Source organism: Helianthus annuus, chromosome 10, assembly GCF_002127325.2.
Source record: "Helianthus annuus cultivar XRQ/B chromosome 10, HanXRQr2.0-SUNRISE, whole genome shotgun sequence".
NCBI lineage: Eukaryota > Viridiplantae > Streptophyta > Magnoliopsida > Asterales > Asteraceae > Helianthus > Helianthus annuus.
The window spans coordinates 108,630,464-108,702,552 of NC_035442.2; the positions used below are offsets into that span (position 1 = coordinate 108,630,464).

A 72,089-nucleotide genomic window follows, 5' to 3' on the forward strand; every position below is an offset into this window, starting at 1 on the left:
TATTACTGGAATTGCTACTTTATTTTTATATTAAAAGATCTAAAAAAACAACCCTGGTTGAGCCGCTAAACTTTTATAGTTGCTAAAAAACTTTATTTAAATATACAAAATCATATATTTTCTTAATTCATCAATAAATTGATTCATATCATTTAACTTTATTTAAATATACAAAATCATATATTTTCTTAATTCATCGATAAACTGATTCATATCATTAAATATAATACTTAGAATTTTTTTAGTGAAAAAATAAACTTGAAAATGAAAATTGAACTAAGGTAACATTGGTACTTGGTATATTGTGTGTATAGTCAATGCATTAAAAAGCATAACACAAGAAAACAAGTGGATTACTTTTGAGTAAATTATACAAAGTAAGTTTACAATTGACGTGGATGATTTTTTAAATAATCAAACTCCTAATACCCTTAAATTTTAGTAACTTTTTTACTTCTAATATTAATAATTTAATTAATATCAATTAACATAACTATATTCTAGTGGCATCTTGCAGGTGGTATATGCCTTAGGGACTATTAGGTCGTAGGTTCGATTCTTACAAGAGCGTTTTTTTTTCCTAAATTTATTGAGTTTTCTCCTGAAGTTGTGTATAGGCGTTATTACCTAGTAGGAGATGGAAATGATCGGGTGGTTTCGCTGGTGGTACGATGATACTCCAGTAGTCTGTCAGTGTCACACCCTAACTTTTGTGGAAGCGTGTACATGTGACTTGATCAGTTTCATTTCATTCAATTATAATAAACAACTATATGACTAAAATGATGTTCACCCATTCATAAGTTTTAAAAATATTACACACACAAGTTGTCAAGTTTCAACCATCATAACTTCAAGTTAAGTTACAAACCATTCGAAAGAGACTAAGTTCCATACATGGACTCCTAACAAAAGACTAGTAAACCAAAGCTTTGCTTTATATATCTTATCCAGGATAAGATATACAAATCAAACCCTTCAAAAGTGGATGACATCTATTCTTGTATTTCACATCTTGAAAACATTTCCAACGCCGCAAGATCCATTTAATTTCCTGAAATACATGTAATTCGAAAACATCAACAAAAGTTGAGCGAGTTCATGTGTTTTTATGTGAGCTCCAGTAAATTTGTAAACATTTGAGAGTATTCTTTTGATAACCGGTATGTAAAGCGTCTATGAACAGATCAATTAATGTTTTGCAAGGATATTAATATGTGTGCAATGGCGCATGAAGGCTTAAACCTAGCAAATTTCCTCCGGTCCACCCGGCTGGAACGACATAGTCACTACAAGCGGCCACACAAGGACCCATGAGTGGGGCTTGCTACACCTGATAGATCTACCACTCCTGCCCCTCGGTCTTTAAACAAGATTAATGGTCTTAAGTGTGCGCCTACCCATCCACATGATCTAACAGTTCATTCCTTAGCTAAACCATACCATTGAAACATGTATTTCACCCCCGAAGGTTATAAATCCGAAAACAGTTAAGAGAAAAGGGGGACATGAACTCACTAGTTTGCGTCAGCAGCCTCGTGTACTCAAAGTCTCTATCCACGGGTCATACCACCACCTACACACGTGCTATGTTTTATTAGATACTTAGGTTGTGTAACGACTCTTAGCCTTATTTATTTATTAAGACTCGTTTTGGAATTTTTTTGGTATACTTTGAGCACGCTTGGTGTATGTTGCACATGTAATTATATAATTCCAAATTGTATAATTATTAGTTAAAATAAGGACATTTTAACTTAATTCATTTCCATACAATTATTCGGAAAATTATTAGAAATAATATATTTTTAACTTATTCTATCGTATGGTTCTCACATATATATATTTTCAAGTATAGGTATACTTGTATGTTATTTTTTATTTCATATTTGTGTATAATACTTGTATATGCGTATTTTACCAAGTGTTGGTAGTGTATGTCGGTATGTATTTATACGTGTAGGAATACGTATTTTCTTGTATTTATTAAGTATTTTATACTTAACTTATGTATAATTTTCCGGAATATTATTTTTGTACAATTAAAAATCACCAACTTTATATTCTTAAAATATATATATCTTAAGAGAATTTTTATAGAAAAAATTTCTAAAATTTTATTTGATAAAAAATATGTATACTTCCACATATATCTTAAAAATAATATATTTTTAAGATTAAGGTTAGAAAAATATATATTTTTAGTTTTCACCAAAATCATATATTTTTGAGTTGTTTATGACAACATATATTTTCCTTCACTTCAAAAATAATATATTTCCAATTTGACAAAATATGATATATTTTAGAGTTAATTGCCAAAATCGTTCCTGAGGTTTGGACACGTTTGCCATTTTCGTCCAAAATGACACTTTTGTACCAAATTTGTAACGCCTCGTAATTTAATTTTTAGAATTTTTTTTATTTTTGTACCATAATTCGAGGCGTTAATCATAATAAAAATATATATATGTATATACGTATTCGTTTTTCGTATGATCAACCATTTAAATAGATAATTATGCATAGAACGATACTTTTCTGGTTTGCAATTACGCGTGCAAACGTCAATTAATGACCCTACTCGACATATTTTTGATCCTACAACTATATTTTACGACATTTCCACGACGCCCGAGTTCGGAAACGGACTTCGGGAAAGTGAGTGGGCTGCTTAAAACACGAGTAACGGGCTTGTAGGCCCTAGGCCCAAGCCCACTTGGAAACCTAACTATTTAAAACATCACATTCTTCTCAACTTTCGTTTTTGCTTAGTCAACTTGGCCTCAGAGAAAGCTTTCTCAATTCATACTTAGCCGCGAGCAATCTACGTTTGCGATCTCGTATATTTTGCTTCTCTGACATCTTACTGAGAAACCCTAGTGAGAACCATAGCAGCCGCACACCACCCCCAACTCTATCGATCCCTCTCTCTCGTTTGGGTACTGCCGGCTCCGGCAACCGGAGCCACTTCCGGCGACGAACAACTCCTCAATCCCCACCTGTTACGCTACACCCACACCTCCACTCTCCTGCTCCGGTGACACACGCCCCTCACACCCCATAACCCGTATCATCTCTGCAATCCATCGCCGGAGATTTGGGACTCGCCGGAGCTAGAAACGAGAACCCGCAATCTGTTTTGGACACCTCTATTCCCGTCTGCAAGCCATCGGAGTTTTCCGGAGACTCGCCAGAGATCGAAGACGCCGAAACCGGACGGAGATCGATAGGAATTACTTCTTTGTTTACGTTCGGCACATTCTTATAATTCGGTCGAGTTCGTTTTTATTTTCTTTTTTTGTTGTTATGTGCAAAACAATCATAATTAATGTGGAACAACATGAAATGGGCATATGAGAATTCAAACAAACAAACCAGTGGGTATATTTTATCATACCAGTCGATGTGTTTCTTTTCAAGTGAGGAAGATGACTACCCTTATCTTTATTTAAAAAAAAAAAACCTGTTGTTGGTATGCAGTGTATAAAAGCCATAAGTTATAAACTCTTAATATCAAATGAGAACATGCCCAGTGGTTGGCGCCATCAGTTACAATCCGGAGTTTGCGGGCTCGTTAGTCGGCTCCGGTATTATGGCGCGTTATTTTTTTTCTTTATTATTAACAGTATAAATAAATTAAGAATCAAACTATCAAAAGGGTTATACAACGTAAGCCTATTTTTATAGATATGTTTATGGTTTGAGAAAAAGTCTTTATAATTTTTAAATGATATTTTGATAAGAGATAGATGTTTTAACTACAAATAACCACCTGAACTTAAAAATATCAACAACCAAATATAGTAGATGCTATTTTTGACATACCTAAAGTGGAATGGTATTATTATAAGTTCTGGTTAAAATAGAATGATTTTAAAAATATCATATGACCAAATTAGCAAAAATGTTGTTGAGAATTGATAAAGAAAATGATATATAAAAAAACTTCATTATTTGTATAAGTGTAATAAAACTTGGAACCTTTCATCATTAACAGTTCTTTTTTATTTCATTTTCTTAATTAAACCATTAAATTTAATGCTAATAATTCGTTATAATTCCTTTTATAACTTTAAAAGGGTTAATAATAAGATAAATTACAAATCCAATTAATCTACTTGTAAATCTTAGTATTCGGAATCTTATTTAACGAGTTCGTACACGTATTTCATATCTAGGTTAATCACTTTTGTTCGTCCTCTTGGTTTCCAATCAATTACTCGTGCTTTATTACAAGAAATCGCAACGCAACATATGTGAGTATACTTGAACCCTTTTTCGTTTACCACTTTTTGGGGTGTAACATATTATTTATTAACATACATACATACAAACTTTATTCATATTGCAAAAACATTCCTCATACACGCATGTTTTTTTTATTACTTGATACTTTAAACTTGGGTTAATTACATCTTGTGTTAGACTTATCATTAACTTCATACGAGCCTATCCGTGACATATATAGCGCTATAGGATTAACGCGCCGCCCGTAGACTTGAGGTTATGTCATGAGCTTATTGCGTTTCATCATTGGTTTGATTTGTTGAACACATGCCGATTTTATTGTTTGTCTTGTATCAAGAGCTTGCCACATGGATTGTTTGAAACTTATCTTCATATGCAACATATAACAAAACTTGTATATTCGCCTTTGCTTTTGCATTGAAACGTTATTTTAAACATGTTACAGGTTGAGGATGACGATTGCTATGAAACGAAGTAGTGTTGATGCTTAGATACACATTTAGACGTCTTAGGTCAAAGTCAAATACGTTGTATAAATTTCATATTTGTTGTTGTATTGTTTTCTTGTATTTTTCATGTATTGTAACATTTATTTATGAATGAAATCAATTTATCTTTAATTCTATTGTCACAATTAGCGTTATGTATGATGAGCAATCTTTCTTCGTCTCACTCCGATGTTTCCGCCATCGGTTGGGGTGTGACAGATTGGTATCAGAGCCATAACTATAGAGAATTAGGTAGAACTGCCATGTTCGGCCTAGTCTATAGTCTAAGTGCCAAAACTTGACCATTCCTTATTCTTGCTTAATATGTAAGTCTTCCTGCTTGCTTCTACCTCTTCTTTTGTCTAAATATACAATGTGTCTTTTCTAAAACATTTCACACAATACATACTTGAAGATACTCATATCCCACAATCGAAACGACTCACCAGAATAAGGGTGATTCCCGCCTTTGGTGACGAATTTCAACCCACCTTACATGTTATTTTGCACGAAATTACACCAACAAGTCGGGAGTGATATCCGTATCTTGATGGGAATTTCCATTTCATACTCTAGTGGTTCCTAATTGATGAGTCGAGATTTTATCTTGTTTCGTTCAATAAACCACATTTTGGGGATGAAATTGTCAAGCTAGGATTGATATCCACACCTTGGTGACTGGTCCCGCCCTACGATTTTCAATCTCGCCAAAGTTTCGTATTTTCAATCAAATTAGGCACATGTACTAACTGAAAGGGAAAAATACCGTTTTCGCCTGGTGACGAGAGTATTATACCTATTAGGCCAAAGCATGTCTCCCTAATTCGGAAGGACTTGCGATTCACTTTGGAAAAGTCAAAATTTCTAAACCCCAAGCACTCCAATACTTGTCAAGCCTCTCTTTTATATTAATGCGATTTAATACTTGTTACCTAATCATCGTTTTTACACAATAAATTAATACACGCATACTGATACGTTATACTTGATTCGGGATTACTGGACATTCTTTATGTGATGAACTGGTCATTAGCTTCGTAAGAAGCCACACCTTAGCGTATATAGTGCTTGTGAAGCACTATAGGAGTAGCGCACCGCCACATGGATTTGTGGTTACATTAAGTTAAACTTTTACGGTCTTTATAGCAATGAAATGATGACATGTGCTATAGAGATGATACTAGCGGACACGTTGGTTCGATTTATTCGAGCCTCACCTTAACATATATAGTGCTTGTGAAGCACTATAGGAGTAGCGCACCGCCTCATGGACTTGGGGTCACGTTAAATTAAACTTTTACGGATCTTTTCATAGCAACGAAATGATGACATGTGCTATGATTAGATGACGCTTGCGTTAAACGTTGGGTTGACATTTTGTCATTAACTTCGGATGAAGCCTCACCTTAACATATGTAGCGCTTGTGTAGCGCTATAGGAGTAACGCCCGCCGCATGGACTTTCGGTCATGTTAAGACATTCATACATACTTGCGGACACGATGGTTTGACCAGTGAGATCACATGCCAGTAATGCGGTAATCTAGTTAACTAAATATCTCGTGTGGATTATTCAAGACTTTAATCATACTCATACTTATAACCTCTCTCATACTTAAATACAATCATGCATGCATACTTAAAATTCTATACGCTATCATAATCACTCTTTATACGATAATGTACCCTGACCCGTACACTACTAGTACAAACTACATGGATCATGCACATGCCAAAATAATTGCGGATGCATACGAGATTATATTGGTAGATGCATGAGAACCATAGTAGGTTCTACTGTGTATCTTAACACGGAACGTAACATGACATCGAGTTGCGAAACGGACGTAACATGATACGAACATGGTGGATACGCCGCTGGTAATTCCTATATATAAGTGTTCCTACCATATTACCAAACTTTCATAAAAACGTGCCATGAGAAATTCGGTGTTTCCTTAGACCTTATCGAATGCAAACTTTGATCACTAACAATCTATTTTTCGATTGTACCCAAACACACTTCGAGAATGACATCTTTCCCAAAAAGTCTTCCTCTTGAATAAATTTCGGGACGAAATTTTCTAAAGGAGGGGAGACTGTAACGCCTCGTAATTTAATTTTTAGAATTTTTTTATTTTTGTACCATAATTTGAGGCGTTAATCATAATAAAAATATATATATGTATATACGTACTCGTTTTTCGTATGATCGACCATTTAAATAGATAATTATGCACAGAACGATACTTTTCTGGTTTGCAATTACGCGTGCAAACGTCAATTAACGACCCTACTCGACATATTTTTGATCCTACAACTATATTTTACGACATTTCTACGACGGCCGAGTTCGGAAACGGACTTCGGGAAAGTGAGTGGGCCGCTTAAAACACGAGTAACGGGCTTGTGGGCCCTGGGCCCAAGCCCATTTGGAAACCTAACTATTTAAAACATCACATTCTTCCTTGTCAACATTTTTGGAGAAACCCTAGTGAAGGGGTATGGTCCCAGATCTCGCATCAAGCATGACCGCGAGTGACCATTACCCTTATCAAAAACCCGCACCAACAAGAACTTATCTGTGTCCGTGCGGGCACGCGCGAACACAGCTGTCGAATCCAATCTGTCAAAGGATGGGAAACTAAAGATAGGCATAAGCGATGCGGCCTGGCACCGCATCCTATGAATATCTCCTTACCTGGTGCATGAAAACGGGTGTACGTATAGCGATGCGGCCTCGCACCGCATCCTATGAACGTTTTCATCAATACAAGGGATCTGGACAACAGCAACAGTCACCACAAGTGGCGATGCGGCCTGGCACCGCATCCCGCAATCTTAGCCATAGTGAGAACGCGGAAACAACAGAAGTTACCGCAGGCAGCGATGCGGCGCGGCACCGCATCCGGCTCACGGGGCAAGTGGGACTGACATCACAGAGCAAGTGGCACCAATGATAGTCACCTGTCAGCCCATACGTAAGCAACAGATTGACACCGTAGTAGGACGTGGCTTCACCTCCATAGCCGACAAGCCTGACACACCTGCATAAGGGCGGCGCATCGTCAGTCTGTCAACTCAACCACCTCCTTCACTCCTCGGCTATAAATACCCATCCCAAACCAGGTTTGAGGTATCTCTTCACGACTCTCTCACTACTAGTACTATCACACACTTTGCTTCCTAAGCAAATTACTGATTCTCGCGCCGGAGAGTGGTAACAAGGAGCACCCCCCACCCCTTCCTCCTTATTACGAGTCACGGTGTGTTTTCCTTGTGTAGGAGACAGCCCAGCTTACGGTCAAGCCACCGATCCTCGGAAAGAAGGGATTAACCCTACTTGACGAGACCAGTGAATTAACCTCTCCTGGTTAACCATTGTTTCATCATTGGAGCCCACCGCTACTCTTAGCACTTTTTTCGCATCTCTTTCTTTCTTGAGATCATGTCTGATCGTCTAAACAATGCAACCGGGGAAAACCTAAACCCCGCAAACCCAGGGCCTACGGGGACTGCTCCCCCAGCCCAAAATATTGGCCACGTAAGCACATCTGCAGCAGGGGGCACTCCCCCCGCATTCACACCAGATCTTTCACAGTATGCTTTTGTGATACCCCCAGGCATGGACCTTCATGCCTGGTATTTACAACAACAAACTATGCTGGCCGCAGCATACAATAAAGCTTGCGCTGATGCGCAAATTTCTGGCGGTCCCACACCCGCACCATATACACCTGCGGGTCGTATCTTGCAATACGACAGCAGGATCCCCACACATCCAGCCTCTTGCAGTAGGCACGAAGATCGCGGTTCCTCTTATTGCGAGGTCCGCACACTTGATGAGGAAGATTCCTCATATGGGTCCTGCCGCAGGGGCCCCATACAGAGCCGCCTAGGCCCTCATGGCGAAACTAGGCGACAGTCTACAGCCCATCGCGGCTCCGGCATCCACAGCCGCCTAGGACCGCAGTCCCATAACGAAGGGCATGGTCGTACCGACCCGGACGACCATACATATTGCGGGGAATCCCACACAACCAACAGCAGACTAGGAGGACGCAATTATGTTCCTCCCACTGAACCCCGCACTACATACCTCCGCGCTGCAAAACGCCATCAAAGCCAACCCTACATGCCAAAATCTGCGGTCGAAAACTCTAAGTTCGTCCGGGAGATTGCCCACGCCGATGTCACCACCACTAAATTCCCACTAACGATCGGAAAATACAATGGTTCGTCCGACACGGACGACCAGATGAATATTTTTACCGGCGCCGGGTGCTACGGCAGGTGGGACGAGCCAACTTGGTGTCATTTTTCCCCCAAACCCTCACTGGTCTGGCGAGGGCTTGGTTCGATTCTTTGCTAGTGGGATCACTGGCATCATTTGAGTACTTGCAAGCAAAGTTCCTCGCACATTTTAGCCAGCAGCGACGTCACGAACGTGATTCTATGGACGTCATCAACATCTGGCAAGGAGACAACGAATCCCTTGAGTCGTTTGTCATCCGTTACAACAAAGAGTGCCTAGAGATAGGCGGCGTGGCAGACCAAATAGCACGCAACCATTTCATTCGAGCCGTCAAGGACAAAGAAATGGTTATGACCATCTCAGACAAAGAAGGCTTACCAAAGAAATGGGATGACGTCATGGCCGCGGTCAAGACATACGCCCAGACTCAGCTATCTCTCAAACCGCACGTCACAAAGGCACAGACCCAAGCGGAAGGCCAGTCCTCCTGCCAAGACTCCAGGCGTAACAACAAGGGCAACCGGGACACATGGAATCGCGGCAGCGATCCCAAACCGTATGTCCCGCGTAGTCACCAGCCCGACGCAAGGGCAACAATAAATGCCAACGTGAAAACCGAGCATCGAAGAAGGAATCTCGGGACCGTAACTGGACCGAGATCAACCAGTCGCCAAGCGACGTCCTCCTCACGGACGCGCAATTCTTGCGACTGGCCCAACCAATGAAGTCCAAGAAGAACCAGGATCTCACACTTTACTGTGAGTATCACAAGTACTCGGGCCACACAACAAACAACTGCATCAGTCTCCGACTGGAGATTGAGCGAGCCCAAAAAGAGGGGAAACAACAACATTTGTTGCCAGCCGCGCAAAAGCAAACCAAGCGCATCACCCCCCACAATGAGGGCACCTCCACGGGTAAGAGGACCATGTATGTGGCCTCAACCCATATGATCAAAGAGGACGAGGAAAGTCGCGCAAGGCGGCAAGAAGGCCAGACAATGACTGGAAAGACGAGCAAGTTGTCTTTCCAAAAGTCCGAGGCGGGCCGCGCGACAGGCGCGCCGTCGTTATCACAGGCTACCAGGCTCACTACTGCACCGAGCGATTATTCATCGACCCGGGCAGTACATCTGACATCATATATGAGCAGTGCTTCAACCAGTTTGATCAAGAAGACAAGGATCGGTTGCAACCGGTAGACTACCCTTTGGCCGGATTTGCGGGAGAAACCGTATTCCCCTGGGCCAAATCATGTTCCCCGTGCGCCTCACCAACAGAAGGCACGCGCGAACGGGGGAGGTAAACTTTATGGTTTTACCCCACACCTCCAAATACGACGTACTTCTTGGGAGGGAGTCTCAGGGCAATTTCAACATGATTACATCCGTCCCCCACTCTGCCATCGGTTTCCCAACCGAGACAGGGGTGGCGATAATATACGCCTGCAGAGAGGTTATTTCCACGGACGAGCTGCGTCCGACCAAGATAGCAAGGCCTACCCCCAACACCCAACCAGAAAAGTGGGTTCTTAACGCAAGACATCTAGAACAAACGGTAACATTGGGTCACGCCTTGTCCCACAGCATCAGAGCGCGCCTGAAGCAGCTCCTCTTCAGGAACCAAGATATTTTCGCATGGACACCTGTAGACATGACAGGGGTACCACGAGAAGTTGCGCAACATTTCTTGAATACCCTGCCAGGCATCAAGCCGGTGATCCAAGGCCAACGCCACCTTGGATCCACAAAGAACGAGGCGATGCATGAGCAGGTCAAAGAACTGCTCTCCGCAAGAATCCTGCGGGAAGTCAAGTACTGAAGGGGTAAGGTCCCAAAAATCCCACAAAAACCGACCTTCCAACCTTTCTAACCTTGCGCGGCCGCGCATTGGTCTTGCAGAAGGAAGAAAGAAACTAACGAACGATAGTCGCGCGCCCAAAGGGAAAACTGAACCCTTGCGCCGCCTTCCATTTAAAAGGGTCAAAACCCTGAGACCAAAATGTCCACCCAAATATCCAGACTTGGATATTATTTTACCCAGACTGGGATTTGTTCAGCTGTGTACACACTAAGAGGTGTCACACCAGATTACAGCAGTAATCTTCTAGAAGAAATATGATCGTGCACCACCCAAGACGGTTATAACCGTCTGGACACATGTCATCATCACAAACATTCCTGAAATCACAACGATAGCATGTAATTGGGGGATGATCTCCACTTAAACCACTTTCCACGTGGCGATTCCCCAACCGTAGATCAAGTCACGATCCGTGTGCATTCACATCAGGATCATAACAACGTAACGAAGATCAAAAGGACTTAACGGAAGGAAAAATAACCGCTACGGCGTTAGCATCTTCCGTTATCTTTTCAATAACAGATTTTCCCTCCCAAACTCCCGGTTATAAATAGGAGAACTCTTCAGGTATAAACGCAGATCCAATTTCACTACTCAAATACTTTTATCTTCTCCATTCAAATACTTATTCTCACACCGGAGTCGGGTCAAGGAGAGAACCCTCTTCTCCCCTTGACGAGGCTAACGGTGCTCTGTTTTGCAGAAATCATCGGAGAAGGAGTTCGACTTCCACTGAACCAATTGAGAGAGAACTAACCTTTTATGCGGATTCAAACCCCCTGGTTCAATTGATTCTGATCTGTTGAACCAGTGTTTCTTCATTGGCGCCCTGACGTGATGTCATGGGTCACGCAAATTTAATCCCCAAACAACTATAGATAGTGGTAGTAAGGTATCGAACTCAGGGAGTATGTGGAAGATGTGTTGAATGTATAGCTTTGTACTTAAACTAATTATTAGACTAAATTGCAGAAAATTAAAATTCAAGAGTTTGGATTGTTGTTTTAGAAAACTAAATTAAAAACTAATTCAAATCAAAGTTGGTTGTAAAACAAATTAGGAGAGAACAATGATCACCTTAGGTTTTCAGTTTCTTTAAACAACTGTGTGTAATTCAACTAGAAAGAGTTACATAGACATAACTCGTGTATAGATGATTGAAGTGATAAAAGGGAACAAAGTACTCGGATTATATAAACGCGAGGTTGTTTCCCGATGACCAATTAATCAATAACCAACCCTAACCCTTCCCGTGATATCTCAATTGCCAACGGCACCAAGAACGTATGATTAAGACTAGAAATTGCAATATTGATTAATAAACTACAAACAATCAAACATACACCATGACATTCAAGCAACGCAAGTTATCATTCTAGAAATTCAGAAATTAAACACACAAAAGTTCAACAAACATTCACCTAAGATGATCACCGAAGAGTTTAGCCGGACATGGCTCGGTGAATCATCATCATAATCAAACTAGTGTTCATACGGATCGAAAATACAAAACCGAATGATAAGAAATGTTCACAAACCAAGCAAGTAGCCAAAATTCGCCCCAATGTTCATCCACAACCGTCCAATGATGATAGATAATGAAAAGACACCCCAAAAACAACTTAATAGTGGCAGCTACAAGTTTTTCTCGCAGACTCCACCGTAAATTACGGCACCACCGTAATTTACGGTGAACAACAAAGTGTTACGGTGGGAATAACCTGTGCTACGGTGGGAACCATTTGTTTTTCAGGTCCACCGTAAATTACGGTGGGACCGTAATTTACGGTGATGACCTAAAAGTTCTTCTTTCTTTCATCTTTTGTTCCACTCTTGACCCGTTCATCACCAAAGCCTCCCAAGCTGCGTTTAATCCATCTTTTAGCTCCTAAACCGCACCTGAAACATAAGCACCGTAGTTATCTAATTCAAGATAATTACACGATTAAGTGGAGGACTATTTCGTCTTTTAACATGCTTAAGGGTTGTCCAAAGGACCACCCATCACATCCCCACACTTAACCGTTGCTTGTCTCAAGCAACTCATCAAAATGATTTCAACACAAGTGATCAAATTAAACCAAGCAAAGCATGCAATCTCTTTACCAACCCCTTTTTAACACCCAAGCAATGCACCCCTCTCAAATTCTCTCCTCTCGGCTACAAGTGAAACTAGCAAAGATAAGCTAGACACACAGTAGGCAAACGGGTGATTGCACAATCATAAGCTTGTACCTGAATCGATCATTCTCCTAAAATGGGTCAAACATGAATGCAAATCAAAGGGACTTCAAGGTTGTAACGCGGCTAGGTGTATAGGTAGGAAATGGAATATATATGAAGTAGCGAAAATTCGACCCGGTCTTTTTATTACAAACAAAAACAAACTAACAAACAAACGCACTACTATATACAAGACAATTAAGCCCCCTTTTTTTTTCTTTTCATTGCTTTTCTCTTTTTTTTTTCTGATTTGATTTTTTTTTTCAATCAAACAACCATACGATAACGCATTAACCATATCTACTTCAAACTAGCAAAACTACTAATACTATCACTAACACTATCCGACCGGGTCAAATTTGGGTAAATTTTAAGGAAGTAGCTAGGGGAAACAAATGATAAGCTTCACAGGCACAAAATGGGCAACTAAATGTCCAAACCCCCGCCCCTCTCACTACCATGCTCATATATATACTTATGAGGTCCAACCCCCCAAGTCCCACACTCGCTCACACCAACGACGAGGCTACCTAATGCCCTTATCCTTTCTACATTCATGTTTAACTAAGGATTCAAATCGCATTCAAGCACAAGTTCTAATGCACCCCCACCCGTAGCCACTCTCATCAAAGACAATTATTTATGTACAAGTGTGGCTACAACTCTCACCAAGAACGAAAAAGGTATCAAGGGTTGCCGGTGCATCAACTTGGGGTTAAGTTAGGGCGTTCAAAATTTCACATCATTTCGCTTGGCTCAAAATTTTTCAAAAACCTCAAAATTTCCCCCCATCCCCACACTTGGGATACATTGACCCCAATGTATGGCTTTGGGAGGCTTTGATCACTAAACTCAATCACCATCAACAAAAGCTTGTTTTCTCAAACCCCAAATTTCTTTTTGTATTTTTCTTTTTATATTTTTTTTATGTTTTTCTTTTTTTTTTTAACACGACACCACCAACAAACACCAACCCAACAATCAACCACATAATCAAACACCACCCATCCTCCCTACCATAACCAACATAAACCAAAAAAAATATGTACAAACTATACACAAGAGGGAATACCACCTGATTAATAGTAGCGCGGTCCTGGAGGTCCAAAGATGGATGACATCATATCATTCCACTCTCCAAATCCGAATGCGCCACTGCTACTCCCTGCTTGTTGTTGCGCTCCCTCCTGTTGCCTTGGGTCAAGCCATTGAGAATGGTGGAGTGGTGGAGTCGGATATGAAATGCTACCATCATAAGGCGGCAATGAGGCATAATCCACATGTTGTGGATCCTCAACCACCGGCCTTCCGGCATGCCAATCCGCATGCATCCGCCTCATTTGATCATCATGATATCTATTATTAGTATCCACCTCTCGAGAATATGCGAAGGTACGGTTCCATGCCTCATGGCGATCGAAGCTATGTTTTAACGACCGCTCTATGCTTGCACTATTCCTCGTGTTTTGATCATACAACGTCCTCTCCGACCCCGACCATGTATCAAAAATAGATGCCGGCGGACGTTGACTTTCGATCACCTCTTGCATTGCCCACAAAGCATCATCTAACTTGCTCGACCAATCCTTTCTATCCGTTCTTACCGTCTTCATGAGAATCTCCTTGATTTGACGGTTGGACACTTCGACTTGTCCACTCGTTTGCGGATGGTAAGGTGTGGCGACTCGGTGGTTCACGCTATACCTCTTCAATAATTTTCCGAAGTTGAAGTTCTTGAAATGTGAACCACCATCACTTATAATAACCCGCGGGATTCCAAAGCGAGAGAAGATGTTGGATTGAGCAAATTTACAAACGACCGAATGGTCGTTCGTTCGTGTAGCAATAGCCTCAATCCATTTCGAGACATAATCCACCGCCACAAGAATGTAAAGAAAACCATTTGAATTCGGGAACGGACCCATAAAATCTATACCCCATACATCAAATATCTCTACAACCAAGATTGGTTGTAGTGGCATCTCATCCCTTTTCGATATGCTACCCATCTTTTGGCAATCTATACAATTCCGGGCGAACTCAATTGCATCCTTGAAAATAGTGGGCCAATAAAACCCACAAGAAAGTACCCGATAGCCTGTTTTATGCCCACTAAAATGACCCCCGCAAGCGGACGAATGGGCATGCGTTAAGATTTCCAACACTTCCGTCTCGGGCACACACCTCCGTATAACCTGATCCGGTCCGATCTTGAAGAGATCCGGCTCATCCCAAATATATTGCTTTACTTGGACCATGAATTGTTGTCGACGCTTTTTGGTCCAATGAGTTGGAATGGCACCCGTGGCTAAATAGTTGACATAATGAGCGTACCACGGTGCAACGAAAGTGGACACGGCTAAAAGTTGCTCATCGGGGAAACTTTCATTGATTTCACTCACATCATCGGTCCCCTCCACCGGAATCCGAGACAAATGATCCGCTACCACATTCTCGCTTCCCTTCTTGTCTCGGATCTCTAGATCAAACTCTTGTAATAATAAGACCCACCGAATCAAACGCGGCTTTGCATCTTTTTTCTCCATCAAGTACCGGACCGCACTATGATCCGAATAAACCACTACCTTGCTTCCCCAAATATACGAGCGAAACTTATCAAAAGCATATACCACCGCTAGTAATTCCTTCTCGGTTGTGGTGTAGGTAAGTTGCGCTTCGGATAAAGTTTTGCTTGCATAGTAAATAACCACCGGTTTCTTGTCAACCCATTGACCCAAAACTGCACCAATAGTGGTGTCGCTCGCATCACACATTATCTCGAACGGCTTTGACCAATCGGGTGGTTGCAAGATAGGCGCCTTGACCAAGTGTTCCTTCAAAACAGTGAAAGCTTGCATACACTCGTTAGTAAAATCAAACGGGACATCTTTTAATAACAAATTGCATAAGGGTTTGGTGATAACACTAAAACCCTTAATGAAACGTCGATAAAAACCCGCGTGTCCCAAGAATGACCTTACACCCTTAACATTTTTAGGAGGTGGCAAAGATGATATTACCCGTATCTTTGCCTTATCCACCTCCATCCCCCTTTCCGAAATCACATGCCCCAACACAATGCCCTCTTGCACCATGAAATGACTTTTCTCCCAACTTAGCACTAAATTTTTCTCAACGCACCTTTTCAAAACCTTTTGCAATTCCTTGAGACAATCATCAAAAGTAGTGCCAAAAATGGAGAAATCATCCATGAATACTTCGAGCGACTCTCCAACCATGTCCGAGAAAATACTCATCATACATCGTTGGAACGTTGCTGGAGCATTACACAAACCAAATGGCATTCGCCTAAACGCAAAGGTGCCATATGGACATGTGAAGGTGGTCTTGTGTTGGTCATCCGGGTGTATGGCGATTTGATTATAACCCGAATACCCATCTAAGAAGCAATAATATTTTTGACCCGACAGTTTTTCAATAATTTGGTCAATAAAAGGTAGCGGGAAATGGTCCTTAGAAGTGGCTGCATTCAATTTTCGGTAGTCAATACACACCCGCCACCCGGTAACCGGTCGGGTGGCAATTTGTTCACCACTTTCATGCTTGACTACTTGAATGCCAGCCTTCTTAGGCACAACTTGGGTGGGACTTACCCAAGCGCTATCCGAAATCGGATAGATGATTCCCGCATCCAACCATTTAATTACCTCCTTTTTAACTACCTCCCTTAGGTTCGGGTTCAACCGCCTTTGAGCTTCTCGTGTCGGTTTGGCATCTTCGGTCGTGATGAATTTATGCATGACAATGGATGGACTAATTCCTTTGAGGTCGGCAATCGTCCATCCAATAGCACCCTTGTTCGCTTTTAAAACCTCCATCAATGCTTGCTCTTGTGCCAACTCCAAATTAGAGGCAATAATGACCGGTAAAGTGTCATTATCCCCTAGGAATACATACTTCAAATGGTTAGGCAAGTCCTTGAGCTCCAACTTTGGTGCTTCCTCCAATGATGGTTTTGTACCCGAATCGATCTCCACCGGTAAACCCTCGAATTGATGGGTCCATGGTGGTCTACCTTCTTTCATTGCCATAGCATCTTGTGCTTCCTCTTCAACCCGTAGTGCATAAGCATGTACCTGTTCAGAAAAGTCACACAGACAAATATCCAAACCATCCTCCTCATACTCATGCGGGTTGCATCCATCTACTATGTCTGCCATGAAACACTCATCAACACCGTTAGCATTAGAATTGTTAGTAAAAACATTCAAACGCATTTTTCGATTTCCAAACGCCATATCAACTGTACCAAATCTACAATCAATAATAGCATGTGCGGTGCTTAAAAATGGCCGACCCAAAATTATATTTTGTTGTTGCTTAGGGTCCGCCGATGAGTAATCCAAGACTAAGAAGTCCACCGGGTAATAAAACTCATCAATTTTTACAATAACATTTTGAACCATACCCCGAGGCAACTTATGAGACAAATCGGCCAAAACAACCGTCGTCTCCACCCTTGCTAATGGACCAAAGTCATATTGGTCGTATAAGCCCCCCCGGTAAAATGCTAACTCCGGCTCCGAGATCTAGCAACGCCTTAGCCATTTGAAAATTACCAACTTGTACATTAATCAATGGCGTACCCGGATCTTGGAGCTTAGGAGGGAGCTCTCCATTCAACACCGCACTTACTTGCCCGGTCAAATCCACCCGCTTAGGCACTTTCTTCTTGTTTTGTCTTTTTTGTGTACATAATTCTTTTAAGAATTTTGCATAAGCGGGGACTTGTTTTATTGCATCGAGGAGTGGGAGATTTATTTTTACTTGTTTGAACATATCCCACATCTCCTCTTTTTGAGGACCTCTCGACACAATAAAATTTTTCTTTCCCGGGTCAAGTAGGGCCGATGGAAATGGAACTTGACTCGGTTCACCCTCAACTTTTTCATTCTTTTAACTTTCACCCAAACCCGGTTTTTTAACAATTGTTTCTTTTGGTTTAACCGGTGAAAGTTCATCATCACTTTCAATTCCCGTGATATCCTCAACCACCCCCTCAACCAATTCGGGTGACAAATTGGCTTTAAATTCTTTCCCACTTCTTAAAACACTAACATGATTAATGTTAACATTACCTCGCGACGAACCATGTGAAGGGTTTACCTTAGTGTCGCTTGGAAGTTGACCCTTTCCTTTCTTCAATTCCGCCACATCGGTTGCTAATTGACCCATTTGGGTTGTTAGTGATTGGATGCTTTTATCACGAACCTCATCTTTTTGCATTCGCACTTCATCAAGTTGGTTCCGTTTTTGCATCTCCATTTGCATGCTCTTTAGCATCTCCATCACCTCTTTTCCACCCGAAGACCCCCCTTGTTCTTGACCCGTTTGGTATTGCTTTTGATAACCTTGGTTATTTCCGCCTCGGTATCCACCTTGATTATTGTAAGATTGGCGTGAACCAAAATTACCTTGGCTACCTTGAAAATTTGGGTTTGCTTGATTCGAAGGGTTCCCATATCTAAAGTTCGGATGGTTCCTCAATCCGGGGTGGTAGGTATTAGAATTCATGTTGTTGTAGTTCCTACCACCTCCTCCTTGACCTTGACCTTGAACCGCATGGACTTCCTCGTATTGCCCGTCCAACATCCCTTGGCAATTTTCAGCCGCATGACCTATTTCATTACACAAAGCACAAACATCATATATTTGGTTAGTGGTTTGAACATTACCATCATCTATGGCGTGCACTTGCGGTCGGGTAGTGGTCGGTCGGGCTCTTCTTGAAGCTTGAGCTTTCCTCTTTGACGTAGTTGCCATGCTTTCCAAGAACTCCCAATCTTCATTCTCATAGTTTGTTCCAAAAGTCCCACCGGTGATAGACATCAAATCACGTGCGTCTTCGGCACTCAACCCCTCATGAAAAGCATTCATCAACTCCCACAATTCAATCCCATGGTGAGGGCAATTTTTAATCATCATATTGAATCGTTCAAACGCTTCATGGAACATCTCACCATGTTGTTGTTGGAAGCTCCTCAACCCCTTTCTAGCATCATTGCTCTTTTGGGCGGTATAGAATTCGTCTAAGAAAGTTTGTTGCATTTCTCCCCAAGTGTAAATAGATGCCGAAGGCAAAGTGTAGAACCACTTCTTTGCCTTATCCTCCAAAGAAAACTGAAATAAGACTAACTTGACTTCATCGGCCGAAAAACCTTGACTCCCAAAAGTGTTGCAAATTGAGTCATAGGCCTCTAAATGGAAATACGGCTCCTCCGTTGCTAACCCTTTGTACTTCGGTAAACTTTGCAACGAGTTTGTTCTTACTTCAAAAGTTCTCCCTTGGTTGTTGTGAGGGATAACCACCGGTGAAGGGTTTTGAGTAATGATTGGCCTGAAATGTGCCTCTATTCCCCTTGCTTGTTCCCTAAGATGCCTTCTTGGAACACCCAATCGACCCCTTGGACGAATAGGACCCATTGGTCTTGGTATAGGCCCTTGTGGTGCAATTGATTGTTGGGCATCAGTGGGTATTGAATCGGCCTTTGAAATTGTGGTTGTACATGTTGTGGCCGAACTTGTTGCAATGGAATAGGTTGTTTATTGGTGGCCCTTGTGGTCTTGGCCGAATGTGTTGTGGTATAATTTGTTGTTGTGGCATTCCACCAACACTTGCCATCCCTTGAGATTGACTTTGCAAATACCCAAACTCCCCTTGATCACCATAACCTCCATAACCGTACCCATCATCTTCATAACCCTCATAATCTTCAAATCCCTCATCATAACCATCTCCTTGAATTCCCGAGGTCTGCCCAAATGGGATGGTCGAATACTGGAAGCCCGATTGTTGTTGTTGTGGTCTAAAAGATGAAGTAGTATGCACGATAGTTGAATTGGGTGCAATTGTGAAGGTGGATGATGATTGACCCGTAGTTGGGGGAAAGAAGTGAGATAATGGTGGGATTGTGGTGGATGGATTGTAGGTGATGGTAGGCTCAGTTTGAGTGGTGATTGGTTGGGTGACATTGGATGGTGTAAATTCAGCGGTGGTATTAGGTAATGTAGTGTTTGGTGATGGTTGGGTGGAAGTAGGTATAAAAGATGAGGATGATTGACTGGTTGTAGGTGGAATTTGAGAATCAGCCATTATGTTTCTCGGTGTGATGGGTGAAGTGGGTGAACCAATGATTTTGTTTTCTCGCACTAAAACTCGGTTTTGTCTTAGCGTTCTTTCAATTTCCGGATCAAACGATAGCGGTGATGACCTGTGAGAGCCTCTAGTATGCATACACCTGAAGTACCTGCACACTAAACACAACCAACGTAAACCCGAAAATAACAAACAAAACTATTAAACTAACACACGTTGCGCACTGCTCCCCGGCAACGGCGCCAAAATTTGACGTGATGTCGTGGGTCACGCAAATTTAATCCCCAAACAACTATAGATAGTGGTAGTAAGGTATCGAACTCAGGGAGTATGTGGAAGATGTGTTGAATGTATAGCTTTGTACTTAAACTAATTATTAGACTAAATTGCAGAAAATTAAAATTCAAGAGTTTGGATTGTTGTTTTAGAAAACTAAATTAAAAACTAATTCAAATCAAAGTTGGTTGTAAAACAAATTAGGAGAGAACAATGATCACCTTAGGTTTCAGTTTCTTTAAACAATTGTGTGTAATTCAACTAGAAAGAGTTACATAGACATAACTCGTGTATAGATGATTGAAGTGATAAAAGGGAACAAAGTACTCGGATTATATAAACGCGAGGTTGTTTCCCGATGACCAATTAATCAATAACCAACCCTAACCCTTCCCGTGATATCTCGATTGCCAATGGCACCAAGAACGTACGATTAAGACTAGAAATTGCAATATTGATTAATAAACTACAAACAATCAAACATACACCATGACATTCAAGCAACGCAAGTTATCATTCTAGAAATTCAGAAATTAAACACACAAAAGTTCAAGAAACATTCACCTAAGATGATCACCGAAGAGTTTAGCCGGACATGGCTCGGTGAATCATCATCATAATCAAACTAGTGTTCATACAGATCGAAAATACAAAACCGAATGATAAGAAATGTTCACAAACCAAGCAAGTAGCCAAAATTCGCCCCAATGTTCATCCACAACCGTCCAATGATTATAGATAATGAAAAGACACCCCAAAAACAACTTAATAGTGGCAGTTACAAGTTTTTCTCGCAGACTCCACCGTAAATTACGGCACCACCGTAATTTACGGTGAACAACAAAGTGTTACGGTGGGAATAACCTGTGCTACGGTGGGAACCATTTGTTTTTCAGGTCCACCGTAAATTACGGTGGGACCGTAATTTACGGTGATGACCTGAAAGTTCTTCTTTCTTTCATCTTTTGTTCCACTCTTGACCCGTTCATCACCAAAGCCTCCCAAGCTGCGTTTAATCCATCTTTTAGCTCCTAAACCGCACCTGAAACATAAGCACCGTAGTTATCTAATTCAAGATAATTACATGATTAAGTGGAGGACTATTTCGTCTTTTAACATGCTTAAGGGTTGTCCAAAGGACCACCCGTCACGCCCACCATTTTCTCAGTTTTTCTAGTTCCTATCTCGTTTCGGTTCAGTTCATCTCATTTTTCTGTTTTTGCATATGGCAGAAAATTCATCTTCTCATCGACAGCATGGTCCTCGACCAAACGTCGGAAACAATTACCAGAAAAAACGATTCCCAAAGCATGGGATTAGTAAATACCAGACTGCTGTAAACACAATCACCAGATCTGATTCCTCAGACATCAGATCTGGAGAAGGAGTCAACAGTACAGAATTGAATCTGGTAAACCCACCTTGGAGGAACATCCAATTTAGCCAAAACAAAGATGGCGGTCATCAGGAACAAATACACATGGTTCAAGGGGGACCATCACGAAGAGCAAGCAAACGAAATTATGATCAACACTGGAGAGAACAACAAGTCGTGTTCCCTGTTGTTCCTGGGGGCCCTCAGGAAGAACGACCAGTAATTATCACTGGTATTTTTGGTCATTACCGGACGGACTATATGTTCATAGATCCAGGAAGTTCAATGGATATCATATATGAGCAGTGTTTTAAGCAACTGGATCCAGAAGATAAAGCACGATTGGAACCGGTCGATTTCCCTCTCACCGGATTCTGTAATGAAGCTGTTTTCCCGTTGGGACAAATCGCTTTCCCGGTAACTTTGTCAGACGGCAAACACTCACGAACAGTTACAGTAAATTTCATGGTCATGCCAGCAACATCACGACATGACATTTTGCTCGGAAGAAGGTCGCAAAGAGAATTCAGCATGATCACTTCAATTCCGCATGCGGCTTGCGGATTTCCAACAGAAACCGGAGTTGCAATTCTCTATTCAAGCAAGGAAGTCATGTCCGTAGATGATGAACCTCCAGCAAAGGCAGTCAAAACTTCAGCACCAAATGAACCAGAGAAATGGGTTTTGAACGGCGAGTACCCAGAGCAAACCATTTTGCTTGGACATGCCATGTCACCAACAATACGGATACAGCTGAAAAGCTTGTTATCTAATAACAAAGATATATTTGCCTGGTGCCCAGCGGACATGACGGGGGTACCACGCGATATCGCGCAACATTGTTTAAACATCAAACCATCAGTAGATCCGGTCGTTCAGGGAAGGCGCAGCTTCAGCGAAGAAAAAGCAAAAGCGATGGACGAGTAAGTAACAGAATTGCTCAACGCGAGAATCTTGCGCAAAGTAAAATACCATACATGGGTTGCCAATCCAGTCATGGTGCAAAAACATAACGGCGGGTGGAGAATGTGTGTCGACTTCAAAGACCTCAACAAAGCATGCCCTAGAGACTGCTATGCGCTCCCAGAAATAGACAAGAAAGTCGATTCTTTAGCATCATTCAGGTGGAAATGCTTCCTCGACTGCTATAAGGGTTATCACCAGGTCCAGATGAAAGAAGAAGACGAAGAAAAAACCGCATTTCGCACAGACAAAGGCATCTACTGTTACACCAAAATGCCGTTTGGGTTGCGCAACGCAGGCGCCACATATCAACGCCTAATGGACACAATCTTTAGCGAGGATATTGGCAAAACTGTCGAAGTATACATGGATGACCTCGTCATCATGAGTCATGAAGAGGTGACGATGCTCCACAATATCCAGCGCACATTCGATTCCTTACGAAGCGTAAATTTAAAATTGAACCCGACAAAATGCTCCTTCGGAATGGAAGAAGGAAAGTTTTTTGGTTTCATAGTTACCAAAGACGGTTTTAAAGTCAATCCAGAGAAGGTACAGACCATTCAGCAAATGCCATCACCGGCAACAGTCAAAGAAATGCAAAGGCTTGCCGGACGATTAGCAGCTCTAAATAGATTTTTGGCTAATCATGCGGCAAAATCTTACCCATTTATCAGTACGCTGCGAAACTGCGGTAAGAAAACTCCCTTTCAATGGACACCCGAAGCGGAAGCAGCGTTCAAGCAAATGAAAGAATATTTAATCCAATTACCAACACTGACCGCGCCAAAGGAAAAAGAACCATTAATCTTGTATCTGTCAGACGCGGAGGTGGCAGTAGGCGCAGTATTAATGGTAGAGCGGGAAAACATTCAGACTCCAATCTACTACATCAGCAAAATGCTCACCGGTCCTGAAACTCGTTATTCGATGATAGAAAAGCTGGTTTTAGCGCTAGTACACGCATCCAGACGCTTGCGCAGGTATTTTTCAGGCCATGTCATCACAGTACTGACAAATTATCATCTGGGTCAAATCTTGTCAAAACCCGACATAGCGGGGAGATTAGCCAAATGGGCCATCGAGCTAGGAGGCTACAACATTTTTTACAGACCAAGACCAGCAATCAAAGGGCAAGTTCTAGCAGATTTCGCCACCGAAGTTCCCGTTGATAAAGTGCAAGAATGTGAAGCAATCCAAAATCCAACGCCTGTTTTTGACGACAGAGTCTGGACCTTACACACTGATGGGGCGTCCAATGACGACGGAGCAGGAGCAGGTCTCCGATTAGTCAGCCCGGATAATCACGAACTCACATATGCTATCCGCTTGGATTTCCAAAGTACTAACAACGAAGCGGAATACGAAGCATTTCTAGCAGGTCTTCGTCTAGCACTCAAAATGGGAGCAAAAAACCTTGAAGCTAACGTTGACTCAAAGCTAGTAGCTGAACAAGTTAACGGCCGCTACGACGCGAAAGGTGAGGCTATGGCATTGTACCTCGAACAAGCGCGGATGTTAATTAATCAATTTCAGACATTCAAAGTCAATCACATAAACAGAAGCGAGAACAAACACGCCGACGTGCTAAGCAAGTTAGCTGCTACCAGCTTTAAACACGTAGCAAAAGAGGTGCGCATAGAGGTACTATCCAATCCTTCCATTCACCTAAAGCAAGTAAATGTTATAGAAATGGGAAATCCGTCCTGGATGTCTCCAATTATCTTATACCTCCAACACGGAAAACTCCCGGAAGGAAAGACAGAAGCCCGAAAAATACAACACAAAGCAATAAATTACGAGATGGCGGATGACGTCCTTTATCGAAAATCATTTATGGGTCCATTACTACGTTGTGTTGATAAAACAGACGCTCAGTATCTGGTCAGAGAAATCCACGAGGGATTATGCGGGATACATGCGGGACCGCGTATGGTAGTGGCAAAAATAATGAGCGCTGGATACTACTGGCCTGGAATGCACATGGATGCAGTTGATCTATTACGGAGGTGTGAGGCATGTCAACGCCATGCACCAAAGACACTTCGACCAAAAAATCTGCTAATTCCCGTTACTTCCGCCTGGCCATTCCAACAATGGGGCATCGATCTTGTTGGCCCATTTCCTGATGCGCCGGGTGCAGTAAAATTCATCATTGTTGCAGTGGATTACTTCACAAAATGGGTTGAAGCTAAAGCTTTGGCCTCAACAACAGCAATGGTAATCCGCAAATTTATATGGGAACATATCATTTGTAGATTTGGGTTACCATTGCGCATTATTTCTGACAATGGTACCAATTTTGCCGCGGAAGACCTTCAAAAACGGTTCAAAGAAATGAACATTGAGCACAGCTTCGCCTCCGTCGCGCATCCTCAAGCGAATGGTCAGGTAGAAAGCATAAACAAACAAATCGTCGATGGTATAAAAGCGCGGCTGGGGACAGCGCGCAGAGGATGGGTTGACGAGCTTCCCAGCATCCTCTGGGCGCATCGAACAATGCCAAAGACTAGCACCGGAGAAACCCCGTTCAGTCTAGTCTATGGATCAGAGGCTGTCATTCCAGCAGAAATAGGCCTACCTTCACCGCGTATGTTGGCTATGGAAAAGCAGAATAATGAACAGGAACGGAGGCTGGATTTAGATCTTCTGGAAGAAAGGCGCGAGAACGCGGCCATAGCAGAAGCAAGATACAAATCCAAGCTAGAAAAATATTACAACGCGCGAGTGCGCATCTGCACTTTTGTCCCCGGAGATTTTGTCTTACGCGACAACGAGGCTTCAAACGCTGAAAAACCCGGCAAATTAGCGCCGAGGTGGGAAGGACCCTATGTCATTAATGAGGTCTTAGGCAAAGGGGCATATACCCTAAAAAGAGTTGATGGGACTTTAGTTCCCCGCACCTGGAACGCGCAACAGCTGCGCAGCTGTTACATATGAACACAGCCTACAAGCGAAAAAGAGCATACAAGTAATGAATTTACTTATCCTGTATCACGAGCCTTGCGCTCTTATCAATACAAATATCACTTTTACTTACAACACTGTTTATTACAAATTGCATGACATTTCTTTGGTTTGCGCGAAAACGACATGGTCAAACATTGTACACCTCATGAACAGTCCCGCAACAGGCAAGCTGTTGACAAACGTTCACACATGAGCACAATACCATTCCTCATTCGCCTTACCTATTCAAAGTAATTACACACATGCAACATATTGTAATCTACACATATACGAATCATAACAACAATCTTCGAAAAAAAAAGTATATCATCATATACATTATCAAAAAGGAAGTGTAACATAAACACTTAACAAGATCATAACAATGATCTTCAAAAAATCTTGTCCAGTACCCAGAAGCTTACAACAAAAAAGCATTAACAAAAGACAGGGGTAGACCCTAGGCTTGAATATCTAGTCAACACCAGAACCATCATCAACAGTGGACACCTGCCTATTCCGGCAAACTTTCCGACGTCGGTACACCAACCGACACCCCCCTCTCTGAAGTGTCGGAAACTGAGTCATCAGTCCATCAACATCCAATATAATATCAGCACCAGCAGAAATGGTAGTATGATGAGAGATTTTGCACTCAGAATCAGCAACTACAAGAGGAACAGGATCGATCAGTTTCTTCACCGGTGCAATAATGAGAGGTGGTGAACGGGACAGAAGAACGAGACCTTCGGCAGCATCATACACTCTAAGAGCATCTAGCAGGAGACGAGTGTGGTAAGAACGCTTCATCTTCTTTGACAAAACTCAACTAAGATCAAGTATTTCAAGCATGCATATATAAAGAGAACTCAACACCTCGAAAAAAGAGAAATCCATCATTAACTGTCAGAACTATCACATCCAAACGGCGCTACAGGAACTTAGGTCACTTATTCAATTAATGAAGACTGACAAAGTGCCATTACAAATCTCGAGACCAATGAGGAGAAATATCCACACTTACTGACAAGTGACGTCATCACCTGACAGAGTATGATTACAAGTCACGTTTTTTCTTCAAAAAATAAAAAAATAAAATAATTACAACTTTCTCATAATTCCTTATTTTCTAGCGCTTAAAAAAGACATTTTTCCTCTCCTAAGTCCAGTGCTCCACTTATTTGCATAAGTACAACACTAGACTGGGGGGACTTGAAGGGGTAAGGTCCCAAAAATCCCACAAAAACCGACCTTCCAACCTTTCTAACCTTGCGCGGCCGCGCATTGGTCTTGCAGAAGGAAGAAAGAAACTAACGAACGATAGTCGCGCGCCCAAAGGGAAAACTGAACCCTTGCGCCGCCTTCCATTTAAAAGGGTCAAAACCCTGAGACCAAAATGTCCACCCAAATATCCAGACTTGGATATTATTTTACCCAGACTGGGATTTGTTCGGCTGTGTACACACTAAGAGGTGTCACACCAGATTACAGCAGTAATCTTCTAGAAGAAATATGATCGTGCACCACCCAAGACGGTTATAACCGTCTGGACACATGTCATCATCACAAACATTCCTGAAATCACAACGATAGCATGTAATTGGGGGATGATCTCCACTTAAACCACTTTCCACGTGGCGATTCCCCAACCGTAGATCAAGTCACGATCCGTGTGCATTCACATCAGGATCATAACAACGTAACGAAGATCAAAAGGACTTAACGGAAGGAAAAATAACCGCTACGGCGTTAGCATCTTCCGTTATCTTTTCAATAACAGATTTTCCCTCCCAAACTCCCGGTTATAAATAGGAGAACTCTTCAGGTATAGACGCAGATCCAATTTCACTACTCAAATACTTTTATCTTCTCCATTCAAATACTTATTCTCACACCAGAGTCGGGTCAAGGAGAGAACCCTCTTCTCCCCTTGACGAGGCTAACGGTGCTCTATTTTGCAGAAATCATCGGAGAAGGAGTTCGACTTCCACTGAACCAATTGAGAGAGAACTAACCTTTTATGCGGATTCAAACCCCCTGGTTCAAGTGATTCTGATCTGTTGAACCAGTGTTTCTTCAAGTACCAGACTTGGTTATCCAACCCAGTCATGGTAGAAAAACCAAGCGGGGGCTGGCACATGTGCGTCGATTATAAAGATCTTAACAAAGCCTGCCCCAAAGACTGTTATGCACTTCCCGAAATCGACGAAAAGGTCGATAACCTCGCCCCGTTTCGGTGGAAGTGCTTCCTCGATTACTACAAAGGCTATCACCAAGTACAAATGGCAATCAAGGATGAGGATAAAACGGTATTCCGCACACCTACCGGGAACTACTGTTATACAAAAATGTCGTTTGGGTTGCGCAACACGGGCGCAACCTATCAAACGTTGATGAACGATACTTTTGGTGATCAAATCAGCAAAAGTGTCGAAATCTATATGGACGACCTGGTCGTCATGAGCATGGAAGAGGATACCATGCTCACCGACATTGAAAGAACATTCGAGACTCTGCGTAGCGTCAACATGAAGCTCAATCCAGGGAAATGCTCATTTGGAATGGAAGAAGGCAAATTCTTTGGATTCATCGTAACTAAAGATGGATTCAAGGTGAACCCGAAAAAAGTTCAGGCAATCGAGCGCATGACATCGCCTTCTACGATGAAAGAAATGCAACGACTAGCTGGCAGGCTAGCAGCACTGAACAGATTCTTAGCCAATCATGCAGCTAAATCTTACCCTTTCATCAAAACTCTGCGGAACTGCTTAAAAAAGGAACAGTTCCAGTGGACCGCAGAGGCTGAAAACGCTTTCCGGGAGATGAAAGAGTGCCTGATCCAACTCCCAACTTGAACCGCGCCACACAAGAAAGAACTACTTATCTTATACCTATCTGCCGCAAACAATGCGGTAGGTGCGGTACTCATAGTGGAGCGGGAGGGAGTTCAGACACCCATCTATTACATCAGCAAAATGCTCAACGACCCAGAGACAAGATACTCTATCATGGGAAAATTGGTACTTGCACTGGTACACGCATCAAAACGATTGCGACGTTACTTTGCAAACCACGTCATCACTGTGTTAACCAACTACAGGATCGGGTCGATCCTCTCAAAGCCCGACATCTCTGGGAGATTAGCAAAATGGGCCATCGAACTGGGTGCAAACACGCTGATCTATAAGTCGCGCCCCGCAATCAAAGGCCAAGTTCTAGCTGATTTCATTGCCGAAGTACCGGCAAAGCGCATTCAGGAATGCGAAGAAGAACACAACCCTACACCACCACCATCCTCCTCAGAAACCTTGGCACTATATACCGATGGTGCATCTAATGAGGATGGTGCAGGTGCGGGTCTGCGACTCGTCAGCCCCGATGGTCAAGAGCTTACCTATGCAATCCGCCTCGATTTCAAAAGCACAAATAACGAGGCAGAGTATGATGCTCTACTGGCAGGGCTACGTCTGGCAGTCAAACTAGGCGTCCAACATTTGGAAGCACACGTCGACTCACTATTGGTTGCCGGACAGGTGCGCGCGATTATGCCGCAAAAGGGGATATCATGATCCTCTATCTCGAACAAGCCCTGCAACTTAAAGCAAAGTTCACTTCCTTCAATATCCGCCATATCAACAGGAGTGAAAACAAACCTGCGGATGCACTTTCAAAACTCGCATCCACAGCTTCCAACACCTGGCAAAGGAGATACGCATCGAGATTCTACAAAATCCCTTAGTACCCCCGCGCCAAGTCAATGTCATCCAGTACGGTACAACATCCTGAATGACACCAATCATTGCATACTTGCAATCAGGTGTTACTCCCGAAAGCAAGGCAGAGGCACGCAAGTTGCAATACAAAGCATGTTATTATCAAATGGGAGACGGTATCTTATACCGTAAATCATACCTGGGGCCACTCCTACGATGCGTCGACCCCCAAGATGCCATGTACCTTATCAGAGAGATACACGAGGGAATATGTGGCATATATGCAAGCCCACGCATGGTAGTGGCCATAATTATGAACGCCGGGTACTACTGGCCCGGTATGCACCTGGATGCGGTCAAAGTCTTGCGCAAGTGTTTCAATTGTCAGTGGCATGGTCCCAAGACCCTGCGCCCCAAAAACAACCTAATCCCCATCACCACCGCATGGCCATTCAAAAAATGGGTAATCGATGTGGTGGGACCATTTCCGGACGCACCTGAAATTTATCATAGTGGCTGTTGATTACTTCACGAAATGGGTAGAGGCAAAACCGCTCGCCTCAACCACCGCTATGATAACAAGGAAATTCGTTTGGGAACATATCATCTGTTATTTCGGTCTACCGATGTGCATCGTTACCGACAACGGCACCAACTTCGCTGCCGACGACTTTCAAAAATGGCTAAAGGAACTACACATTGAACACATATTCTCCTCAGTGGCGCATCCGCAAGGGAATGGCCAAGTCGAGAGTATCAATAAAAGTTTAGTCGAAGGCATCAAAGCATGGTTGGGAACAGCCAGACGTGGCTGGGTCGATGAACTCCCGAGTATCTTATGGGCTCACAAGACAAGCCCAAAAACAAGTCACGGTGAGACACCCTTCAGCCTGGTCTATGGCTCCGAAGTGGTGATCCCTGCGGAAGTAGGTCTCCGCTCACCCAGAATGTTGGCTATCAACAAGATAGACAACAGTGAGGAACGCAGGCTTGACTTGGACCTCCTAGAAGAAAGGCGTGAAAACGCTGCCATCAACGAGGCCAAGTACAAAACCAAGCTTGAAAAGTACTACAACTCACGCGTCCGTGTTTGTACTTTTAACCCGGGAGACTACGTCCTTCGTGATAACGAAGCATCTAACGCTGAGCGCCCAGGGAAACTCACCCCCAAGTTGGAAGGACCCTACCTCATCCAAGAGGTCCTGGGCAAAGGCGCGTATAAACTACAAACGTTAGAGGGCGAACCTATCGCACGCACATGGAATGCACAACAGCTTCGACGCTGTTACATGTAAGCCATGTTTTTACATTTTCCATGTAACCTATCGGGCCGCGGGCCATTTGTAAATAAATAAATAAACGATTCAATGCGATATTGTTTATTACTTCTATTACAAATGCGTGTTACACTTTGCGGTATCTGCAAAAACAGATTGGCAAAATCTTCATTCGCGATACCCACACAAAGTGGCAACCACACACATATATTGTAATAAGCCAGCAAAGGCAAAACATTAAATGTCTATCCGGCCGGATACACGTTTACGGTTTTTGCAAAACCTGCACAATTCCTAAGCCCCAACGGGATAAAAACAGGAATTGACTAATACTCATACGACAAAGGTACAGAGTATACTCAACTGCGCTTTACAGCCAACAGAGTCATATGCGCTCATACAAAGAAAGTAAAAAAAAATTTTACATTGAGCCACACATACTTGCATATCACCTAGATATGCAAAAGGCAAATTCAGACTTAATGCTATTCACAATAACATTAACTCATACACGTTCAAGCATGCAAGTAGTAAAAACACTTATACCAATTGAACAAAACGATTAAACTTTGTATTCAAAAAAATTCTACACCTACGCGGTGCACAAGAGATTTACATAAAGTTTCTAACATTTAGATCGAGGAAACAAAAAAGGGCATGCAGGCCAACCTAGTCCTTCTTTGTACCACTGGTACCCGCACCACCCGTGCCATTACCAGCAGTCTCTTCCTCCTCTTCTTCTTGAGGATCACCATACAACGACCGCAAGCGGTCCACATAATCTTCCGCCTCCAAGCATTTATCAACTTCTTCAAGGGCGGAAATGGACAGGTCGTTATACGCCGCAACAGCGACAACAAGACGCGCTTCAGTATCTACGCCATGGAACCCAGACCTTTCATCGGTAAATTTACCTTGGGATAAAAGGTTCATATGACTGATACATCGGTTATAGCCAGCTTTAAAACCAGCCTCCCGCGCGCGCTGCTTAAGCTCCTCTACAGCAGCTGCGTTCTCAGGTGCGTCACGGATAGCTCCAACAATCTGCAAAGTACAAGCAATAAAGTTAGCAAAGGCAAAACTAAACGATAGCAAAGGCACCGGGTACTTATATGCCCGATACCGTGATCACGCATCCAATCGCGGTCTGCCTTAAACTGATCAAATGAAGAAACCAGGCTATCTCTAGCCTCGGTAGCTTCCCGTGCCCGCGCTTCAGCTTCGGCCGCGCGGGCAGTGACCTCCGCAAGAATGGTCACACGGTTCTGCACTTCAGCCTTTCAAAAACAAAGGAAACACAAGTATACAAAGATAATCAATCATACTTGTGAAACAAAGATACAAATTCAAGAGCAAAAACAACTCATACCTGGAGGCCCTCAACAGTCTTGTTTAAATTGGTGCGGTCAGCATTTGCCTATTCAAGAGCCTTAGCAGCGCGGGCCTCCGCCTCCTTGGCCTCTTTGGCAACCACATCAGTTGCGGCCTTCTCCTTGACCAAAGCAGCATTCGCTGCCTTGACATTCATCAGCTCCTGACGAACACGAAACAACGTTTCATTCTGTTTGGCCCAAGATTCTTTCCAACTCTTGCGCTTATAAGAAAGCGACTCTTTCCAACTCTTACGCTCATCAGAAAGCAACTTGGCAAGAGTACGAACCTGTTTAAGGCCAGCAGTTGCAGCCCACTCCTCAGTCTGCTTATACTGCTCAAAAGCAGCCTTCTCCCTTTCAAGCTGCTCCGCACCCTCCCGAGCAGCCTTCGCCAACGCCTCAGCCTCAGCCCGCAAGCGAGCATTTTCCTCCTCCTTGCGGCCCAGCACCTTGTAGTCTTCCATAATGGCATTCGCCATTATGGAACTCCCAACAAGCATGGACGAGAGTTGGTTAATCCGGTGTTCACGAGACAGGTCGCGGGCACGAAGTACCTCAAAAGGAGTGCCCAAACCACTCAATATATCCCTGCACGCAGAGGGATCAGTGGAAATATCATCCCCTTGCATAACATTCCAAGGGGGTCAATGGTAGTTCACACTCCGGTCTTCCGTATAGGTGCGGTAGCAGAACTCCAATTCAGACTCCCCAGGCTGAATAGAAGGCTCTTCAACACCCGCACCCCCAGGAGCAGAACCGGAAGCCTTCTCGGCAGCAGGGGACTTTTGCTTTTCAGCAGTAGCAAACTTAAAATTCCCAAGATCCCCCAGAAAGATCAGATTATCAGAAGAATCCACCGTATCAAAGATTTGATCCGTGGTCTTCTTCCCAATATCCTCTGCTTGCACCGAAGGCTCTGTAACCACTTTAGCAGAGGGGTTTATTGTAAACCCTTTGTCCACCCCCGCATCCGCAGCCGCGTCATGCGTGGGGGAAGGAGGAGTATCAAACAAGGAGAAACCTTCATCTTGCGGTTCTGCGAACAAAGCAAAAATAAATATCAATTACAAGTACAATGACAAACACTTGTAAGGTTATGATTCACTTACCAGACACAACCGCAGGCTTCGCCTGAGAAACAGCAGTTGTCCGTTTTGTTTGCAACCTCGGACGTTTTTTCTCACCTGCACCAGCAGCTTTCTCCTCTGCCTTCCTTTTCTTCTTCTCATCAGCAGGCTTGGAACCCGAAGAGGATCCACCAGCCGCCGCACCACCACCTGGAACACCCAAACCCTCAAGGGTGTCAGACACTACCACGTAATCGGTGTATCTGCGGAAACGAGAACAAGATATACCTGCCGCGTGCGGCACCAAAGGAGGAACAACTGCGGGTTCAGGTTTTTTCCTCTGGCGACCCCGCACAGTTTTCTCCACATGCTTCTTGGGAGTGGCCTTCGCGTCAAACTCTCCCAAAGCCCCAAGATTACCTGCGTTTAAATCATCGAACAAGAAAATCAGCTAGTTCATTTTCTTTACAAAGCTAGCAAGGAAATAATAGACTATACCTTTGCCTTGCGGCAGTGGCGCCTTCAGCGCCTCGCGATCAGGAATGTGGAAGTTGTCGCGAATGGTCAAGTTAAAACCTTCTTCATCTTCCGCACACCAAAGTATCTCAATCTTGCCCTTGAAGTTCGGATCAAATATCCTCCACAGGGCAGCGTCCTCTGATAGTACACTTACAAATCAGTAACACACAAGGAAGTAAGGAAACCGCACAAGAATAAAAATACTTACCACCACTCTTCTCCCGCACAACGGGCCTTGCTTTCCCATCGGGCCTGGTCAACATCATCCGCAGCACCTACAACTGCGAGTTGTCCAGCTTCTTAAACTCAATGGTCTTTAACTTTGGGAATCACTCCACCGTATCAGCCCTGGGAACAGCAATATCCTCCGCAAGGATAGTATCAGCCACATTGCGCAGGGTCATTTTGTCAACAACTGCGACGGCTTTAATGTAGAAGAACCTTGTCTTCCACTTCGTGACACCCTTCGGAGGGGTCATCAGCTTAGGGCTCCCATACCGTTGGCCGAAAGAAAAAAACCCAGTGTTCACTGTCAACTGATAGAAACGCCGGAAGTCTTCAACCTTGGGTTCCATACCAAGAGCACGAAAGGTGTACTCAAAATTACAAACCCGAATCATCCCAAATGGGCTCATTTGGGAAATATGGAGTTTATACCACTCCAAGACTTTGGCAACAAACACCATCAGCGGCAGTCGGAGGTTGCCATCAAGAAAGAAGTCAGCCCACATGGTGACGTATCCCGCCGGAGCATTAGCACCGGTGTCACCCTCCTGTGGATAGATAAACCCATACTCTTGGGGCATCCGAATACTGGTCATCAGGGTATCAAACTGACCCTTCGACCACTTCAATACTGTTAAGCCCCCGTCGGGGGCAGCACCACCTTCCTCCTCCTCCGCCGCCGCCGGCGATGAAGGATCTGGGTTTTCACCCTCAACATTATGTGGATTCGATTGTTCAGCCATCAGAAAATGTAATGCAAGAGACAGAAGATGAGTTCACAAGAAACTCAGAAACCTCACCGGAATATCAAACAAGTTATCAGAGAAGACGAAGGAAACTCTCTCTCCCACCGGAAATTTTTTGAAATTTCGAACAAGTGAGGGGAAACCACAAATGGTTTCCCCTTTTATAGTCACCGCAATAAATGCGGAACAGAAACCAAAAGGTCGGGGCAAAAAGAACAAACCATGCAGTGACACGTGTTCAGCGACGGTTCCGCGGACGGTTACCACGCGCGAGTAGCCACCCACGCGCCTGACAAAAGAGACTTTACACTCTTGCTACAGCGCAGTGATTGTCTCGGGCAGTGCAAACGTCCTTTCATTTCAGCACGTGCGGTCTACAACATTTCACAAAAGAACGACAACAAAAGTCAGCATGAAGCGGCATGCGGTTTCTCTGGTATACCTCACCATAACCCATACCGCATGTTGTTTTTTACATACCCCTCAAAACAGGCAAAAATATATATCTCTACATTATGTAAAGGGGTATAACTAATATCCTCACATACTCACGAGCACACGTGGAATATGCGGAGATGACACACACGAGCCCGCACAGGTGTGTCAGATACTCAGAACCAGCGTTGTTCTTTGGACTGCGAAAACCGTTTCTCAGGATAAAGCTAACCGCACTCCCTTCCAACTTCTTCAAGCTTCAAATCCCTCGTGTTCGGTTCACAACCACAGAGGGTGCGCAAACAGCTTCTTGTTAGGGAAAAGGATAAGTATGATGAGCGGCCGCACATCAGCAACCCTGACCCCTGATCCTTCAAGAGCCACATCCAAGTATAACACTCTTTTAAAGCGAGTCTTCTGTTACAAGCCGCAGACACTCATGAGTCACTGCGGTTACACATTAAGCTCCGCGATCGGTATCTACAGAAGAGCCACAACTAAGTCATCACGCAGATGAACGAAACTACTTCAAGGAAAACTGCTTTCCATTGAAGCGTGAAGGAAAGTGGCTACAGAACAAGTGCGGACGAGATTCCAATCATCTAAGTGGATCTCCTTGAACAACAAGCCAAGGAACAGTGGTAACAAGTCTGCTTATGACTTTGTTCGCCCACTTATGACCTGGATAGAATAAACAATGGTGGGCATGACTGTTTTGGTCAAAAATTACCTAAGTAATTAAGTGATCAAATTAGTTTTGTGAGGTAGTGTGCTAAAAGAATGTGTTCAAAAATGTGTTAATTAAGTTCTTTGCAAAAGACAGTTTCAGGATACGGCTTAGGATATCGAGCTGTATCTATGATCAAACAATGAGCAAAAAGTAAAGGGGTGACACGAGATGTATGAGGAAAGCCCATGATCAATCTAGATCTCCGGCACAAAACCTCGGGAGCTGACAATCGCAGCTGCCTTGTTCTTGTTATTACTTCAAACTTCAGGATACAGTGCAGGATGTGGTGCGGATCGACTAAGTGTTACAATATGATTTGGGTACAAGTGTAGTGATTGCAGTAAGCTAGAGAGTGAAGGTGTACGAGAGTGTTCGTGAAAAATTATGTGCCTTAAACTGATCCGCCCCCATCTATTTATAGTAAAGATAAAATAACAAACTATCCTAAACTCCCGGGATCCAGCGAATATTCCCACTCGAACGTTGAGGACCAAGTCTTTCGGGTTCAACGGCTTCCTCACAACGAATTCGCCCGAGTCTTAAGGAGAAGAAGTCCTGATGACCGTTAGTAACTTGCAACCATTAACCTGCACGTGTTTAATTTACTCAACCTCAGGATATCGCCCAGGATGTTAGCAATATCCTCGTCCAGCATCCTGGTCACAAATGAACAATTAAAAGCGGGATATTAGTCAGGATATGCATACTCAGAAAATGACCCATAACAATTGTCCCAAAATATATCGGTTGGTATACCAATCCAACGGATATATTTTAAAGCTTATCTCGTGAATCGAGGCAATTAATACGATCGGACATTTGAAGTGACAGTGTGCAACTTCCCACGCGTTTTTTACTCGATGGCTATCCATTTAGCCCCTATATCTTCTCTCTTTTTGTTTGATAAACCATCATCTTCACCGGAATCTTCAGGTAAATTCCCTTTCTTTCCTTCTTCTCTGTTTTTTCTCCACGGAAATCCCTCATGGCTAGCGGAACCAAATCCCACACAGGCGATTCAATCCCAACTTTCGAAGCCCAAAGCCTTCTTAAAGAGCCCGAGAAAGAGGTCTGTTCCTTCGACAATGCTGACATTGCTGCCCTGCAGGCTTCCGGCGCTTTCCCTGTCGGTACGATCATCCGCCCTTTCGACAGAGAAGTCCGATCGGACTTTTCTTCCAACGAATGGGTGTGCTTCTTGGCCTACCCTTTCTCTATCGGACTCCGATACCCCTTTCCGGCTTTTATATCCCGTTTCTTCGAACTCACCGGTCTCAGTTATGCCCAAACCATGCCCATGGTTTGGCACGTGCTGGTGACTTTGGACCAGATCAGATCTCGATTCATCCCCAACCTTTGCATTGAAGACCTCCCGATGGCCTACCGCCTTCGTTCTCATGGCAACAGTCGTTTTCTCCTTTTCTTAACCTCCAAAAACCCTCTCGTTCTTAAAGCCACAAAGAATGAGGAAAAATGGCAACGAAAGTTCTTTTTTGTAAAAAGGGATTCTATCACTAGAGGTTTTGATCTTCCAGTGAAGTGGTTAACTTCTGGTAGGATTTAGGGTTTTAGGAATATCCCCAACCTTATCCTGAAGTTATATCCTGAACTGACATCTTTATTTCTCGTGCAGCAAATTTCAAAGATCTAGCATCCCCAAGCGCTGAATCAGATTCGAGAATCAAAAGCATTTACCAACTCCCAGAAAGCGAGAGAACTTTTTCTCTGTCATTTGCAAGTTCAAGCCAAAGATCCAGCTCCGACATGTCTGGTAAGCACATTAATACATATAAAACAAATATAATAACTTATGAATATTCAAGAGTTAAATGTTTTTCCCTTTTATGCAGCACCAGTCAAAGCTCTAGAGGTCTTCGATCTTGATGAATTAGATAGCTATTCTGCTCCCATCCCGGTGAAGAAAGAACCAAGCCCCAAAGCTCCCACGTCTTCCAGGCCCAGCAGTTCGAGAGCTGTCACCACTCCCAAGCCTCCTCCAGCCACCAGGACTCGTGCTCTCAGTGCTCGGAAGAGGAAAGAAACAGATTCTCCGGCTATCTCCGAGGCTTTCCCATACGAAAACTATGGATTCAATGAAGCCAGTGGGTTCATGACTTCATTTCTTAATCAGGTAAAAATCCTCATCTGATATCCTGCACATGTATGTTAACTGTTATCCTAGACAGTATTTTATACATATGTCGATACCTGTGCTTTTGGTTGTAGGGCTTGGAACGTCTCATGTTCCTTTATGAGGATGCATGTGGGCTTAACAAGATACTGGAGACCAAGCTCAAGAAAGCTGAAGTCACCATTGCTGACCAAGAGATGATTGCCGCCGCAAAGTCTCAGCATTATGAAGATAAATTCAAGGCAATGACCCAGGAGCACCAAGCCGCTATTCACAAGGCCAACGAGGACGCCCAAGCTAAGCTGGATGCTGCCCATCTCCAATACCAGCAGGATATGAGTTCCTACCGGGACGGCCTTAAAGGATCCGTTGTTGTTTCCTTTCTTCAAGCCAGGCTAAGGATGGCCTATGAAGCCAAGGCCTTGGGCTTTGAATGCCCTTCCTGGAATGTCAAGGCCTGGGAAATGAAACTAACGGATCTTAAAGGCACTCCTGTGGAACATCCTGCGAAGCATGCTGGTGAGGATCCTCCCAAGACGACAGAGGCGGCGGCCGATGCTGGTGGCGATGCTGAGAAGAATCCCGAAGAGGATGCTGGTGCAGGTGCTGATGAAGCGATGGTTGAAGAGGGTGCTGCCCCTTGAAAGCAGTGAAGTGGGCAATGATGGATATATGTGCCGAGGCCGGAGCCCACTTTTTTAAATTTGATGGTTGTGATCATCTGAACAATTTACTTTTCCTGCTTTTTAACAATTTACATTTCCTGCACTTTTAACAATATGATGACCAAAGGTGGATGGGTCCTGGGTTTCAGGATGAAGCCCTTGGTTATCAATTAGTATCGTTTATTTTGAACAATATAACAGTTGAAGGCGGATGGGTCTCGGTTTGAGACGAAACCTTCAATCTGTTAAGTAAATCTAATTAGGAACCTATTGTGCTTTTGGTGGATGGGCCTTAGTTTAAGGTGAAACCAAAAGCACAACTTTTGACATGTTAATTATATGACCTGCCTTTGACTTATTTGCCTTTGTCAATGCTTTAGTCTTTCATTATATACTGTTTAGTTTTGATATCAATAATCATTTAAATACCCCGATCCATATTTTTAGCGATATCCTGTAAAGAACTTTGGCAAATAGAGCTTCTCAAAGTCCCTATGATCCGGACAGAGTTTCAAAAATAGTTTATTCTTTTTTAAGACCTCCAATAGTTTTAAGTGTTCAAAGGAATAAGATGGTTTATTTAGCACTTACAAACAAATTCCATTCTGATTTTTAAACTTGAGTACCGTACCCTAAATATTCCAAACAAATATCCTGCGCTATATCCTGAGAATATATTCTGAGAATATATCCAGAGATAGAGTGTAAGCCTAGTTTCAAACTTCAATCCTTTTTGCAATTCCTTGTACCAAGATATCCCCAGTCCTTGCATGCTTGGTCCAAACTTGACTCTTAGTGCCTTACATAATTGCCTTAGGAGAAATGTCCCCTGTGTACAAAATCTTTCAATACTTAGAAAAACTTACTTAGAGTGCATAGACAGTTTTTGTGTTATCGGGGTAAAATCCGAAAACATCCTGGAAATAAATCCTTAGTATCCTGGGGATAATCCCAAATTTTCATGCGCTACAGGCGGGAGTGTATAAACTCCAAGACTTAGAAAGGTGAAAACCTTTAAACCTTAGAGAGTATGAAAATACCCTTTCGTAAGAGAGGGTGATCAATCCTCATATACCTTTAGGATTCAGGATATAGCCAACAGTAACGAAATTGTCAGCCACTTTTACATGGACTGGTCCCGCCACCTTGAACTATTCCCGAATAACTTGCGCTCCAGGCGGGGTGTCTAAACCCAATTTGGATGAAAGGTGAATACCTTTAAACCTATGAAGGGATCAGGATCCCTTATACGTGAGAGAGGGGGCTAATCCTCTAATCTTCCGAAGCATCCTGAGTGTGCATCCTGGAGCTATATCCCGAAGCATATACTGCAAAACATTTCAAAACTAAGGTGGGTGTTAGCTTGGCTAACACCCCTCCGATGCTTAAGTTAGTATTGGGTTCAAATAAAATAAAGTATATTTAAAAGAGACAGAATTCATACCATCTTGAGTTAGAAATTAAATTCTAAACTCACTTGAAGTAGGCTTTGAGATGTATAGCATTCCAGGATCTTGGTAGTATATCCCCCTCCATATTCTTAAGCTGGTATGCACCTTTTCCGGATTCCGATTCAATCTCATAGGGTCCTTCCCACTTTGGAGCCAACTTTCCATCAGCAGGATTCGTAGTATTCTGAAAAGCTTTCCTTAACACCCAATCTCCGACTTGGAACCTTCTAGTCCTTATATTCTTGTTATATGCTCTGGATATCCTCTGTTGATATGCCGCCATCCTTAGCTTTGCTGCATCTCTTGTCTCATCAATAGTATCCAGTTCTTGACATAAGATTTCAGGATTTGATTCAGGATCCCGTAGGCTTGATCTAGCTGTCGGTATCACCATTTCTGTCGGGATCACTCCTTCTGCCCCAAATACCAAAGAAAATGGGGTTTGCCCAGTAGCATTCTTCACAGTTGTCCTGTCAGCCCATAAGACAAACGGTAATTCTTCTGCCCATCTTCCCTTCTTGGCTCCAAGTCTTTTCTTCAAATTGTTAACAATTATCTTGTTTGAGGATTCTGCCTGTCCATTCGCTTGAGGATGTACTGGAGTAGATGTTATCATTTTGATCCCCCAACTCTTGCAGAAGTCAGTGGTTCTCTTGCTTATAATCTGGGACCCATTATCACAGATGATTTCAGCTGGTACCCCAAACCTGGTCAGGATATTCCTCTTTATGAAGGATACTACTTCTTGGTCTCTAACTTGGACAAATGCTTCAGCTTCAACCCACTTAGAGAAATAATCCGTCATTGCTAGCATAAAGACTTTTCCTCCCGGGGCCTTTGGTTACTTTCCTACTATATCCATACCCCACTTCATAATGGCCAAGGGGAAACAATAGGATATAATGGCTCAGCAGGCTGATGCAAAATGTTACTGTGTCTCTGACACGCATCACATCTTCGAGCATAATCTGCGGCATCTTTTCTCATTGTTGGCCAATAATATCCTGTCCTCAACACTTTTGAGAATAATGACCTGCCCCCAGTATGGTTACCACAATCCCCTTCATGTATATCCTGAAGTACTTCTTTGGCTTCGGGATCCTCCAAGCATCTCAAGTATGGTCCTGCAAGAGATTTCTTGTATAAAATATTGTTTATAATAGTGAATCGTGATACCTTCATCCTAAACGCCTTAGGATTTTCATCTCCGGGGATATGTCCTTCCTTGAGATATCTCATGATTGGGGCCGTCCAGGATTTAGGATCCTCTTCAGGATACACCGCTCCAGGATCCTGAATACCTGCTACTTCTTTATCCTGAGGATTGGTTGCAGGATACAGGATATGTAATATCGGTATTGGGGTCCCTTCTGGTATCCTGATTGATGATCCCAAGTTTGCCAATGCGTCTGCTTCGGCGTTATCCTCTCTTGGTACCTGTTCAAGTGTAAAAATATCGAAATATCCTGCTAATTTTTTAAGAATATCGAGGTATTCGATTAGTTTCTCACCCTTGACTGCATAGGATCCATTAAAATGATTAGTAATTAACAAGGAATCAACATATACTTGCAAATTCTTGATATTCATATTCTTAGCCAATTCTAATCCTGCAATTAAAGCTTCATATTCTGCCTCATTATTAGTAGCAGGGAATTCACATCTAACAGCCTGGGGTATTATGTCCCCCTGTGGTGATTTTAGTAGTATACCTAAACCTACACCCCTTACATTAGATGCACCATCAGTATATAATGTCCAGGATTCTAAGTTTTCTCCTAATTGTTGCACTTCTAGGTCTACTTCATTCTGAATATCACTACTGAAATCAGCCACAAAGTCTGCTAGAGCCTGAGACTTTATTGCATTTCTAGGTTCATATATTAAATCATAGGCACTTAATTTTACCGACCACTTAGCCATTCTACCCGACATCTCCGGTTTCCTAAGCACATTCTTAACAGGATAATTAGTTTTAACAAGAATCCTATGTGTTTCAAAATAATGTCTAAGCTTTGTTGATGCCATTACTAGAGCCAGTATTAACTTTTCTAGGTGAGAATATCTAGTTTCAGCATTTAACAAACTTTTGCTAACATAATAAACAGGATACTGCTGACCTTCGTGATCCTTTACGAGTACTGCACTTACTACATTCCCTGATACTGCAAGATATAGGGATAATGGTTCACCATCCTTAGGCTTCATCAATAGAGGCGCGCTTGAGAGATACTGCTTCAAATCCTGCAGGGCTGCTTCATGCTTCTCACCCCATTCAAATTTCTTATTCTTTTTCAGGATATCATAGAATTCTCTACATTTTTCCGAGGATCTTGAAATAAATCTATTCAAGGCTACCACTCGTCCTGTTAACCGCTGAACATCCTTCATATTCGAGGGTGACTTTATGTCCAAGATAGCTTTTATCTGCTCCGGGCTTGCCTCTATCCCTCTTTTTGTCACCATGTATCCTAAAAACTTTCCTGCCCCCACTCCAAAATGGCACTTTGCAGGATTAAGTTTCATATTATACTGGTCCAGGATATCGAATGCTCCTTTAATATCCTGGAGATGATCCTCAGCCTTCTTGGATTTGACCACCATATCATCAATGTACACCTCCATGGTGTCCCCCAGTTTGTCTTTAAACATCATGTTCACCAATCTCTGGTACGTTGCACCTGCATTTTTCAAACCGAAAGGCATAGCAGTATAACAGTAAATACCTGTTGGTGTCATGAAAGCAGTATCCTCCTGGTCTAAAGGTTCCATTTGAATCTACTGGAATCCTGAGGATGCATCCATGAAGGTCAACATTTCATGACCGGCAGTGGCATCCACCATCGAGTCTATATGAGGCAGAGGGAATGGGTCTTTTGGACAAGCTTTGTTCAGGTCTGTGTAGTCTACACAGACTCTCCATTTCCCATTCTCCTTTTCAACCACTACCACATTTGCTAGCCATCTAGGGAATTTGACTTCTCTGATCATCCTGGACTTCAATAATCTTTCAACTTCCTCTTGGATAATTGCATTCCGCTTAGGGGCGAATTTCCTTCTCTTTTGTTGTATAGGCTTGAATGACCTGTCAATTCCAAGCTTGTGAGTAATAATGTCTTTGGATATACCTGTCATATCCTCATGCTTCCATGCGAATGTTGACATCCTGCATTTCAGAAAGTTAGTTAATTGCTCTTCAATATCCTGAGGGATATTGGTCCCTACGAGCACCGAGATATCAGGATTATCCTGATCCAGGATAACTTTCTTCACATCCTGCTCCGGATTCTCCACGATATCCTGGGCCCGCATCTTTAATTGCTATGCTGCACTTGGTTTGGTTGAGGATTTCATCGAGGATGAGTAACATTCTTTCGCCTCTTGCTGATCACTATCGACTTTGACAACTCCCCAAGGGGTAGGGATCTTGATGCATTGGTGATATGTTGATGGTACGACCTTCATATCATGAATCCACGGTCTTCCCAGTATGATGTTATAGCAGATAGAGAATCCATCACACAGAAACGTTGTATCGAGTTGACTCCTTCAACATATACCGGCAGCTTTATCTCTCCCACCGTGTTCCTAGCTTCTCCACTGAAACCAACGAGCACAGTAGACTTCGAAGTAATATCCATCGGAGACACATTCATTCTCTTCATAGTCTCCAGTTGGATTATATTGACGGAACTGCCATTATCAACTAGTATCCTGCGTACAAAATGGTTAGCCACATATAACGTTATTACCAGAGCATCATGATGAGGATCCTGGACAGTATCCCTGTCATCAGCATCAAACGTGATCATTTTGTCAGTTGTGAGGGTAGTCATCCTAATAGGTTTGTCTCCCCTCTCAGCCTTAGCTTCTTTTGCATGTCTTTTCGCCGCCGAATACGAAGTCCCACAAATGTCGGATCCTCCCGAAATAAAGTTGATTATCTTGGCATCCGCGGGAGGTGAGGCTGCTCGTTCAGGATCCTTCTCAGTATCCTGACCTTTATTCTTCTTTCTTCCCAAGAGATCTTTTAAATACCCCTTGCTCAGAAGATAGCTTATTTCCTTCCTCAAGGCAATGCAATCCTCCGTGATATGTCCGAAATCCTCATGGAATGCACACCATTTGGATTTATCTTTCCAATCAGCTTTTTATTGATTCTTCTGGGGCCACCTGGCTTTATCTCCCAAACCCTGCATAGCATACATTAGTTCAGGTATATTAACAGAAAAACAATATTCGGATAATTCAGGATATTCTTCAGGATCCTCGTCTTCGACAGCGTTCACTCTCTTGTTATCATTTCTGCCATTTGGTTTGGAGCGGTATGGCTTGTACGAGGATTCTGACTTCCTGTTAGTCGACTCGTATGTTGAGGATGCATTCATCCTTTCTTGCATTTTCTTGTCGTCCTCCAATCGAATATATCTTAGAGCCCTGTTACGAGCCTCGTCGAGATTCCTGCAGGGATTCATTACAAGATCCTGATAAAACTGAGAGTCCTTTTGCAACCCCATCTTGAAAGCTTGCACAGCTGTTGCAACATCAAGATGTGGGATATCCAAGGATTCTCGACTGAATTTGTTCACGTAATCCCTCAAGGATTCCTGAGGCTCTTGAGTTATCCTGTAAAGATCATTGGTTAGTTTTTCAAAACTCTGACTGCAAGAAAATTGACTGTTAAATAAATTCACTAAGTGGGCAAATGATGTAATCGAATGCGGAGGAACATTTAACAGCCATTTTAAGGCTGATCCTGTCAGAGTAGAACCGAAACCCTTGCACAGGCAAGCTTCCTTGAGATCCGGAGGGATAGGGTTGATCTCCATCCTTTCCCTATATTGGGCAATATGCTCTTCAGGATCCGTGGTTCCATCGTAAAGCTTCATGTTTGGAGTCTGAAATCTTTTTGGGATTTCAGCATCACATATAGGACGTACGAACCGAGATATCGTGTGGCTATCCTGGGATACTTCAGGAATTGGTTGCACCACCCCAGGTACACTGGATATCATATCCTTTAGCTTCTGAAGCTCCCTGGATAATTCTAATGTTACAGCTGTATCCTGCAAAGATCCAACACTGTTAGTGGCAATAGCATTATTATTATTAGATACGTTACCAGTCGGAGGATTCTGCCCATATCCTGAAGCATATCCTGAGCTCCTCACGGTTGACATCCTAACCGAGGAGGGTATTTCAGGAGTATGATTCTGAGGATGGCTGGGCACAATATTCCCCCTATTATCCTCAGTATACACAGCTGAACTAAAGTTCAAAGTTCTGGGCTGTAGTGGAGTGACGATATCCTCAGCAGATCTGCTCGAGCCGGACTTCAGGAGTTGTATCTCCCTCAACAGCATCTGGTTTGTTTCATGTTGCTGCCTCATTTGTTCCTGCACACTCCCAAATAAGGTTAGAATTTCATCATTAGAAGCCAAAATCGGAGCAGATCCCTGAACATTCCGAGTAGGGATAATGTCCTGAGGTTGCGAAGAAGATTGCATCCTTGGAGGAGGTGGTGGAAGCACCGGACCAGTAGTAGCAGAAGTTGTAGCAGACACAGTGGAGGAGCTCATGTTTGATCTCGAGGCCATTGTAAACAACGTGGCAAAAAGTTTTGAAAACAGAAAGCCGATCAGCGATTTCACAAAAATTTTTAGTAAAGAGAGCACCACTTGCCCCACGGTGGGCGCCAAATTGTTTTGGTCAAAAATTACCTAAGTAATTAAGTGATCAAATTAGTTTTGTGAGGTAGTGTGCTAAAAGAATGTGTTCAAAAATGTGTTAATTAAGTTCTTTGCAAAAGACAGTTTCAGGATACGGCTCAGGATATCGAGCTGTATCTATGATCAAACAATGAGCAAAAAGTAAAGGGGTGACACGAGATGTACGAGGAAAGCCCTTGATCAATCTAGATCTCCGGCACAAAACCTCGGGAGCTAACAATCGCAGCTGCCTTGTTCTTGTTATTACTTCAAACTTCAGGATACAGTGCAGGATGTGGTGCGGATCGACTAAGTGTTACAATATGATTTGGGTACAAGTGTAGTGATTGCAGTAAGCTAGAGAGTGAAGGTGTACGAGAGTGTTCGTGAAAAATTATGTGCCTTAAACTGATCCGCCCCCATCTATTTATAGTAAAGATAAAATAACAAACTATCCTAAACTCCCGGGATCCAGCGAATATTCCCACTCGAACGTTGAGGACCAAGTCTTTCGGGTTCAACGGCTTCCTCACAACGAATTCGCCCGAGTCTTAAGGAGAAGAAGTCCTGATGACCGTTAGTAACTTGCAACCATTAACCTACACGTGTTTAATTTGCTCAACCTCAGGATATCGCCCAAGATGTTAGCAATATCCTCGTCCAGCATCCTGGTCACAAATGAACAATTAAAAGCGGGATATTAGTCAGGATATGTATACTCAGATATTAGTCAGGATATGTATACTCAGAAAATGACCCATAACAATGACCATGCCTATGACCATGTTTATTTGACCATTATCCAGATTCACATTGTTCGACCAAACACGGCCAACAATGACGCAAGTACCCCACGTTGTTCGACCAAACATGGCCAACAATGCAAAGGAACGAGGTAACCGCAAAGGACGTGTGGTTACTTGAGAGCTAACTGGAAGAACATGAACACCCCACAAAGTAGGGATCATCGTTGCATGTCCAGTTGCTAAACATAGAGCTTAAGCAAAGCACTTACAGCATTGCATCAGCTACCGCAGAGGTTACAACTAGAGTTGCAGTTACGGACATCTTCCGTCACCGTCTCAAAGGTTGGTTCGAAACCCTGCCGAAATCTTCAGTCACGATCTCAGAGGTTGGTTCGACACACCAACAGGACCCTGATGACATCAGAAAAAGGTAGACCATACTACCAGATCAAAACCCAAGGCTGAGAATTTCGCATCAGACGAAAATTGCTCACCGGTACGGAAGAGACGTCGCATGACTCTACCAGATCCCCAGCTTGATTTTCTAGAAGCAGGAGCCATCTACATGGCCTAGAATCTTCTCCAAACTACGAACTACCTTCTAGACACTATAGTCCAGTACTCCTCCCACATGCAACTTGCAAAAGGGAACAACACTATCCTGGGGGGACTTGAAGGGGTATGGTCCCAGATCTCGCGTCAAGCACGACCGCGAGTGACCATTACCCTTATCAAAACCCCCCACCAGCAAGAACTTATCTGTGTCCGTGCGGGCACGCCCGAAGACAGCTGTCGAATCCAATCTGTCAAAGGATGGGAAACTAAAGATAGGCATAAGCGATGTGGCCTGGCACCGCATCCTATGAATATCTCCTTACCTTGTGTATGAAAACGGGTGTACGTATAGCGATGCGGCCTCGCACCGCATCCTATGAACGTTTTCATCAATACAAGGAATCTGGACAACAACAACAGTCACCACAAGTGGCGATGCGGCCTGGCACTGCATCCTGCAATCTTAGCCAGAGTTAGAACGCTGAAACAACAGAAGTTACCGCATGCAGCGATGCGGCGCGGCACCGCATCCGACTCACGGGGCAAGTAGGACTGACATCACAGAGCAAGTGGCACCAATGACTGTTGCCTGTCAGCCCATACGTAAGCAACAGACTGACACCGCAGTAGGACGTGGCTTCACCTCTACAGCCGACAAGCCTGACACACCTGCATAAGGGCGGCGCGTCGTCAGTCTGTCAACTCAACCACCTCCTTCACTCCTCGGCTATAAATACACATCCCAAACCAGGCTTGAGGTATCTCTTTACGACTCTCTCATTACTACTACTATCACACACTTTGCTTCCCAAGTAAAATTATTGATTCTCACGCCGGAGAGTGGTAACAAGGAGCACCCCCCACCCCTTCCTCCTTGTTACGAGTCACGATGTGTTTTCCTTGTGCAGGAGACAACTCAGCTGACGGTCAAGCCACCGATCCTCGGAAAGAAGGGATTAACCCTACTTGACGAGACCAGTGAATTAACCTCTCCTGGTTAACCACTGTTTCATCACCTGGTGAGAGCCATAACAGCCGCACACCACCCCCAACTCTATCGATCCCTTTCTCTCGTTTGGGTACTGCCAACTCCGACAACTGGAGCCACTTCCGGCGACGAACAACTCCTCAATCCCCATCTGTTATGCTACACCCACACCTCCACTCTCCTGCTCCGGTGACACACGCCCCTCACACCTCCATAACCTGTATCATCTCTGAAATCCATCGTCGGAGATTTGGGACTCGCTGGAGCCCGAAACGAGAACCCGCAATCTGTTTTGGACACCTCTATTCTCGTCCGCAAGCCATCGGAGTTTACCGGAGACTCGCCAGAGATCGAAGACGCTGGAACCGGACGAAGATCGATATGAATTACTTCTTTGTTTACGTTTGGTACATTCTTATAATTCGGTCGAGTTTGTTTTTATTTTCTTTTTTTGTTGTTATGTGCAAAACAATCATAATTAATGTGGAACAACATGAAATGGGCATATGAGAATTCAAACAAACAAACCAGTGGGTATATTTTATCATACCAGTTGATGTGTTTCTTTTCAAGTGAGGGAGATGACTACCCTTATCATTATTTTCTTTTTTTTTAAAAAAAAAAACCTGTTGTTGGTATGCAGTGTATAAAAGCCATAAGTTATAAACTCTTAATATCAAATGAGAACATGCCCAGTGGTTGGCGCCATCAGTTACATTCTGGAGTTTGTGGGATTGTTAGCCGGCTTCGGTATTGTGGCGCGTTAATTTTTTTGTTTATTATTAACAGTATAAATAAATTAAGATTCAAAATATCAAAGGGTTATACAATGTAAGCCTATTTTTATAGATATGTTTATGGTTTGAGAAAAAGTCTTTATAATTTTTAAATGATATTTTGATAAGACATAGATGTTTTAACTACAAATAACCACCTGAACTTAAAAATATCAACAACCAAATATAGTAGATGCTATTTTTCAATGTTTTAAAAACCGGACAGGGCCGCCGATCGGGCCGGCGGTCTGCGCTGTCAATCGGGCCGATTGTGTTATTTTTTTAATAATGTCATTTATTAGAATTGAAAACCTAATCTTTCCAAACAAAAAAACACGCCTCCATCCCAGTCCCTGGTTCGGTTCGTTGTGCTCTCTTCTTCTTCTCTGTTCAAGACTTCAAGTGCATCTTCTTCATCTTCAATTCAAGATTTCAACTTTCAACTTTCAAGATTTCAACTCTATTAGGTTTGATTTACATTCACATATCTTCAATTCCTTTGATTACCCTTTGTTCAATCAGCTTCTATACTTCGATTCCCCCCCCCCCATGGATTTGTTTAATAAATCATTAAGAAACTTGAATAATCATAACATACTTCGATAGTTCAGCTGTGTTGTACTGTTAGTTCGAATCAGATTCTATACTTCGATTGTTCAATAGTTGTACTGTGTTGTGATTATTGATTGTTCGAATCAGCTGTGTTGTACGGTTAGTCTTCTGATCTGAGTAATCAGTTGCAGAAATATGTTATGATTATTGATTGTTCGAATCAGCTTTGTTGTATTGTTAGTTCGAATCAGCTTCTATATGTTATGATTATTGATTTGTTATGATTATAAAATATAAAGTATGGAATTTTCAAGTGATTTGATTTGTTTATGATTATTGATTATTGACTGTAGAGTATGGATTCACAAGAAGAAGATGAAATTAATCCCCAATCCGAGTCGACCGCCCACTCAAATGTTCGCTCAAAGACGGATATCACATGGAAATATGTTACCGAAGCTCAAGATGAAAATGGTAAAAAGATGCGCATTTGTACATTTTGCAACAAGTCATTTCGGGGGGGGGGGGGCATTAACCCAATGAAACAACACCTTGGTGGAGTTAAAGGAAATGTAGCTGCGTGTTTAAAGGTTCCGACGGATGTAAGGTGTCAAATGAAAACTTTGTTTGAAGAGAGTACACAAAAAGGTAAAAATACAGTTTTAGAGACTGAGACGGCTAGCACACTAAAATCAAAAAGTCATGGTAAAAGGAAAGCTTCTTCAACATCCGACAACACACAATCGTATTTCTCAAGAGGTATAAATGATCATACTCAACCTTCAATTAGATCGGTATGGCAAAGTAAGGAAAGAGTTCATGACACAGATTTAGTTGTAGCCATGTGGCTATATGATGCATGCATACCTATGAATGTCGTAAATTCTCCCCTTTTTCCAATTGCAATGAGTAAAGTAGCTTCCATGGGGCATGGATATATAGGACCTTCCTACCATCAAGTTCGTGTAAATTTGTTGAAAGATGCTAAGCAATCTGTGAAACTTATAGTTGATTCTTATAGAGAGCAATGGGCTGAAAGAGGTTGCACTATAATGAGTGATGGATGGAGAGACGTTAGACAAAGAGCTCTAATTAATTTTTTGGTTTATTGTCCAACGGGGATTTCATTCATCAAATCTGTTGATGCTTCTGATATTGAGAGTAATGTTGAAGGTTTATGCAATTTGTTTAGTGAAATTGTTGAGATTATTGGTTCCAAGAATATTGTTCACTTGGTCACTGATAATGCTGCAATTACAAAGCTGCGGGAAGATTATTATGTGATAGATATCCAATGATTTCTTGGTCTCCTTGTGCGGCTCACTGTATAAATTTGATCTTGAAGGATGTTTCAGAAATGGAAGATGTGTCTACTTTGATACAACTTGCATCACGAATTACAGTTTTCATCTACAACCACAAGTGGCCTCTAAATTGGTTGAGAAAAAGACCCGGTTGGACAGAAATTATCCGTCCTGGGGCCATCTGATTTGGCACATCATTCATTGCATTGAAGAGTTTACATGATCATAAGCATGATTTGCAAACTTTAGTAACCTCTCTTGATTTCAAAAAGATGTTGAAAGTGACTAAAGCTAATGATGTGAAAGACACTATCTTAGATCCGAAGTTTTGGAATATTTGTTTTATAACGGTTCAGGTGATGACTCCTATCTTGAGACTTTTGCGTATCTGTGATTCCGATGAAAAGTCTTCATTAGGCTACGTTTATGAAGGTATGCTTAGGATAAGGAAAGGAATCAAAGAGTTGTTTAAAAGGAAAAGACGTAACTATAAGAGGTATGTTGATATCATTGATGCTCGTTGGGATAAGATGTTACGCAAAAGTCTTCATGCAGCAGCTTATTGGCTAAATCCGATATTTCAATATGAAAAAGATAATCGTGAAGAAAAGGATAAGGCATGGGTAGGGGTGCTTGATATGATTGAGAAGTTAACGAGTGTAGATAATAGTGTGCAAATAACTATTTCACACTTGGCAAAATTTCGGGATAAAGTAGGTACTTTTGGTCGATCTATTGCTTTGAATTCCGTGGAGCTTGAGTGTCCCGGTTAGTCTACTTAATGTTTACTTACGATATTAGTTTTATATATTATAACAAAATTATATTTTCATGTTAATTGTATGATTAGATGAGTGGTGGAAAGCGTTCGGTGGAGATGTACCGGCGTTGCAAAAATTTGCCATAAGAATTTTAAGTCAAACCGCATCCTTTTCTGGATGTGAGAGGAATTGGAGTATTTTTGAGAGAATTCGCACCAAAAGAAGGAACCGCTTGGAGCATCAAAGGCTAAGTGATCTCGTGTATGTGCATTACAACTTACGTCTACAAAATAGGTATGATACAAGCACAAACTTTACTTATTATTAGTTTTTGATATTGAATAAAAGATTTTACATTTAAACTTGTTAGGCTAAATGAGAGCAAAAGGCCATATGACCCGGTTGATTACCAAGGCATTGATAAAAACGAATTTTGGGTGGTGGAAGACGAGAAGGAAGCCGAGCTTAACTATGATGATTTAGAAATATGCTCGATCAGGAGGAACTACCAATTGACCTTGTTTCACAAACACAACCATCCGAAGGTTAGTATTTTCTTTTTGATAAATTGATGATGCATAATTTTTTTACTTTCAAAAAGTATATATTTAGATTTGTCATTTTTTAAATGTTAGGCCAAGAATTCAACGAAGAAGATAATGTGGTTCAAGTTGATGTTGCTATTAATGTTGATCATGGTGATGGCGATTTTGATGATGATGAATCGGATTCGCAAGATGATTGGTAGATTTGTATGTTGTTGGATTGGTACTTTAATTTGTTGTTGGTTTTGTACTTTTTATGTTCTTGGATTTGGTACTTTTGTATGTTTTTGGATGACTAATGGTTGTGTTTTTAGTTTCTTAAAAATTTGGAATTTTTTCTATATTTTATATATATTTTTGTATAATTTATGACGTAATCCGGGTCTTAAATCCGGTCGGCCCGGCCCGACCTTTGACCCCGTAAGGCGACCGGGTCGACCTCCGGTCCGGTTCTGAAAACATTGTTATTTTTGACATACCTAAAGTGGAAGGGTATTATTATTAGTTCTGGTTAAAATAGAATGATTTTAAAAATATCATACGACCAAATTAGCAAAAATGTTGTTGAGAATTGATAAAGAAAATGATATATAAAAAAAACTTCATTATTTGTATAAGTGTAATAAAACTTGGAACCTTTCATCATTAATAGTTCTTTTTTTTATTTCATTTTCTTAATTAAACCATTAAATTTAATGCTAATAATTCATTATAATTCCTTTTATAACTTTAAAACAGTTAATAATAAGATAAATTGCAAATCCATAATCTATTTGTAAATCTTAGTATTCGGAATCTTATTTAACGAGTTCGTACACGTATTTCATATCTAGGTTAATCACTTTTGTTCGTCCTCTTGGTTTCCAATCAATTACTCATGCTTTTTTACAAGAAATCGCAACGCAACATATGTGATTATACTTGAACCCTTTTTCGTTTACCACTTTTTGGGGTGTAACATGTTATTTATTAACATACACACAACTTTATTCATATTGCACAAACATTCCTCATACACGCATGTTTTTTTGATTACTTGATACTTTAAACTTGGGTTAATTACATCTTGTGCTAGACTTATCATTAACTTCGTACGAGCCTATCCGTGACATATATAGCGCTATAGGATTAACGCACCGCCCGTAAACTTGAGGTTATGTCATGAGCTTAATGCGTTTCATCATTGGTTTGATTTGTTGAACACATGCCGATTTTATTGTTTGTCTTGTATCAAGAGCTTGCCACATGGAATTGTTTGAAACTTATCTTCGTATGCAACATATAACAAAACTTGTATATTCGCCTTTACTTTTGCATTGAAACGTTATTTTAAATATGTTACAGGTTGAGGATGACGATTGCTATGAAATGAAGTAGTGTTGATGCTTAGATACACATTTAGACGTCTTAGGTCAAATACGTTGTATAAATTTCATATTTGTTGTTGTATTGTTTTCTTGTATTTTTCATGTATTGTAACATTTATTTATGAATGAAATCAATTTATCTTTAATTCTATTGTCACATTTAGCGTTATATGTGATGAGCAATCTTTCTTCGTCTCACTTCGATGTTTCCGCCATCGGTTGGGGTGTGACAAAATTGCCCCCAACGTTTGTAACTTTTTGTCATTTTCATCCAAACCACTAACTTAGTTTATTTATTCTGTTAAGTTGAGGATATTTGGTTGAAACTGGCAAATATAAAACCACATGGACCATTTTGGCAATTTACTCAACCCCTTTTTAATTTCTTTTATTTAATTATTTTTGTTACATATATAATAAAAAAAAATATACATGGAGTTTTTAGAAAAAAAAAATAATAGTTTTGTCACATAATTTTTATAAATTTTCTTCCAAATCACTAACTCAGTTTATTTTTTCTGTTAAGGTGAAGGATGTGTTAAGTTTTATAAATTAAGACATAAATTAATTTACAGCTTCTTATATAAACCAGTTTTATAAAGAGAAAACGTCATTGGTGTGTAACACATAATAATCGATTACAACTTTTAGTATTTATCAGTTGTTGAGATAGAAAAAAATGTAAAACGTTACATATTTTTTAAATGTGTTGAGCATCTAGGAAATATGTTGATAGAAATAAAATATTTATTTAATTAAGATTATGAGGGTAACTAACTAATATTTATTCTAAGTGGCCTGAGTAAAGAAACTTTTGGTTCATAACATTATAATTACAATTTGGTGGGTAATTTTAAGATTTGGTAACGATACGTTGTTTGATAGGGGGGGCACTGGCTTCTGTTTTTCCTTAAGAGCGAATCTAAAAGAGTAGAAGATGAATTACAAACTTGGTACATATGATAAGATTTTTTTATTTGACCTTTTTCAATAAGGTCACCAGCATTTTAGTTTTATAAAATTTAGAGGTTTAAGTTAGATTTTATATTTATAAAACTAATTTATATAAAAAATTAGAAATTAATTTCTGTCTTAGTTTATAAACATCCTTCGCCTTAATAGAAAAATTAACTTAGTTAGTGGTTGGATGAAAATTTATAAAAATTATGTGACAAAGCTATTATTTTTATTTAAAAATTGCATGTATATTCTTTTTTATTATATATGTAAAAAATTAATTAAATAAATGAAATTTAAAAGAGTTTGAGTAAATTGCCAAAATCGTCTCTGTGGTTTTATATTTGTCGGTTTCATCCAAATATCCTCAACTTAACGGGAAAAATAAACTAAGTTAGTGGTTTGGATGAAAATGGCAAAAAGTTACAAACGTTGGGGGCAATTTGGTACAAAAGTGTCATTTTGGACGAAAATGGCAAACCTGACCAGACCTCAGGGACGATTTTGGAAATTAACTCTGTATTTTATAATAGTTGTAAAAACCCATACTTTGTCGTTTCTTCAGTTTCAAAAATACCGTTTACCACATTTGTCAATATACGAATTTTTTTCCAGAATATATATATATATATATATATATATATATATATATATATATATATATATATATATATATATATAGGGTTGAGTTCATTTCAGAACTCTAAATAACTACAGAACTTTCAGAACTCCTAATAAACAATCATTTTATATATAAGTTTTTGTATTTAGGATCTTTTTATCATCTATTATATGTATTTCTTTGATTACATACATGTTAAAAGTAGTTTACATATGTTTAATTGCCAAAATTATATATATGTGTCATAACTAATTACATATATGTAAAAAAACTAGTTTACATATGTGTAATTATAAAATTACATATAAAAAATGATAAAATTACTCTTAACATGTATGTAATCGTAAAAATACACATAATAAATGATAAAATTATCCTAAACATAAAAAATATAAATAAAAGGATTGTTTATTAGGAGTTCTGCGAGTTCTATAAATATTTATGGTTCTGAAATGATCCTGGCCCTATATATATATATATATATATATATATATATATATACATAGTCCAAAGTGTCCATTGTCTAAATCGTCCAATATTTGTGTATAAGTTATTTATTTATTTTCTTGTGATTTTTGTAATATTTCAAATTACAATTTTTAGTATTTTGGTGTGGTGTATTATTTTTCAAGTTACTAATTTTTAGTATAACTAATACAGGCAATATACATGTAGCACATAATTTTGTGACTTCTAAAATCCTAAATATATACTTAGTCATTTTTATTATTGAAAATCAACCTCCAATACTTATAACTTTTATAACAAAAATTATGGCAAATTTTATATTTAAAACCATGATAAAAAATTACTTGTAAACACCTGTTTAAAAATATTTTTCTAAGTGTTGAATTTTTATAAAACATTTGCCACAGTTTCCCTTGAAAATGGAGGTTTCCATGCTTATTAGCATATCATTTTCTTTTCCAAAATTCATCAATATTCATCAACAATTATCCTACAACTTACCATGCGCCATAACATACATTTCTACAAGATGGTATGAACTTGAAGTTTTGTAAAATCTTGTAGTATTTTAACATGATGTTTAACATGGTATACTAACACAAAAAAACATGATTTTTACTTCATAAAACTCATTCTTACAAAATTTCAACCTTTACAACTTGTAACACATTTTTACAAAAATTCATCTTCTTTAAATTTTCATACCTTATACGCTTTAAAGGTTCTATTTTAACACATAAAACATGTCTATCTTCTTTTAAAACCAAATCATGTTAAATCTTGAAGTAAACTTTATTTTCTTGAAACTTTTATCTTTGAAATCTTATATTTTTAAGACTTACAACTTGTAGGAACCATCATCCTACACAAAATCAAGTTTATCTTCAAGTTCACACTTAACATAAAGGATGATCAACATAGATTGTAGGATCGTTCTCACGACCGAAACGAGTCGTTCAGAGGTATTCTACTCAATTTGAAAGGCGGAAACAGACATATCGAGTTCAGTTCAGCTAGATATTCACTTTAAATGTCTTTCTGATTGATTTGATGAAGATTTACAGCGAAACGACACTTCGGCAGCACTTCGGCTCTGGAATACACCTTCGTAATTTTGTACCAAATGACAAGACACTAAGGGTATTTATAGAGCTGCTAATTTCGCACGAACCTGATCAAGCGAAATTATGTTCACATGAAATTACAATTTCGTGCGAAATTACCCTCTAACCTATTTCTGACAGATTTCTCGACTAACGTGCCCTGATCTATCTATATACATACAAGACTCGATACAAGACGAAGTCGACAGACGTATGCACCAATAGACTCCCCCTCGAATGTTGACGAAGTCTTCGGTGTCGAGTCTTCAATTTTCAGTCTTTATCAGTCATTTCGAACACTCCCAAAATATCTAACAATGTAAGCATCCTCAAACTCTCTTCTCTTTATATCAGCACCAACAAATAATCTCCCCCTCGGATGTTGAACTTGAATTCACAGGATCACAATCTGGCTTTCGAGCTTTATAATTCTCTTGATCAGATCTCTTGATTCCTTAAGTTCATCAGCATCATCAGCTTGTGTGAATGTCAGGATCTGAACTTGGCTCTACAATATTCAAACTCCCCTTCGTTAACAGACTCCCCCTTGACTTGTGCTCGGGATCATGGTCTGGCTTCCACAGGTTCAAGATCATGACCTGGCTCTCCTTTCAGGTATCAAAACTTGGTTAACCTTCACAATTTCTACCTCACAATAAATTTCACAAATTTAAAATTTGACAAATTTATTTACCACTTGCAAGAATAAAATGATTTTAACATTTAAAAGCTTCTGGTGACTTCTTGTACACAAACATTCAAAATCTTTTCTTATTATCCACAGACTCCCTAAAATGTTCATCAAGTTTAGCAATTGAATTTTGGAAATCAGCTTTTCAACAACAGACGTCGAAAATCTTTTTGAATTTTTTAAAAGTTTATACTAAAACACACTGAAAATATTTTTTGATTTTGTTTTGTTTTTTTAATGAAATGCAGTAAAGAAATATTTACAGACACTATTTTTGTGAGTTTGTGTAAGAGAATCATATCAGTTTTTAAGACAAATCACCAACACCGTTAAGCTTTAAACATTTTAAGTTTTAAACAATTCACTTAGATTGTCAGTATACTGATCCACTTAAATTTTCACACAAAGTTCAACTGTTTCGAGATACGAAATTAATGTTTTAAGCACTTAAACTTATTCGCGTGTCCCACCTCAGAATATACTCCCGTATCCAGACTTCTATATTCAGTCTTACAGGTGAATGTACACTAGTGATATCTGTAAATGGGTAAATGCGAGACCGTGAGAGCTCAGGCTAGAACTTCCGTTCGTACAAAGAGATGACGGCTCGTCTTTAGGTGTGTCCCATTTGGGGATCTTTTCTTCAACAGCACATGATTAGCATTTTTCAATGTTTCATCATCTTTTGTACTGAGGGCTGGCTTTAAGATTAAAGCTTTTGCAAAGTATTATACAAGGACTAGGCTATTGCCTCCCGCAAAATCAGAAGTCCTGGTATAATACCCCAGATATCACCACGCACAAAGACCTAGTATGTCAGAAATAGAATCTTTCAAACAAGATTTCGGGGGTTACCCATATATCCGAGAGATGTTCCCCATGAGATAAGTAAGTTTGATTTTATGTTTATATCCCGAAAACAATCTACTGAATGTATAAAAACCTACTGGCATATCCGTAGTGAGATTGTTTATCACATTTTTGACTTTTCAATTCTTTAGCGTGCTGTGATAGTCCACTGATGTACTATCATTTCCTCTTTTTACAACAAAACTCTTTTTCATTTTTTAATGTTTTTGGCTTTTTGGGTTTTATCATGTTTTTGGCCTCTTCAAATTTTCTAATGTTTTTGGATTTTTCTGCAATTTCTTACTCCCCCTAAAATTCAACATCATTTAAAGAAAACTTGAAAATAAACTGTACAAATAAACTTGACAACTGTTGTGAATTGCTTCAATTCGCCATTCACTCGGCATAAATAATCAGAACTCCCCCTAACAACAAACTATTTTCCCATTATGATTTCAAAACACTTAAGTTTGTTTCAATCGAAATGGTTTTTCCGGAAAATAAGTTTTGTTGATTTTACCACTTGTAGGGTTGGGGATTCATTCATCACTTTGTTCCTTTTGAAAAAATTAACAATTTTAGATTTTCACAACAAATACCACTTGTAGAAAATCAAGTACAACTTAATGTCCCTGATTAACCACTTGAAGACCGAAATATCACAGTTACCAACCTGTGAATTTCTCAAGAAAGATGCCGATTCCTACTCCCCAATTACCAACCTGGGAGTTCCGGCAAGTTAGGATTTTTACATATGAAAAACAGACATCCAAGCCTGACTAAACTTGGATGTGATCTCCTCTTCATCTGTTTCACTCGGGGTGTAAGTTGCCTTCTTTGTTTCATAAAAATCTTTTACCTTTTCACTTTTCCATCGACCATTTTTCCAAATATCTTTTTCACATCTCCATTAAATGTTTTCTCGACATCGAATTCTTTCTTCTCAGAATAGAATTGATTCGAGATTTCAACCTTTCCAACCTTTTGTTTGAAATTTTCAGTTCTCAATGGTGGAAAGTTCACATCATCCATTGGAGGAACTGAGTTTTCTTCTTTTGAAACAAATTGTGGCTCCTCTGATTTTGTGGAATCAGATTTATCGCCAGATTTTTTATCAGATTTCTTAACAACCCATGTTTGGTTGTCAAGATTTCCCCTTTTCTTGTAAAATCTTTTTGAACCCTCTCCAACTTCATATGTTGAGTTTTTAAAAACTTTGAATTTTTCAGTTGGTGGTTCATTTTTCTCAACAACTTTTTCTTTAAGTTTAGAAACAACTTCCTGTTTGATTTTGGTAGACAATGGACAATTCCAGGCTATGTGACCAATTTCTTGACATCGAAAACAGGTTCTTGTCTCCTTTCTTTGATTGGCTTCATTCTTCATTCCTTCTTGCCTCTTCACAAGGAATTCTTTGTTCGATTGCTTCCAGAATTTGCTCTTTGCTTCTTCTTCCGAACTTGTCCCTGAAACAAATTTAGTTTTTGGTTTAGAACTTTTCTCATTTTTATAATTTTCGAGTGGAATAAAATCTAAACCTTTCTTTTTGAAATTACCGTTATGATTTGGCTTCTTTTGAAAACCAAAACCAGAACTGTTTTTCTCTTGTTTAATCTTTGTTGAACTCTTGAAGTGTATTTTTAAGGTTTTACATTAAGATTTACATCTTTTATTTCAGAAATATTCATTTATGTTAATTTGAAAACATTTTGGATCTTTTCAGTTTAAACACTTCTTATTGGAAATTCCTCATCAGAATATAATTTGTCCGAATCATTCAAAGTATATGCCACTTTGATTGATTCTTCATTCAAATTAGATTTTGATAACAAGAATTCTTTATTGTAAACCCTTTTAACCGATGGTTTTGAACTGTTGACCGACGAACTCGAAGTTTCTGACTCAGACTTTGACTCTGACTCTTCATCTTTATCCAACACCTGATCAACCACCTTTTTTATTAACTCAGACTTATGATCAGTGTCAGACGATGTGAACGTGACATCAATGTTTTCTGGTAACTCATCAGTTGTTTCGGATTTTAACTTTGTATTGACAGCCTTTTTTACTTGCTCCTCATTTGGTTTTCTGGGAGAATACCCTTCCCAGATCGGAGGCGGACACTTGTTATAACTGACACTCTGTTTCTTACCAGTATCCTTTTCTTTCGTCTTCTCATCTTGAAAGGCTTCAAGACCTGCAACAGTTGGATAAATTCGATCAATCAAATAATCAGAACTAGAGTAACTTTGTAACAATCGTCTAATTCTCTCATTTTCGATCTTTTCTGTCTCCAACTCCTGCTTCCACTTTGCACTTTCTTCAATGTAAAAATTTATAGCTTTCTGCTTTGACATCATCACAACATTCATCATTGTCAATGTATCTTCTCTTTCAGAATTTGTCTTTTGTAATCCAGTTACTGTTCTGTTCAACACATCATATGATTCTTTCACGTAATTTAGATCAAACAGTAACTTTTCCTTCATCTTGTCAAGCTCACTCAACTTTTCATCTTTTTCTTCACACTGCTTGCAAGATTCCAACCATTTTTGACACGGTTTGATGACTTCAACAATCTTTTCAACTTCGATTATTTTTTCCACTTCAACCACTTTTTCAACTTCAACCATCTTCTCAGCAACTTTAACTTCTTCACTTTGTTCAGACTTCTCTTTTTGAACAACACTTTCACATTTCATCTTCTTCTGTTCTTTTGCTGCTCGTCTCTTCTTCAACTTCTCCAATCGATCTGCAAAATAAAATTGAAAACTTTCAGGAGATAAATGAGTTTTTGCAATATTAATATGCATTTCTTCCTCATCATCACCACTGTCATCAGTTGGTGATTGATCAAAAATTATTGTCTTTTCTAAACTATCATCTGAAGAACTAGATTCTTCATCTTGATTCTTCTCAACATCAAACACTTTCATCCATTTATCCATCAAATCTGGTTCTTGAACTGTTTTTGCGATGAATGCTCCTAGCTTTGTATTAGGTGGAACATATTTGTCCCAGCTAAAACCTTCAGCTACTTTCTCATCATCTTGATCTGTGATACCATAATAAGCTTTCTTATTTGCCTCTTCGATCATCTTCTTTTTTCCGTCTTCAATAGCATTTAATGATGATGGTTGTTGCTTGTGAGGCTGCTGAGTAACTTGAAGATAAATTGCTTTTTGATAATAATCATTGTTGCCGAAAGGATTCTTAGCTCCTCCTGCTTCTCGGTTGGTACACTCCCTCTTGAAATGTCCTTTCTCCCTGCATCGAAAACAAGTAACTTTAGATTTATCAAAACCCAAAGTAGAAACATTTGCATCCAAGAAATCATTTCTTCCTGTAATCATCTTGAATTTTTCAGCTCTTCTCAAAACACTTGCTAAGCGCCATTTAATGTCCATCAACTCCATTTCTTCTGCATCAATCTGATCGTAATCCTCTTTTGTCAACATAGCATTTCCGATCCTTCCTGCAACCAATCCCTCATAAGATTCTAACACAGTAGCAAGCAATGACATGTGACTTTTGGCAATCTCTTCAGAGAAGTTTTGGCCATTCTGAAGATGCAACGCGGTGTTGCAATGTAAAACTTGACCATTATTGTTGTTTGTGTTTTGAAACTGATGACTCGAGGTTGAACTCTTCGGATTAACATTCGGGTATGAAGAAAATCCACAGTTGCTACTTGAACTTTGATTACCTGTTCCAGATGAATTTTCTGCACTGAAAGCAGTTTGGATTTTCGGACTTGCTTCGACATCCTGAACACTTCCTTTGTAATACATATTGATATCTTGTTGACCACTTGGATTGTTCATCCTAGCAATCATTTGCTGCTCAAGATCTTGTCCTTCAATCTTTTCGATAAACTGAGAAATTGTCAAACCATCATATTCTCCAGTATTCTTTAAAATCATAAAAAATGTACCCCATTCTTTGTGTGGTAATGCATCAGCCAATTTATCAACCCATTCTTCTCTTTTTTTGTTTATTTCCAACAAAGACATCGAACGAACTAAGTGACAATATCTTTCAATCAGTTTCTTTGTACCCTCACCCGGTAAGTTTGTAAACAAATCAAATTCTTTCTTTAATAATGCCTTTTAATTCCTGATCATCTTCTCACTTCCCTCAAACTTAACACGAAGTGCATCCCAAATCGAACGTGAAGTGTTATCATGTTGAAGTAAAATGAAGATGTCTTCTTTCACAGCTTGCTGTAGTAGACTAATCATCATCTTTTCTGCTTTGTACATATCTCGTTCTTTGTCTGACAATTCAGAAATTGCTTTGATAACTCCCAACTCAGTACGTGGTCTAACATACTTTTTCGCGATACATTCCCAAGATCTCAAGTGATTGGCATGAACCCAATTCTCAAATCGGTCTTTCCAACCATAATACTCCTCAATTCCCATTAGCTTTGGGGGTTTTTGCAAAGTTCTAGTCTCATTTTCCATATTCATGCTTTGAGCAATGGCAGCCGGAGTAGTCGGGGATGTAGCAAATGCATTATAGAATTCTTCTTCCATGATTCGGTAACAAGTTTCAAAATCAGACACTTTCAAACGAAATTATCTCTTTCAAAAGAAATCCCTTCAAACGAAATAACCTCTTCAAGCGAAATAACCTGCACAACAGACCTTTAAACGAAATCAGAATCTTCAAACAAAATTAGTAATTTCGCGTGAAATGACCAAATGAAATATAATTTCGTACAAAATTACACACAGATTCAAACGAAATCAGTCTCTTGGAACGAAATTGTAACTTCGTATGGAATATCTCTAGTGAAATCTAATTTCATGCGAAATTAGCAACAATTTCAAACGAAATTAACCACACAGTGTAATTTCATGCGAAATCAAGAGGGCTATTTCGTGCGAAATTATGCTGATGTCATCATGTCGGTCAAACTTTTGTCAAATTGATCAGGTTATAGCTCGATTTTAGGTCCAATTTTCTCAAGGCTTTGTTAAAACACAATTTCGCATCTAATATGTGAAATTCAAACCATTTTAACCGTGAAAACTTATTCAATTTTGAAAAGAAGGTGTAGAAGTCAGAAAATTTGATGAAATCAAGCTGAATCGGTAGAACTCCTCCTCCTGAGTTCTGATACCACTTGTAGGATCGTTCTCACGACCGAAACGAGTCGTTCAGAGGTATTCTACTTAATATGAAAGGCGGAAACAGACATATCAAGTTCAATTCAGCTAGATATTCACTTTAAATGTCTTTCTGATTGATTTGACAAAGATTTACAGCGAAACGACACTTCGGCAGCACTTCAGCTCCGGAATACACCTTCGTAATTTCGTACCAAATGACAAGACACTAAGGGTATTTATAGAGCTGCTAATTTCGCACGAACCTGATCAAGCAAAATTATGTTCACACGAAATTACAATTTCGTGCGAAATTACCCTCTAACCTATTTCTGACAGATTTCTCGACTAACGTGTCCTGATCTATCTATATACATACAGGACTCGATACAAGACGAAGTCGATAGACGGATGCACCAACATAGATTTTCAAGATTCATCCTCATTCTTGCTAGATCATGTTTTAAATCATCATCTAGCAATCTTTTATGTGGTGATCTACAACATACATTCAAGAAATCAACAAACAAGTTCATCACCTACACTAAACAACTTAGATCTTCATGATTTCAAGCTTTATTCTTATGTTCATGTTCTTGTTTTGGTGTGATTCTTTAGATCTTTAGTTACTACATACTTTAACCACTAAAATAAAGTGTAAAAACAAGATCAAGAGGGCTTACTACTAGCACAAAGGCTAGGGATGAACAAGATGCAAGATGAAGAAGAAAATAGGTGGTTAATAGCTCCTCAAGATGGTCCTTCAAGTCTCCTTGCTTGCAACCTTCTTATGTAGCCTTGATACACCTTAGAGAATGCTTAGATTGCTTGGAAATGAACTAGAAAATAAAGATGAAGGAGAGGGGATCTTGGCCGTGAGCTTTGAGAGAGAGGAGGAGAAGTTTTGTGAGTTTGAATTATGAGAAATGATAAGTGTGATGATTCCTAAGGCTTTAGGTATTTTATCCACCAACATTATGTTATACAAAGGTCCTTATGTCTAATATCTTCATAACACTTCAAATAAAATAATCAAGAAAATGGTGGGGTGTGGGACCCCTTTGTTGACTATCCACCATATGGGGGGGTGGTCTTGGTTAGTTTTCAAATGTTAGTTACATGTTTAGTTAGGATTTAAGTGTCTTAGTTAGGGGTTTAATGTGTTTAGGTGTTTTGAGATGTAATATGGTGTTTAGTGTTAATAACTAGTCTTGTAACATTAAAACAATGCTTCTAGTTCAATTTTGGTGTTTCGGGTAGTGTCCGGTTGTTCGTTTGGTTACCGGTTCGTTAAGGTGCTAAATTGCGCAGTTTAGTGTGTTATGAGATACCTTTTATGACAGTTTTCATTCCCGACAGTTTACAAATTATTCTGGACACTTAAACCTTATTTCTGCATTATATTTCGATGTTCAAATGCTGATTTTTGCTGAATTTTGCAGAATTCTGCATTTAGGGTGTGTTTCAAGCACTTTTTAGTGTTTATTCGTGACTCGGAAGGCAGTTTCATAACCCATACTTTCCTACATAGAATTCTAGTGCAAATCTTGGCCCTGGGACTCAATCTGTGTCCTAACATGATGTCTGTCTGAGTACGGAACTCCCGTCAGTACTACTAGTTTATCTGATTATTGTGCTAGTTTCGTTCTGTGCACTAATTTAACTATTTCAAGTTGCATTTAACAATCATAAGTAACATGCAACATGTAATGTATTTGTGAGTTCTTTGAAAGTAAATCATGGAATCATTCACATCATAAATTCATCATGCACAACCATATATTACAAATTACTGTTCACATCGTACGAAATTACATGGAAAAGTGCCAGTTGTCATAGTCAGTGATCCAAATTTGTTGTTCAAAAATAAAAATTAATGTAACTAATACCTTTATATGTTCTTATCTGTCGATGACCTCCATCGATAAACCAGAAGTGAGCACTTCAATGCGAGATTCACTAGTGCCCTGTGTTATACATGATTGATCCATGTGATTTTATATAAAATTAGTGGTTTATTCTTTTAAGTTTAAAAATATATAATTGGTTATGGTCTTAAAACTTACTACACAAATGATCATTTTTTCAAAATAAATGATCAAATTCCCTTCTTATTTTTACCCATATCATTGTGATTATCATCCTTTGGAACCCCCCCCCCCCCTAAAAAAAACAAGCTCCATTTCCCATCCTCACTAGTATTTCATGTTATCACCATATCTATTCTCATGATCACCAAGCCGCATCACTCGTCATCACTCAACCATCATGACCACCCAAATCGAAAATCTAAACCCTAATATGGGTTTAATTTGTTGGTTTGTATTTGAATCTACACGTTAAAATAAAGTGGGGTTCATAAAGGGTGATGAATGCAAGATGCAGAAGATTATGATCGTTTTGTTGATGGTGGTCATTGGGGAAAACATGGCAGATTGAAGGAAGAAGAATAAGATTGAGGTTCACAACGAATGGAATTTTTATACGAATTTGTCATTGTACTATTGTGGTTTTCTAAGTTCAATAAGTGCATAGGTGGCCAGTAACCTTGAAACTTTTTTCATAGAGAAAAATGATTGCGATAGCCCCTGTGTTTTGGTGAATTTCACCTACAATCCTCACCTCTCTAAAATTACAGCCTTGATCCCCACCTTTTGCACATTTGTTTCTCTGATAGTCCCTAATATGATGGGGGTTAGTTTTCGGTGTTAAGTGTGCGTGAAATGGCTAAAATACCATTGCTATTAATAAATAAACCTTTAATAATAATTTATTTTATTAATAGTCAGATGGCCCACCATTATTATGTTAATTATAAAAACCTAAATCCCCCATTATCTTCTTCTTCTAAATCATGACCACCACCACGACCACCACCACCATCACGATACCACCCTCAAGTGGCCCCATCATTAATTAAACACACCACCACCTTTGTCATAACCACCACCACTTACCTTCCACCTCCGGCTACCACCAGAAATTGTAATCACCACCACCTCCAGCGACTGATCTTGTTTCACCAAACACCATGATTCAAACCTTCAGCTAAAGACCTACTTGAACCATCCACCTCCGACTTTAATCACCTGCGTCTGAACCCCCTAAGCGAACCATCCACCTCTGACATAACGTGGCCGACGATATAAATGTGTTATTTGAGTTGATGCTTTAAATATGTTAAACCAGAAAGTGATTTTGTGATGATTAGATTAAATTTGTTACTCTTTAATGCATATATGTTCAAAGACTTCAACTTTGTTACTATTTTAGTTTTTGTAAATGATTAAATGAAAAGTGGATTAGATTTAGGGGGTGTTTGTTTTTTCTTCAAACATCTTCAAGGGGGCTGATGTCTGCAGGCGCGCAGACGTTACCCTTGAAGACTGTTTGTTTTTTTCTTTTAAATAGATCTGAACTCAGCTTTTTTTATCTTAAAAAATAAGCTATGGACCCCCTTCTTAAAACATCTTCACACCTCCCTCTTATCCTCCCTCAAACATCAGCCCCTCCCACCGCCGCTCCTCCTCCTTCTCCGACCTCCCCATTCTCCTCCGGCGACCTACCTCCTCCTCCGGCGACCTACCTCTTCTCCTCCGGTGACCTACCTCCTCCGGCAACCTACCTCTTCTCCGACCTCCCTCCTCCTCCAGCGACCTCCCTCCTTCTCCGGTGACCAGCTCCTTCTCTGACCTTTCTCTTCTCCTCCGCTGGATCGAAACGGAATGTGAATGTTTCGTCATTGTTTGATGCGCTTCAGACCGGTATCAACTTATAAAAACAAACAGTCTTATATTTTCAGCTTGCAGATCTTCAGACCACATCTTCAGTTGCAGACATAAAAACAGATGAAATCAGCTTGCAGACAATTTATGTCTGCAAAAACAAACAGCACCTTAGAGACATCTTTGTAGATGTGAGGGTGTGGGTGGGGCCCTATAAGTTTTTTTTTAATTAATTTATTTATTATTTAGGTGGGTCCCACATAGTTTAATTTTATGTTTCATTGGTTTATTTGTTAGATTTTTAATATAAAGAGTATTTTTGTCATTTTACAATCACTTAACTGAGAAAACGAACCCCGATCCACGTTAAGGATTATCCGAGAAACGAGTGTGTAAAAGTTAGGGGTCAAGGTTGTAATTTTAGAAATGTGGGAACTATATGTGAAATTTCAACAAAGCACATGTACTATCCTAACATTTTCTCTTTTGCATAAATGCTCCATATTAAAAAAAAAAAAAGTTTGATCGATGGTTGTTTCTCAATCCAAAACGAACAAGTTATACTTTTAGGATATTTCAATTAACAATAATTTTAATTGGTTAACCTTCAAATAATATTTATTGAAATCAAAAGATCTATACCTACCCTTCTCTCGTCCTCTTCTTATCAAGCCTTATATCTACAACCATCGTCGACCACCTCCAACCACCCTCTCTTCTCCACCATCGAAAAACACTGCCACCCTAACTTCAACAACAACCACAATCAATTGTCGCCACCTCATTTCTTTTACCATACCTCTCCCACATGACCACACAAAGTGCCATATCTAAAAAGAGTTTGAAAAAGAACTAATAAAACCCATAAAATACAAATTGTATTACCCATTATTATGAGTAACAAAATGCAAAACGAAACCCAAATCATAAGTTACAGAAACCTTTAACACATCTTTTTATGGTTTCATCGAGAGGCGATAATTCCCCACACGACGAGATAAGTAATCAGAGTATAGGTTAACTAATATCTCCAGTTTCATGTTAAATTGTTTAAAGTTTGCTTTTTTAAATAAAAAACTATAAAATGTTATTTAAAAAGTGTTAAAAATTTAAGCTAACTATTTTGATTTTAACTTTCCTTTTACCTAATAATTAATTTTTTTTCTTTAAACACTATACATGTCCTATTTCTTTTTACAACTTTATTTATCAGTTATCAGACCATTCTTTAGTAGAACCGACTGGTTGGATTGGGGGTCAGCTGTCAGACTGGATAACCGGATTTTGATCTAATTTTTTAGTTTTACCTTATTTATTTTTATAATATTTACAACATAACCTGATTCTTACATCCGATCCGATCGGTTTGACCAACCCGACCAGTGAATCAGAAAGGAACCCGATTTGACGTCCGGTCCTGAAAACATTGTTATTTATTACTTATAAGATCCTTTCTCGAAATTTATCTATTCATTTCCTCTTATCTTAAGTTAACTATATAAAATGAAGTATGTTAATCGTGAATCACATATAAGTAAAAAAATTACAGTAAAAAAATATAAAATTGTTTCAGTTGAGCTAGAGTAGTCGATTGTTCAAATCATTATAGTCTAAGGTGCTGTTTGTTTTTTAAGAGGTAAAACGTCTGTAGTCTGCGGACCACATCTGCAGACATTGTAGCAGAAGAGGTGGACCAAATGTCTGCAATCTGCAAGAAGAAGATTATTTGTTTTTTAACTTCTGCAGGCTTCTAAAATAAACTGGTGGTGGTGTACGGACGATCGTGGTGGGTGGTGGTGGGGGTGGACGGTGATGGTGGTAGACGGTGGTGGTGGGTGGTGGATGGTGGTGGTGGAGATGGATGGTGGTGGGTGGTGGACGGTGGAGGTGGTGGAGATGGATGATGGTGGGTGGTGGACGGTGGACGGTGGTGGGTGTTAGAGGACAGTAGTGGGTGGTGGACGTTGATGGGTGGTGGTCGGTGGTGGTGATGGACGGTGGTGGGTGGAGGATGGTGGTGATGGACGGTGGTGGGTGATGAACGGTGGTGGGTGGTAGTGGTGATGGACGGTGGTGATGAATGATGGGTGGTGGTGTTTAACCCTCTGCAGACCTTAGAAGATTTTAGAAGTGGTTGGACCAAGTCTGCACAAAGAAGATCTCGCGCAGACCTTTTTCAATAAAACATCTTCGGAAAAACAAACAGTCTACGCGTAGTCTGCGCCACGCAGACAGAAGAGTCTGCGCAGAGATTTTATGAGAAAACAAACACCTAACTAAATCACATCCTTTAATCAAGTTCCAAAATTAAACCAACTACATAATTTTTCACTAGGAAAATTAAACCAATAATTTTATACAAACCAACACTCATATTTTCATTCATTGTAATGTAATAAAAACGATTCAGATTAAAAAAAGAGTAAACTGCCATTTTGGTCCCTGTGGTTTGGCCAGTTTTGCCATTTTAGTCCAAATTTCAAACTTTTTAAATCTGGGTCCCTGTGGTTTGCATTTTGTTGCCATTTTAGTCCAAAATTCAAAAACCCCATTTTTTTGACTGTTGCATCATCCTATTTTGTCTTTTAGTTCAGGGGCATTTTGGTCATTTTGCTTTTCATTTAACATTTTCTTAATTAACATTTTCTTAATTAAAAAAGTAAATTAAATACAACTGACTCTCTCTCTTCTCTCTCTATAAACAACAACAGGTCCAAATAATCATCTTCATCTTCCCTAAATAAATCATCATCATCCCCAAATAAAACCCTAAGTAGAAAGAAACTCAGCAGCAGACTTATCATATCATCCCCCAACCCAACATCATCTCTCTCTCTCTCTGTAACAAACACCACCACAACCATGGCTACCACCGCCATCTGTGACCACCATCGCCGCCGAATAACCACCAAATCCGACCCCACCTTCATCTCCTCTCACTGGCCACCACTCCCACCCTCTTCCACCACCAAACCCCCACTTTCTCTCTCTACATTCACCCCATCCTTCACCACCACCAAAACTCTCACCCACAAACTCTCAAAATCCAACAAAAACATTCGTCTTCGAGTCTCCGAAATCTGCAACTGAAACGACGGTGGATACGTTCACGGTGCCTTCAGAAATGAAGGGGTGGGTGTACGATGAGTACCGTGGTGTGGATGTGTTGAAGTATTCGTCGAATGTTACGGTTCCTAGTATCAATGATGACTAGGTGCTGGTTAAGGTTGTGGCTGCTGCTCTTAATCCTGTTGATTTTAAGCGACGGCTTGGGAAGTTTCAGGCGACTGATTCTGCTCTTCCAGTAATGTTTGTGGTTAATATGATGTGTTTTGATTGAATTTTTGTTGGATAAAATAGGAATTAGACTCCATACTTGTTGAATTCGGTGTATACAAGTCAATTTAGGGATGTAAACGAGCTGAGTCGGGCTGGGGTGGGCTCTGGCAGTTTGTGGTGGTGGTGGTGGCGGTGGTGGAGTTCACGGTGGTGGTGGTTGTTGGTGCACTACATCTGCTGATTCCGTCTTGTATCGAGTCATAGACTTAGGATGTTAGATCTGGGCACGAAATACGAGAAATTGTGAAATTGTATAGGTTTGGGATGATAGGTTCGCTCATATGGCCCATTAGGTCTTAGGCTCGCTCGAACGGACATGTGTGGATCGCTCGAACAACAACATTCTGGATCACTCATTTGGTTTGTTGTTGGTCCACTCGAGTGGTTCGCTTATTGGGCCTGTCCAATAAGCGAACTCAATCCACTATAAATAGCCTTGGAGCGATTTCATTTGTACGTGTGTGTTGAATCTCGTACCGAAGTGCTGCCGGATCGAGAACTGATTGTAATTGCTGTCAAATCAATACAGAAAGAGTTTAAAGTGAATCGCAAGCTATTCCTACGTTGATTACTTGTTTTCCGCACCTGTAATTGACGAAAACGCCTCTGAACGACTTATTTAGGTCTCAAAACGATCCTACAATTGGTATCAGAGCTTCAGGAGGAGGAGTTCTACAGAGAATAGCTGAAAAACATCAAAATTTCTGACTTCTACACCTTCTTTCTTCATTTCAGACACTTTTGACGGTCAGAATTAGCTGAAAATTTCACAGATTGTGCGTAATACCACAGAAACAAACCCTTGAAAATTTGGAGCCAAAATTCAAAAAAAAATGAGGTCCGATTGGAGGTCCGCTCTTTCGGTCGAATCGCAGTCCGATCCGCTCCTTTGAACAACCCGGTCCGCTTATTTGGTCCATCTGGTCCGCTTATTTGGCCCATCCGAGGTTCGCTCGATTAACCATCCGGTCCGCTTATTTGGTCCGTCCGATCTGCTCGTCTGACCATCCGGTCCGCTCATTTGTCCATCCTGGTTCGCTTTTGTGTACATTTGGCATCCCGGTTCGCTTTTAAGGCTGATTATTGAATTTTTCGAAAATTTTGAAAATGGACGAGGAATTTTTCAACGCGTTCGCTACGCCGGTGACTCCGATTACCTTCGCACAAAATACGATGCTCGAAAATGAAACAGGCACGATGCAAAAACCTCCCAAACTAATGAATATTGAGGAATTTAAAAATTGGGAAGGTCGGTTTGAGAATTGGGTGCAAGCTAATTATCTTGATGCTTGTGAATGCGTCGAGACAAAGTATATTCGACCTTTGAATGACGATGAAGAACCTGTTCCAATCAAAGATCTTACTGCTGATGCTAAGAAAAAGTACAAAGATGAGAAAATGATGCTTAGTCTTCTTCAACAGGCAGTGAAAGAAGATATCATGGTTCTTCTACAGCATAATGGAACTTCGTACTCGATTTGGAAAGCATTACGGTCAAAGTTTAGAGGAAGTGAGGAGATGGTCAAGAGTAAAAAGTCACTTCTGAAGAAAGAGATTGATTTATTCCGAGGGTTGAAAAATGAGAGTACGAGAGAAATTATTGAACGTTATTGTAATCTGCTTGCAAATATGAAAAGGTTAAGTATAGAGAAGAGTACTGATGAGCTGATTGAGAAACTTGCTGATGCGTTGCCATATGAGACGTGGGGCACATACTTGATGATGCTCAGTGTGACAACTCGAATTTCCAAGTTTTCCATTTTGCATTTATTGCACGTTCATGTATGGTTTAACTGTTTATTTGCACAATTAGTTGCTATGGAATTGTA

General features: G+C 40.6%; 4 protein-coding genes and 1 non-coding gene across 5 annotated transcripts; 4 read left to right on the forward strand and 1 right to left on the reverse strand.

The window, feature by feature from the left end:
* Positions 1–18,992: 18,992 nt before the first annotated feature.
* Positions 18,993–19,098, forward strand: LOC118483450. The gene has a single exon (XR_004870739.1). It is a non-coding gene; the product is annotated as a small nucleolar RNA R71 (small nucleolar RNA).
* A 3,744-nt stretch (positions 19,099–22,842) lies between these two features.
* LOC110881691 lies at positions 22,843–25,749 on the forward strand. Its single transcript, XM_022129876.1, has 2 exons — positions 22,843–24,818; positions 25,068–25,749. The coding sequence occupies exons 1-2, from the start codon at positions 22,843–22,845 to the stop codon at positions 25,747–25,749; spliced, it is 2,658 nt and encodes an 885-aa protein (XP_021985568.1).
* Positions 25,750–31,417: 5,668 nt separating this feature from the next.
* LOC110881690 (tol-Pal system protein TolA-like) lies at positions 31,418–32,600 on the reverse strand. Its single transcript, XM_022129875.1, has 4 exons — positions 32,430–32,600; positions 32,178–32,282; positions 31,900–32,025; positions 31,418–31,792 (listed from the first exon to the last, which is right to left on the reverse strand). The coding sequence occupies exons 1-4, from the start codon at positions 32,598–32,600 to the stop codon at positions 31,418–31,420; spliced, it is 777 nt and encodes a 258-aa protein (XP_021985567.1).
* Positions 32,601–49,771: 17,171 nt separating this feature from the next.
* On the forward strand, positions 49,772–50,713 carry LOC118482673. The gene has a single exon (XM_035978264.1). The coding sequence runs from the start codon at positions 49,772–49,774 to the stop codon at positions 50,711–50,713; it is 942 nt and encodes a 313-aa protein (XP_035834157.1).
* A 278-nt stretch (positions 50,714–50,991) lies between these two features.
* LOC118482674 lies at positions 50,992–51,855 on the forward strand. The gene is made up of 3 exons (XM_035978265.1): positions 50,992–51,487; positions 51,570–51,659; positions 51,851–51,855. The coding sequence occupies exons 1-3, from the start codon at positions 50,992–50,994 to the stop codon at positions 51,853–51,855; spliced, it is 591 nt and encodes a 196-aa protein (XP_035834158.1).
* The last annotated feature ends 20,234 nt before the right edge of the window (positions 51,856–72,089 follow it).

What these genes read in the sequence shown, in the direction of transcription:
- LOC110881691 (XM_022129876.1), top strand. Translation starts at nt 22,843, where the DNA reads ATGGTGCAAAAACATAACGGCGGGTGGAGAATGTGTGTCGACTTCAAA. An exon ending in GCAGTTGATCTATTACGGAG is followed by an intron (nt 24,819 to 25,067) that starts GTGTGAGGCATG and finishes TATCATTTGTAG; the next exon opens with ATTTGGGTTACCATTGCGCA.
- LOC110881690 (XM_022129875.1), bottom strand. Translation starts at nt 32,600, where the DNA reads ATGGCGAATGCCATTATGGAAGACTACAAGGTGCTGGGCCGCAAGGAG. An exon ending in CGGAGGCCCGCGCTGCTAAG is followed by an intron (nt 32,026 to 32,177) that starts GCTCTTGAATAG and finishes TGTTTTTGAAAG; the next exon opens with GCTGAAGTGCAGAACCGTGT. An exon ending in CTTCATTTGATCAGTTTAAG is followed by an intron (nt 31,793 to 31,899) that starts GCAGACCGCGAT and finishes TGTACTTTGCAG; the next exon opens with ATTGTTGGAGCTATCCGTGA.
- LOC118482673 (XM_035978264.1), top strand. Translation starts at nt 49,772, where the DNA reads ATGGATTCACAAGAAGAAGATGAAATTAATCCCCAATCCGAGTCGACC.
- LOC118482674 (XM_035978265.1), top strand. Translation starts at nt 50,992, where the DNA reads ATGTTGAAAGTGACTAAAGCTAATGATGTGAAAGACACTATCTTAGAT. An exon ending in CGTGGAGCTTGAGTGTCCCG is followed by an intron (nt 51,488 to 51,569) that starts GTTAGTCTACTT and finishes TTGTATGATTAG; the next exon opens with ATGAGTGGTGGAAAGCGTTC.